The 72,089-nt window shown below is 44.6% G+C and overlaps 2 long non-coding RNA genes across 2 annotated transcripts; one reads left to right on the top strand and one right to left on the bottom strand.

Annotated features, from left to right (window-relative positions):
* Nucleotides 1-36,281: 36,281 nt before the first annotated feature.
* Nucleotides 36,282-45,100, top strand: LOC112655560 (uncharacterized). The gene is made up of 3 exons (XR_003133769.3): nucleotides 36,282-36,584; nucleotides 43,643-43,768; nucleotides 44,801-45,100. It is a non-coding gene; the product is annotated as an uncharacterized LOC112655560 (long non-coding RNA).
* A 723-nt stretch (nucleotides 45,101-45,823) lies between these two features.
* Nucleotides 45,824-51,185, bottom strand: LOC112655564 (uncharacterized). Its single transcript, XR_003133775.3, has 2 exons — nucleotides 50,838-51,185; nucleotides 45,824-45,944 (listed from the first exon to the last, which is right to left on the bottom strand). It is a non-coding gene; the product is annotated as an uncharacterized LOC112655564 (long non-coding RNA).
* Between the last annotated feature and the right edge of the window lie 20,904 nt (nucleotides 51,186-72,089).

The following is a 72,089-nucleotide window of genomic DNA, read 5'->3' as shown; positions in this document are numbered from 1 at the left end:
TATGTGGTTTGCAAAACAGATGTGACTGGGTGTTTTGTTATTTATCTTAGGGGAAAAAATCAATAAATTATTTGTGTGTCTTTAACATAGAGGGAAGTAACAGAATCAGTCTGCCATCTTAAGGCTGACAAGTTGACACTTAAAATGCAGTCTATCCAACCCCAGCTTTGTTAGAGGTTGTAAGTCTAATGATCTACTTCTAAGATTTAAGATTTGAGATTTGCCTGTCCTTTCTCTCTCTCTCTTCCTCCTCCCCCCACCCTTCTCAATCTGACTCCTGTAGGTTTGCTCAGAGAAAAGCAGAATTTTGTAGCCTTGGCCACAGTCTTTGGACTTCTGAAGGTAGGTGGATCAGGAACTCCTGTATGGGCTCTGCAAAAACAGAGCCACTGAATGACTGACAAATCCATTGACATGCAAAAAGGAAATACAGCTTGCTATATTATAGTATCCAACTGGAAAGGAGCCCAAAGAACAACTAGCTCTTCCTACCCATTTTAGAGGCAGGATGAGAGAGGCTCAGAGAGCAATGGGGACTCCCTGGAGAAGAGCCAGCAGGTAACATGCTAGGAAGGGAGATACTCAGTGGAAGCTCAGGCCATTGCTGCAAAGTGCATTGTTACCTGCGCTCAGATGAGGACGGTATTGCCAGGATGTCATCTTTCTCAGGATTTCAGAGCTTGCTGGCCCCCTGAGCAGCATTGTGGGAAAGGGTGAGGAGCCTTACATGATTGTCCAGGGCTTCTCTCAATGAGGAAGAAAGAAATACAAAGGTATCTAGGTCCCAAAGCATAGCACATCCTTGGCCCTACATCCACAGACATTAACCTACCCATGGGGACTCTAATGTAAGTGCTCCCGCCTGAGGCAGCCCTATCTCCACCTCACCATGCTGCAAGTATTCCATGTCCAGGCACGGGTCCCCAGGCACTCTGCTCCCAAACATTCTGCCCTTTCACTGGGTTCCAGGTCCTTCACTTGGTCTAGTGTATGGTTATCACCCACCAGACCAGGACTTTAGGGTTTGAATCCAGGCCCTAACTGGCTGTGACTTTGGACAAGTTCCTTTATCTCTCTGAGTCTGTTTCCTCGTCAGTTTCATAGAAATAATCATCATTTTTGCCTCACGAGGTTCTTGTAAGAGCAATGAGCGCCCTTAACGTAATGCCTGTTATATACAAAATATTTGATTAATTTTGCTGTGTTAGAGGACTCAAATATTAATGGGAAGCAAAAGCCAATTCAAGTCAACCTTTCCCGCGTGTGCTGGGGGACTGTGCTAGCCTCCTAGATGTCTTTGGGGCCCTTGCTCAAAATAACTTTTGCCCAATAAATTCTCCCTTTCTGTAAAGTTTCCCGGGGTGAGATGGATAGCGTGGGCAGTGGCAGTGAAGGCTTGAATGCACAGACTGTAAATGGCTCAGGCTGGGTCTCCCTGGAGCCCCGATTTCAACACTGTTTTGATCAGAATGATGGTTTCAGCCACAAGCAATTGATTGGCCTGTACAATTCTATCATCCCAACAACTGATTAATTCCTCAGTAATGAAACTGCCTGTGGTCCCTGCTAGCATGCAAGCTACATTATTGAGCATTTACTCCTTGTCAAGTTCTCCAAGTACTTTACATATATCATCTCACTTAGTTCTCACAGCAAAGCCCAGCTGAGCAGGCCTTGTTATCTCCACTCTGCGCATGGGGAACCTGGGGTCAGTTCAGAGAGGTTAAATTAGCTGCCCAGGGCACACAGTGAATAAGAAGAGGAGTTGGGGTTGGAGCTCAGGTCTTGTTCATCTTTCAGCCACATTTAATAAAAACCCCCAGGCATAATTTACATACAACAAAGTTTATACTTTTTAAGCAGACAGTTCAATGAGTTTTGACAAATGCATACAGTTGTGTAACCACCATATAATCAAGCTATAGACAGTTCTCCAACCCCAGAAGTTCCCTCCTGGCCCTTTGCAGGCAATCTGCTCCTATCAACCAACCCCAACCCCAGGATTTATTGTCTGTGCCTATACTTTTGCCTTTTCTGAAATGACATTATAAATGGAATCATGCAGTCTGTAGTCGTTTGTACTGACTTCTTGCATTTATCATAATCATAATGCTTTTGAGATTCATCTCTGTCATTACGTGCCATTGGTATGTTCCCTTTTGTTGCTGAATAGCGGTCCATAGTATGAATGCTCCACCCTTGGTTGATTCATGCACTAGTTGATGGACACTTGGATTATTTCCAGTTTGTGGCTATTATGAATAAAGCTGTGATAAACATTTGTGCACAAGTGTCTGCATGAACATATGTTCATTCATTTCTCTTACACCATTTCTCAAATACCCATGAATGGTATTTCCTGAGTCTCGGGATGAGTGTGTGTTTGACTTTATAAGAACCTACCTGGGATGCCCAGGTGGCTCAGCAGTGGAGCAGCTGCCTTTGGCTCAGGGAGTGATCCTGGAGTCCCGGGATCGAGTCCCACGTCAGGCTCCCTGCAGGGAGCCTGCTTCTCCCTCTGCCTGTGTCTCTGCCTCTCTCTCTGTGTCTCTCATGAATAAATAAATAAAATCTTAAAAAAAAAAAAAGAACCTACCAAGCCATTTTCCAAACTGTCCGTACGTTTTTGAATTCTCACCAGCATGGCGTGGAAAATATTTTCAGCTATGTTGGAACATCCTAAGCCTAACATCTACCTCATTCTGAGTTGCTCTGAGTTGGGAGGTTGAGAATGATGAATACTACATTTCATCAAATCTAAGGTGCCATCAATTTTAAGACATACCATTATTTTACTTACTAATAAGAAAAAAAAGACCCGACAAACTATGACACAATGCTTTCTTATCATTCAGAAAAATATTTTACACTTATTACAACAGCCTATATATCACTCTTCCATAAAATGGAAAATAAAAATGGAAAACAAATGGTTAGGACATACCTACTTTTAGAATTTCCTGAATCTTTCTTTTTTTTTTTCTTTTTTTTTTTTTTTTTGACTCTCTTCAGCATCCGTGTTTTTCCCTATAGGATTTAAACTATACCATCCACCTATTGATGATGTAGCCTTTTGAAAAAGAGTGTGCTCTGTTATTGTCCCCAGGATTTTCTTTCAAGCAAACCTCAACACTGTGAACTTTCTTATTTGGCCATGCTCATGTTTTATTCCCACCACCCTGTTGTATCACAAAGTTAAACAGCTTCCCTTCAAATCCAGTAAAAAGAACTTTGGTCAGTGGATATTTGCGGTGTTGTTTTTGTCTGTTTTGTTTTGTTTTAGCAATGTGACCATTTCTCCTTCCCTTAGTAGTTGGCTTGACAGGTGGAGGAATGTACAGGACCCAACTGGGGTTTTGACAGTATTAGCAGCTATGGCACCAAGTCCACACATATTTGGGCTATGATGACTTTCTCATGACTTCCTGCCTGCCAGTGATTGAAAAATGCATTCATGTGTGGGAGACAGTCTGATTTTAGGGATGTTAACATCTTCAAATTGATAAAATACAGCATATTTTACCCAAAACTTGGATGTCTGCCATGCTCTATTTTTATGTCCCCCCAAATCCTTGTCACAGACAACAGAAACAGCTACTTAATCTTCAACACCTCCTTCCTCCCCAACCACTTCCAATCACAATGATTCTCCCCTTCTTATTCACTTCTGTCACTTTCATTCAATGCTCTGTTCTCTCTCCCTCAAGCTATTGCAAAAACCTCAATTTATCTGCTTGCCTTCTAGCAATTTCTTTTCCTTCAGTCAATCCCATTCATTACCCCCCTAGTGATCTTTCTACTACGCAAGTCTGAACATGTCATTTTCCTTCTCAATACTCTTCCCTGGGTCCCCATTATTTGAAGAATAAAAGTATAAACCCCTTAGCCTGACATTCAATTTCTCCTACATTCTGGGCCCTATCTATCATGCCAGTATTATTCTCACCATATCCCACTCCAGGCACATCTGATTATTTGGTTTTCTCTACACATGCCTTGGACTTTTTCCCTCTGGGATCCTGCATATACTTTTTCTAGAAAATCCTTCTCTTCCTTACTCATGTTGAAGACTATTCACACAAGTGAAGCACAACACTCACTTGGTCATATTAGCATGGTGTATTTATGGGTAAGGTCTTCTCTTTCTGAGCTGCCCATAATGGAGGATTGAGACGGATGTATGTGTACATATATGTAATGTATATATACATATACACAGATAAATAGACATAGATATACAAATATATTCATATACATACATTCAACCTATTCACTCTTCATTAGTATTTCCTATACTCTTTGTACTCTTTGATCACAATCTTGATGTCTTCCCAACATCTGTTTGTACCTTCAATTGTACTATCTTCTGCTGTGAAATGGATATAGGAGGGCTACATAAGCCTAGCTTAGGAATAGTCTGAGAGTTCTGGCATTCTGGAGTTCTGGTATTTGAGTATAACAAAACAGACCTAGAATTTGGCATCAGGCAATCCTGAGTCAGGCTGCAGCTCTGCCACTTACTCTCTCTGTGATGACCTCTCTGACTTCAATTTTCTGAAGGTCCTGAGCCAATGTGAGCCTACAGATACCTTAGAGAAGCCCCTTTTGCAGCAGAGAAGGGTACTGGGAAACCTGCCATGTGTTTTTACAAGTGTCATGGGTATAGCAATTCTGGCCATCTTTCCCCCTCAGCCCCCTGTTTCATGCTCTGTGGCAGGAAAATGTCTTTCCTCCTCTTCCATATTATGTACTTATATTTGGGAAAGCCACTGGCCAGCACAAGACCTAATTCTCCGCCCTTCTTGTAGTCAAACATGGCCATATAACTAGCTCTTACCTACCTAAGCTGTGGGAGTGTTGTTGGGGTCAAGGCTTTCCATCTAGGTGCCGCCTCCCCACTTTCTTTCTGCTTTTGCTGGCTGGATGCAGATGGCAACATGGTCCTAGAACAGTGGTTCTGAAACTTGAGAGTGTGTCAGAACTGCCTGGAAGGCTTATTAAAACACAGATTGCTAGTGTTTCTGTGAACACCCCTAGTGTTTCTGATCCAGTAGGCCCAGAGAGGGGCCTGCACAGAGGCATTTCCAACAAATTCCCAAATGAGATGCTGAGTGGTTGGTATGGGCACCACGTTTTAAGAAGCACTGCCCAAGGAGACAGCATGCAACAGGGAAGGAATCTGGGTACATAAGTGACCTTGGAGGTCAGGCAGAGAAGCCCTGTGAATCAGGGGCAACCACCTGTGACTATTAAATGAACAAGAGATAAACTTTTATTGTGTTTGAGAGTTTATAGATTTTGGTGAGTCAATGTACTCTGTAGCAGGTTAATCTGTCCTTAAAAGCACCATTCCAGTTCCTCAAGAGGCCAGGGGCCCGACTCATTGCTTGGCTGCTGTCTGCCTCTTGCTCTCCTCTGGACCCAGCTTTGACATCCCTCACACCCTTCCAAGTATCTTATTTGATCGCAACTGCCATCACTCAGAGTCTGAGAGTCTCCATCCCCTGCAAGTCTTCCTGCTCCCCGCTGCCTAATGCATGAACAGTCACTCCATCCTGTAAAGGTCTAGAGTTGCCTCTAATGCCCTGTACTTGGTAAGGAGGGTTTCTGGCCTCTCCCTGCCTAGAGCAACTTATCCTCTCTGTCCTAACTAGTTAACCCTGGTTGCTGTCCTGGATAGTTCCTACCGATCCTCCCCCTGTGTCTGGGAACCCCAAATTCCTTGCAGCAGGGGACAGAGTGTGAGAATAGGGTCTCGTCCACTCTGCTCCTGATTCCTCAGTGCCCAGCACAGCTCCTTGCACAGAGTAGGTGCTTAATGCCTAAAATAAAAGCCACAGTGATCAGTCTCTCTGAGTGAGAGATTAGGGCATGTTGCAGGGTGAGAGGACAGATGGCAGAGGATGTAGTCTAACTGGTCAGTGATCAAAGCTAGGAACAAGATATGGTCAAGTATTTCTCCAGCCAAGTTCCTGAAACCCTGTCTTGTCAGAATGTAGTCTCTCAGTGCAATTGTGTGATAATTATATAAAAAGAAGTCTAGTAAGTATTAAGAGATCACTAGTTCAATAGACATATGAAAGCTCAAAGCAGGATTCATGCCATTAACTCAAATTACATGAGCTGTAAGTCTGCCATTGCCTTCCTTTTAACCAGCACATCAAGGAAAAGAGGCACTTTCATTGGATTATTAGAAGAATTTAATTAACATGAAATATTTCACAGGCAGACAACCTATGACAGAATAATTAAAATATAGTTTGTTGAAATGCACATTAATTGGTTACTAATTATCATGTTTCATTCCCCTTTAAGGGATAAAGATATGCTCAGGAGTAGACACTGCTCCATACAGAAACATATCACTCTGTTCATTTGGCTGAGCATTTAACTAGAAAGAAGGGAAAATTCAATCACTCCACAATTCTAGAAAACTGGAGCAGAAGTCAGAGGGAGTAATGGAGGGGTGTCACTGTATACTGAACATGCAGTGTGGTGGTAGACTGGGAGTCTACAGGCCTGGGTGCTTCTTACCTGCTTTGCTGTCAATTCACTATGTATCTCCCTTACTTAAAGCTACTCATGGCTCCTCTTACCATTCCAAATCCCTGCTGTCCGGTAGGTTATGATCAGGCATTTGACTATCTTCCCAGGATTCTCTGCCTAACCCATTCTATTTATGCTGACCTTCTTGCTATACCTCGAGCAAATCAAGTTTGTAATCACCACAGGAACTTTGCACTTGCCATTCCCTCAGCCTGGAATCTCTATTCTTGGATCCTCATATGGAGCTTCTCCCTGTCATTCACATTTCAGTTCAAACAAGTCCTTAGAGGCCTTCTCTGATCATCCAGTCCAGTGCTGCCCCCTTTATTTTCTATCACATCACACTACTTTATTTTGTTTACAGATGTAACACTATGGAAGTGTCTTAGATGTTTATTTGTGCACTTCTTTATTGTCTGTTTCTATTGACTATAAAACCTGTGAAAGCTAGAACCAATCTGTCTCCTCGGTGCATTGCATTTCCAGCACCTAGGACAGTGCCTGAAAATTAGTAGGCATTTGACAAATATATGTTGATTGAATGAATGGAATGTCAAGTACAAAGCTTGGAAGGAGGGCAACCCAGGTGGCTCAGAGGTTTAGCACTGCCTTCAGCCCAGGGTGTGATCCTGGAGACCCAGGATCCAGCTCCCTACATGGGGCCTGCTTCTCCCTCTGCCTGTGTCTCTGCTTCTCTCTGTGTGTCTCTCATGAGTAAATAAATAAAATCTTAAAAAAAAAAAAAAGCTTGGAAGGATTTGAGTACAAAGATCTTTAAGATCTTCAGTTGCAAGACTTTTGGATGCTTTGAACTTATACAGGACCCTCCCTCCAAAAAAACCACAAAGGCTGTGAAAGACAGATTATACCTTAACTTCTTTTCATACCTCCTTAGCAGCCCTCAGCAAAGCCTTCCCCATGACGGTCTTTGAGAAAGTATTTGTGGATTGGGGTCCATCCAGATCTGCAATTTTAGAGCAAAGAGCCTCTATGATTGGAGCTATGACTCTTTTCCACTTCCCATTTTCAAATTTATAATCATGAGGGCACCACTTTAAAAAACCGATCCTAAAAAAAAAAAAACCCGATCCTCTCCCTTAATCACTCATTACCTGGTTCATCAACCTGCTTCATGGGATGCTAGCAAGATAGAGACTGTCTGTTTGGGACTCACTTTGCAAGCCAGCCTAGATCATGCTGCCTGTGGCTGTCAGGTAAGCACTCTCGTTTGTAAGATGAGGAGTCCAGATCTTGGCACTATGATAGTACTTTCCTGGGTTATGCATCTAGAGTTCTGTCTTCCCCTCCTATAGGAGAATCTGTGAAATGCAGTGGATGATAAATCTCATTTTAAATCTCCTTCCCAAAGGAGGCAACAGTCTCCATACTAGTGCCTCAGTGTCTCTCCCTTCATGGTGTGTGATCACATCTCCCTTCTCCATCTTAGTGACTTGGATGAAAATAAGATCCACTACCTCCCTGCCCTATGTGGACCTTCTCCATATGGAGTGCCATAGAAGACAAGGGCTAATACATGAGACATGGATGGGGCACAACTGATCATAGTGGATAACTGTAGAGATGTCAAGGGAGCCTCATAGTTAACCCACATTTGGGGACAGTTCTTACTTATGTTTTGGGACAGGTAGTATCTGTCTTGAAACTCTATTATGTATTAGTTCATGGCAAAGAATATAAAGCCAGGCAGCCTGGATTTGGTCTTGGCTATACCACCTACTGGCTTCTACTGAGCATTGGTTTCCTCATCTGGAGATGGAGTGAATTGCAACTCTCATAACCTCGGGGAGGTGAGGTAAGAGGGAAGTACTAACAAATGTTGTAAGCTCGGAGTAGAGGAAACAATATCTTCTGAGTGAAGGGATTAGGGTTTTTAGAAGAGGTACTTTTGAAGTGGGCCTTGAAGGATGAGTAGGAGCTCGGTAGGAAGACAGAGCTATGATGAGGATGGAGGTATGGGTGGCAGAGGAAATGATGGCAGGAGGAAGGGGAAGGGGCTACATTTGGGGGAGGGAACAGTATGTGGGAAGCCTCTGTGCTGCTGGCCTGTGAACTGGAGTACAACTGGAGTATTAACGGGCTGGTCAAAGCTCTGGGTGAACTCAATGCAAACGTTAGGAATCTGGGCTTTATTCTGTGCAGGAAAATTTTTCTTTTTTATTTTCCAGGTGATATTTTTATGCCTAGAAAAATAAATAATATTTTTCCTAAGCTCAATGCAGAAAACTTGAATACCAAGAGTGCAAAAGAAAAACAATCACATGTAAACACACTGCACAAAATAACTGCTGTTCACATTTGATCATATGTCTTTTCAGGATTTTTTTGGTAAGAGGTATGGTAGTGTAGCTTTACAAAAAATGTTATCTGAGGCACATTTTTGAGCAGGAGAGAATCACAATCAGGCTTGCATTCCTAAAAATCCTGGTGACCAGTGTGAGCAAGAGGCTTGGCAGAGACAGTGTCCCAAGGTCAGATGCTGTTAGGTCTTGCTTTGGTCCAGGGAAGAGAGGAAGACGGCATTGGGTCAGGACAGGGCCAATGGGGCCAGTGAGGGGGGGACAGATGCCTTCCCAGGCAGAAACATTCCAGGAGAGAAAACTGCTACTTTTGTGAAGTCAAAACCAAGGTCAATAGCCAGCCAATGACTATAAGATTCTCTTCTCTGGGCCCCTGGCCCACTTTCTAATCAGACACACACAGCATGGTCTTCCACTCTGGAAGATGCTCTTCTTGAGAACAATTAGATTACAGACCTCCTCTCCTGGCACCCCCAGAGCTCCTCCCAAACCTGATTATGTCTCTTGCAGAATGCCATGAAGATGTGCAGACTATCAGTCTGAGATGTCATAGTGGTCAGGACCACTGTGACCTAAAAGCCAGACATTGTCCTTACGAGGAAACGTCATGGTGGCTTCCTTGACTCGTAGGCATCATGCTACTGGTCTCTCTGACTTCAGCCACGGGGCAGACAGCCACCATTCCCCTGGTCACAATCCATCCACAATCAGCCGCATCTGCCACTGCCAAGCTGTGCACCGCAAATGAAGGTTATGGCGAAGGTGCCTGAGGCTAGTCTGAGATAGGAGATGCACTGAGGGTGGTGGAGAAAGATAGAGAGGCCGGATAATTGAGGGCCTGAGCACAAGGCTCTGCAAAAAGCCAGGATGGGTTCACAGCGTGGACCACATTAAAATCCCATCATCCATCACTTTCCAGAGCCTCAACTGCCTTGTTGCAAGTACTATTTTACAAGCAGTGTTTTCAGAGAGTTAACAAATCTGGAGGGGCTTTGAAAGAGAAAGGCTTCTGTCAAATAGCTTTACTCTTACCAGAGGAGAAAAAAGAGATGGTTTTCTTTGTAACCCAATTTCCAAAGCCTCTTATTACAGAGGATTGGGAAGATTTGTCTCCTGCCAGGTGGAGTGGGGCTGGACCAGCTGCGAAGGGGAGCTTAGCGAATGGCTGGACAGCTGCTGGGTGAAGGGAAAGTGGTCAAAGGGATGGGGCCAGCACTGTCTCCTCTCAATGACACAAGGGCTTTTCACCAACTCACATGTTTTATACTGATTTTCTTTTCTGAAACCATGAAATGGGAGGTACATGTTGGAAGAGCCATAGCATGGTCTTGCTATTCAATAGCCCCAGGCCTGGTTCCATCTCCTATTCTCTCTCTTACTAGCCACCTGACCTGCAGCCTCCCCATCTGGACAAGGAAGGATTGCACCCATCTCAAAGGCTGCTGTAAGCGGAAGTGAGGCAATATGTGCAGAGTGTCTGGCACAATTAAGTCTCAGCAGATTGAGTTCTATTCCCCTCTGGTCCATCATGGATCTCTAGAACATTATTCGGCCAAAGATCAGTCAGTGTGATCTGTTCCCTTTTTTGGGTGGGGTAGGGGTAGGGGGCAGTTAGATAATAATTGCAGGGCAGTCACATGCCAAAAATCACCCAGTAAGTTCATGACAAAGTCAAAAGCTAGGTGACCAGTGGAATGCCACATCAGGTGTATAGTGTTAAGATAGGTATGGCTGTTGACCTTAGAAATGCTTCCCCAAAGAGGTGCTGACAGACCCCCTTGGACTGTCCAAAAGTGCATGGGGAGATGTACTTGTAGCATGTCTCGTCCTCCATGACCCATATCCTCAGCCCACTGGACAATGTCTCCAGGGGACAGGCTCTGAGCAGCAGGGACATTGTCCCTTGGGGCTTGGGGCTGTCAGGAGAAAGGGTCTCTTAGAGTTTGAGCAACCACACCCCTATCTTGGACTGACAAAGGTCACGGTGGAAATGGGGTTCTCTCAGGGGCAGACTAAATCAATGCAGCAGAGGGTTGCATATGATCCAGAGGGCAAGGTTTTCTTTGGGGACAGCGGAGGTGCTGCTAAGAAGATGAATGGAGTATGTGCATAAGGGCCAGTGGTAACTGACTATGTGGTTATCTTGGTTTCCAGCATAATAAGGGATCAGAAAAATAATCAACACTCTTCCTCCCTCAGAGCACAAAACAACAGTGAGGAGTAAGCCTGCCATCAAGACTTGCAAAGGGAAGTGGGAAAAACTGCTTCATGGCTCTTAATCTCATCCCCCTGATAAAGGAGATTTTTGGGGAGGAGGATCTTTCATTTTTCTTTCAAACATTGTATTTATTTGAGAGAGAGGGAGACGAAGGAAGAGAATCTGAAGCAGACTCCATGCTGAGTGCAGAGCCTAATGCAGTGCTTGATCCCAGAACAACAAGACCGTGACCTGAGTTGAAACCAAGAGTCGGATGCTCACCTGACTGAGCCACACAGGTGTCCCTTGGGGAGAAAGATCCTTCAAAATCAGCTAACCTTTACTGAGTTCTTTTTATGTACCAAGCATGGTACTATGAGCTTTATTATCTTTAACCCAATTAACTGTCACAACAACATAGTAGATATTATTATTAATTTGACATAGATAAATAACCTTAGGCTGAGAGAGCTAAAATAACTTATACTTATGTCTCAAAGATACCTGTGAGGCTTGAATGAGAGTAGGAAGCACCCTACAGAGTAAAAGGACCTAATAAAGTCTTCTTGTCATTGTCTGCATGCAGCTGATAGGAGTGAACCTGAGTCCCCCTTTCTTTTTTCCTGCAGTTGAATTTGCTTTTCAAGCACTATATAAGCATCTAGAAGCACAGGAGCTACCCAGCAACAGATAAATTGGGTGCCAGGAGGTCTACAGGGAGAATTAGAAGTTATATAGGGTAGCCACAAAGACCCAGTTGAGACAGCGCTTGAGGAAACACTTCGCAAATTGGAGGCCAATGTTTTAAACTGCCTTGGAGAGTCGCCTGTGGGTGGAGTTGTCCTGTTTGGAAAATCATTTTAGCTGGAGGCAGTGTTATTTAGTTTGGTTTGATTCTACACAAAGATGACATGGAGTCTCCATCCTAAGTGACTTTATGGTTTAAGGTGGTAGGGGGGACAATAATGAAATTAGACCATTTTAGCATGACTGTGTGTGTGTGTGTGTGTGTGTATCTGTGTGTGTGTGTGTGTGTGTGTGTGTGTGTTTGTTGTATGGACCAATTGAAGGTGTGATAATAGAAGCCTGGGCTATACTAAAATAAATGGATGTTACCCTGAAGAAAAGAGGCTTAGGGGAGAAACGACATTTCAAGAAATAGGAAGAGTATAAGCAGAAATGTGAAATGGTCCAGGGTGGCCAATTCAAGACCATCAACTTAATGACACTGAATCCTTCTAGTGTCTATAGCTGGGATCATTGTTCATGGATCCTCTAGCTCTATGCAGAAGGAGCTAATGGGCAATGGAGGTGCAGTCTGAGAAGAATGAATAACCAAACTGTTGAACACAGGAATACCACCTTAGGGTATGTATATTCCCCCTACCAGGGAGGACTCCATGTCTGAGGTTGGTCAGGGACCAAGCAGCCATAAAGTAAGGCTGAGTGACACTTCAGGCCTTGCCTTGCTAAGATGTGACTATCGATGGGACTTTTGAGCCTAAAGCACATCTGGGATTTATTAGAGCTGCTGTGGACCATGAATGCAAGGGAGGGAGCCTACTACATGTCAAGAAGGGACTGGGTGTTTTAAGTATTTGCTTATCCTAATCCTCTCTCTATGGCTCTGTGAGCTATTGATTATTATCTCCATTTCTTAGGTTATCAGGAAGAGGCAGATCCAAAGAGCAAATGTAAGTCTCTCTGGCTCCAGTGTCTACACCTTAGATATTTATTCTCTTTCCTTCTCTCCAAAGATTCCATACTAGCTCTAGTTGTCTCCAAAGGTTGTGGGAGTGGAGTAAAAGAATGAGCCTCAGACACCCAGTCCACAGTTCTCCAAGTTACCCTTGGAGATCTCTCCAAACTACATCTGCATATGCTTTAGATTTGCCAGTGATTATGTGAATGGGGTTTGGAAGACACCCTTTTCCAATCTGAAGCAAGTAGTCCAAATCTAGATAAGGAAAATATATGTCATTATATTCACAGCCAACACCAAAGTCTCTCCTAGGAATGGAACTCTTAGTTTGGAATATACCAGGACACATTCTCAGGTGTAGAAAAAAACTGTCCAGGGGTATATGTATAAAAGGGAACTGTTCTTTGAGAGGCATGGAGAAGATTTGCTTGTTACTCTATATAGAGAGTGTATTAGAGTTTTTTAGAGGATCAGAACCTATAGAGGATAGATAGATAGATAGATAGATAGATAGATAGATAGATAAAGAGATTTATTATAGCAGTTGGTGGCATACATGATTATGGAGATTGAGAAGTCACTCAATCTGCCTTCTGTAAGCTAGAGAACCAGTAGAGCTGGTAGTAGAATTCAGTCAAGTGCGAAGGCCTGACAACCAGGGGAGCAAATGCTGTAACTACCAGTCTGAGGCCAAAGGCTCAAAGTTGGTGGGATAGGGAAGAGAGTTAGTGTAAGTCTTTGAGTCCAAAGGCCTAAGAACCAGAAGTACTGATGTCCAAGGGCAAGGGAAGATGGATGTCTCACCTCCAGAAGAAAGAGAGGCAAAATCTGCTTTCCTTTGTGTTTTGTTTTTTTCTTGTTGTTGTTGTTCTATTTGGGTCCTCAAAAGATCAAACGATTCCCCCCACATTGGTAAGGGTGATCTTCTGTACTCAGTCTACTGGTTCAAATACTAATCTCTTCTGAAAACACAAACACACCCAGAAATAATGCTTTACCAGTTATCTGGGGATCCCTTAGCCTAGTTGAGTTGACATAAAGTTAACCATCACAGGGAAGGAATGAAAAGAGGAAAAAAGAGAGGTAATAAGGAAAAGAAATGGTGAAAAGCTGAGGGATACATGACATGACAGCTCAAACCTTCAGCAGACTCACTAATCTCACACAATTTTTAGCCCAAATGGCTCTGCTGTAAGCCTACGAAAAGACTGAACTATGCTCCAGGTACCATGGGGTAGAAATCAGGCCTAGGTGTGAATATCAGAAACAAAGATAAGGAAGTCCACAGAGGTATCAGTAGTCAGGAATTCACAGAGATCACTGGAAGAACTCTGGACTCCCAGAGGTCTTGATTTGCTCTGTGGGGTGAGCAGGCTCACCTATATCTCCAAGGGATAGAGAACTCAGACAAGCCCTTGAGTTCTACCAAACTGAGCTTCTGGTACTCTCCAGAGCAGAGTGAGATTCAGTTCACATAAAAGCATTGTGTTTTCAGGAACCTAGGGTCCACGCATGTCATGAACGCTAGCAGGAACACACCTGGTGGAAAAGATACCTGTTTGGATATTTTAAAGTTGAAAGCTGCCCATTCCTGCAGTGAGATGCCTCAGTAGTAGGAAACACTGGTTTCCCCAGCATTTCTTCATAAGGTAGATACCCTTAGTAACTGAAGGTGAAGGCCACAGCCAGAGGTTAAAGTCAGAGGGTGAATCACCACTTTTAGAATGTCAATAAGCCTTGCACTTGCACCAGAAACCTGGGGAGAGAGGACAGCATTGAAGAGAAAGTTGCACAATAAGCTAAATAGCTGAAGTTCCTAAAGGGGCAAAGAGCATGAAGCAAGGATGCTCTGGGGCTCCAGGGCACTGACAGGGTGCAGGCACAGTTTCTCTCCATCCACCTTGGCCTGAGGCTGAGAGCTGGTGGGAAGACCTGGGAGTTGAACAGTTTTAGAGCCAGTGCCTTTCCTGTCTCTGTGGCCTTGCAAAACGTAGGGCTCAATGGATGTATAATTATTTATTTAAAGTTTTAAATACATTTACATTTGAAAAATTAAGCAGCTTCCTTTTATAGCTGCTTCAGCAAAATTTCAAAAATTTGCAAAGTATAACTGAATATCCTCTGTGAACCCAAAGTTTTATGGCCACACCAGACTTCCACCCAAATTTGCGAGGAAGTGAGGTCTGTGGAACCAGGAAGTAGCTCACAGTCATCTTTGAGGGGAGGCCTATCCTACATTTGTAGGTCCGAGTATTAGTGTTTACATGTCAGCTGACTCCCATTTTCCTTTTTATCTTCCTGTTAGTGACCAACATGGAAAAGCACGGTTGATCCCCTAAACATATGCCTAGTTCCCACAGTATGCTCAGTTGTTCCCATAAGCATGACTTAGCAAATTCTTTTTTTTTTTTTAATTTTTATTTATTTATGATAGTCACAGAGAGAGAGAGAGGCAGAGACACAGGCAGAGGGAGAAGCAGGCTCCATGCACCGGGAGCCCGACGTGGGATTCAATCCCGGGTCTCCAGGATCGCGCCCTGGGCCAAAGGCAGGCACCAAACCGCTGCGCCACCCAGGGATCCCGACTTAGCAAATTCTGTTGGACAACCAGACATGTCCTGGTCTGTAGGAGATGTGAGTGCGAGTGGGAACCTTCCTGAAATGAGTCCTCCTGCTGCTGTGCAAACTCTTCTGGGGCATTTGTCTGTTCCTCAACATCACCACATCAGCTAATGTTGACTGAGCATCTTCAGTCAAAAAACGTAGATATGTTTATAAATTATGTAATTATATATTATATGTTATAGGAGCCATAATTTGCTGACCCCTGCTTTAGGGCATGGTCCTTACTCCTAAGGTACGGCATTTCTGATGTCTTAATTAGATCCCCAGGTGTAGATAACAAGGTCTCTACACTGTGACTGAACCAGAACTCCACCATCTCCTAGAACTTCTCAATCTCAAGTATTTCCATTCCACTCCCAATCTTGTAACAGCCCCTTCTGGTAAACTTTGGGAAGACTTTTCCCATGCATGTGCAGCCTGCCCTCCTATCACACAGAGTTCTGGGGACACACCCCCTGCACAGCTTTCTTCCTCTATAATGGTCTGCTCTACAGATTCTAGTCACTTCTGTAGTCGCCAAAATCTGGCCCCTGTATCCTCAGGTCAATGGCAATATCATGCTCTGTTTGAATTCTGCTTCCTTATGTCATAGTTAAAAAATTGTCCCTAGAAGAGATCTGATGAAAATGAGACCTTACTTCATGAGTTACTTCATTACTTACTCTTTTTTCATAGATCATGGTCTGGTGTTGCCCATTGCCAATGCCAGAAAGTACTCTGCTTATATATTCCATCCATTTATACAGCTATTTATGGCCTAGAGTTAGTCCAGTGCCAGTTTTCCTATCATGGGCAAATGCAGAAATCCCCACATTCACACCTGTCCTGTGTGTCACCTATTCTTTACTCTGTAGCCAAAATGATCTTTTCCATTTAAACATCTAATCATCCCTAGGGCCTTCCCTAAAATGGTTCAATGATTCCCTATTGCTCTTTTTTTTTTTTTTTTTTCCTATTGCTCTTAAGATAGCATCTAAGGGACAGGATCTGTTTTTGCCCAGGAGCAAATCCCAACACACAGCATGGAGCCTTCCCTATGCTAGGTGTGTAATAAATATTTTTGAGTAAATGAATGAATGAATGAGAAATGACATTTTTGGCAGAGAGAACACATAAGCAAAGGCAAGGAGGCTAAAGACAGCATGGGGATTAGTGAATTATTCAGTAAAATTCCAACTTAGGATGCTGACTACAAAGGACTCAATGGCTTTATGTGTAGAACATATGATTATTGAAGATCAAGGCATTAAATTGCCATTTTTCAATTATGCAAGACCTTAAACCATGCCTTCAGCATGAAGCTCTTTGATTGGATAGGGCTGTCTAAGCAAGGTTAGGAAAGCTTTCCTTGGACCTGGGGTGGCTCTGCTCATAGACAGAAGGCAGATAGACAGACAGATGGACAGTGTACAGGCCAAAGGAATCATCAGTTTGCTAAAAATAATACCCCAACCAGTTTTTCATGGAAACCTGAAAAGAAGGGAAAACAGATCGATAGCAAGCACGTCATTTGTGCAATGTTGACGTCCTGCCCACATTAGAGAAAGTGAGTCACCTTGGAGACCAAGTTCTTTACCAGACAGAAGAGGAAGTGACTAAGGGAGTTGGTTCTCTGGAACCAAATAAGGCCTCAGAGTACTCATGAGTTGATTAAATACATTTGATAGCAACTTTTAGATACAGAAAATTGGTATTTGTGATATTTGGGAAAGGGAAACGCAGGGTTTGGGCAGAAAATGTCTCAGGAACCTTTTAGGAGGTGGAGTTCAAAGACGTTCAGAGGAAAGACAATAAGCCTGTGGCTTGAGGCTAGAAGGAGATCTCAGGAGCATTGGAAGTCCTCTAAGATGTTTGCTTTAACTGTGCACCAGGAAATACTCCCAAGTGAGAAAGCCAATGACTGTGACAAAGGCAAGGGGAAGGCTGCTTGGGCACTGCCTTAGGAGGTCAGAGGAAGAGAACAGAAATCCACATTTATTGAGTATCCTTTAGGTGAGCACACACTGCATAGGGCTTTCATGAGTTAGCTTGCGGGATCTTCATAATAACTCTGTAAGTTAGGTCCTATTATTTGCATTTTAAAAGTGAAGAAACTGAGGCTTAGGTAAGTGAAAATATGTCTGAATTCACAGACTTAATATATAGTAGAGTTATGATTTGGACTTAGATGTGTCTAATTCCAAAGTTCATGGTCTTTCCACATACCTGATTGTCTCCCTGGTGTGCTGTGTCTCTATGGAGTAGATGGTACATTGGTGGGCAGTCTACATTTTCAGGACTCAGTCTTTCTGCTTCCTGGGTCACAGGGTATTGAATGCAGTGCCACAGACAAGAGGGAGCTTTACAATGATTGCATGTGTGCCATTTCAGAATTGAGAATGTTAGTCCCACTCATTTACTGGTAAGAACCTTTTCCTTTTCCTTATTCTTCAGTATCAACTTTAGAATTTATGTATGTATGTATGTGTACATGTCATGGTCAAAGATCAAACTCTGGATGTATCTGGGGGTCCTGAAGGAACAAGTGCACATCCATGTATGCGTATGTATGCTTGGCTGGTCGTACTTGGATTTTAAAATCAACTAAAAAAGTAAGCACACTCTTTGAGGAACCTCCACACAGTTTTCCAGAGTGGCTGCACCAGTTCACATTCCCACCAACAGTGTAAGAGGGTTCCCTTTTCTCCGCATCCCCTCCAACATTTGTTGTTTCCTGCCTTGTTAATTTGCCCCATTCGCACCGGTGTGAGGTGGTATCTCATTGTGGTTTTGATTTGTATTTCCCTGATGGCAAGTGATGCAGAGCATTTTCTCATATGCATGTTGGCCATGTCTATGTCTTCCTCTGTGAGATTTCTCTTCATGTCTTTTGCCCATTTCATGATTGGATTGTTTGTTTCTTTGGTGTTGAGTTTAATAAGTTCTTTATAGATCTTGGAAACTAGCCCTTTGCAAATATGTCATTTGCAAATATCTTCTCCCATTCTGTAGGTTGTCTTTTAGTTTTGTTGACTGTATCCTTTGCTGTGGTTTATGTATACAATGGAATATTACTCAGCTATTAGAAATGACAAATACCCACCATTTGCTTCAACGTGGATAGAACTGGAGGGTATTATGCTGAGTGAAGTAAGTCAGTCGGAGAAGGACAAACATTATATGTTCTCATTCATTTGGGGAATATAAATAATAGTGAAAGGGAATATAAGGGAAGGGAGAAGAAATGTGTGGGAAATATCAGAAAGGGAGACAGAAAGTAAAGACTGCTAACTCTGGGAAACGAACTAGGGGTGATAGAAGGGGAGGAGGGCAGGGGGTGGGAGTAAATGGATGACAGGCACTGGGGGTTATTCTGTATGTTAGTAAATTGAACACCAATAAAAAATAAATTAAAAATAAAATAAAATAAAATAAAAAATAAATAAATAAATAAATTTAAAAAAATAAGAAAAAAAAAAAGTAAGCACACTTGAAGGTGCCTACTCAGCTTTGTTCCTTACAGCACAATGCAACCTTTATAAAATTCATTCCCACCTGTAGCAAGGCCAGCCCACTCTTCATTTGCTAAGAGTGCTCAGCAAGGAAGTTTGCTTTAATGATAAGCCATGGGAACAGAAAGAAAATGCAGAAACCCATGAACTCTTCTTCTATCATCTGCATCATTGGGAGTGCTGCAGCTTGTAGATTATCCGTTGTCTTGCATGCTCTGGTGTTTTTATTCAAAAAGGCATAGGGAACATATGTTGAGCGAGTTTGGGTGTGTGTGCTGAGAGGACACCATGCAGGAACCTGGAAAAAATTGTTCAAATGTGGCAGGGAACGGAAAGCCCAGCAGGGATTGCTGGTTTCCTAGCAATCGATGAACAATTTCCCTTTGGGACTATTCCCAAAAGCGTAGATCATTTTAAAGATAGATGCAGGTCTTGGTTAAGTTATTGACACTGTTCTACCTCAGGATGCATGCAGGAACATCCCTCCAATAGGATCCTAAAATCTTGGATTAGGTTTGGATGTTCAAATTCCCAGGACTCCTTTTAGAATTTTGTTCCTCGTTTGCCAGAGTCCTTGGATTTTATCTCAGGGAAGCAGCTCCAATCCAGGGAGACTAAAAGATTTTTTTCCCAGGGAATCAAATAGGGGCAGATTTTATTCTCAGGAGAAACAGACCACTTTCTAAGACTCCGCTCATAGACCCCTTCCTTTGTGAAATCCTCTCCAATTTGTCTAGGCTAAATGCCCTTCCCATCTTCCTCTGCACTCCCAAATTTGACCTACTCATATATTTTTCTAGATAGACATTTTTTGTGCACATGCTATCCTCCCCAATAGAATGGGAGCTTCTCAACTGCATCTTATTTGTCACTTTCCAGTGCCTAGCATAGACCTTGTATATAATAGGTGATCTGGAATGCTTAGTAAATCACTGAACAAGTAGATAGAGTCCCAGAGATTTCCCATCTTCCCTCAGACTGCCCTCCCTATCCATAATCATCACCCCCATCTTCCACAACCTGGATGAAAGCAGACAGCAAGACCACCGTCCAGGACTGCAGATGTCATTTCATTGTGCTGGCACAGACACTGACATGCTACAGTCTTGGAAGGACCCATCTCTGTGTGTCAAGAATGAATCTTACATGAAACAGGGCATCATTCTTGGCACCAATGCCTGGGGAAGAGTTGTTTCTCAGACCAGAGCTGGCATCTGTGAGCCATTGGGCTGCCTATAGGAATGGAGTTCTCCAAGCTTAACCTTGAGGGGGCTGAAATATCATGAGGCACCTCCTGGCTGAGGTGGTGCCTTCTATTTGGAGTCAATCCAGAAGCTAGGAGGTGGGATATTAGGGAAGGGGCTATGATGCGTGGCTACCTCCAATGGCATGTGGATCCCCTACTGAAAGCAGAGGAGAAACTGAGTCTGAGTGTCTTCCTCTTTGTTCATTTTCTGCCCTCCCTTAAGATTTAGTCCACTCCCCTGCATACTCTGTCTCCTCCCAATGACTTCACTGGGGAGCCACAGGGTTGGTCTGAGACCAGGCTAGGGCTAGTGGGTTTTAGGAAAGGCTGGTACAGGGAGAGATCTCAAAGAAATAACTGGAACCAAAGGGAACCATAATTGCAAAACCAACTGCCCTCACATCCAGAAGCTTCTCTCCAAAGTTTAAACTGTCTGTGCTTATGCCACTTAAAATGAGAAGGTTTCTCTGTTTCTCAGAACTCAGCCTTCTGAGAACCTGGAAGGTAGTGATGTTTCAGCTAGCACAGGATGAAAGGAAATGACATTTGTTCAGTATTTGCCCCGTATCAGGCATTTTAGATACTCAACCACTCTCATCTACCCAACAGCCCTGTAATGTAAAGTATTCTGTTCATCTTACAGAGGATGAAACAGATCTAGAAAAAAGTGACCCCTTAGAGGACGCTGTGCAGTAGAACTAGGAATTGGATCCAGCCTTCCACATTCCCAATGCAGGCCCCTTCGGCTTGCTGCATTTGAGACATCTACAAAAATGCATTATATAGCTCTCCCCGGAGCCCATCCCAGGGGCATTTTTCACTAAGTGCTGGAGGCATATTTGACCTTTCCCTGTTCTTTATCTTTGTGGGCTGCATGACCCCAGGTCTGCTCCTGAGTGACTCTACCAGACTCTCAGAATGCGGCAGGCTGAATGAGAAAAAGCCCTCCGCCCTATCCTATTCTGTAGCCATTGCTCCCAATCAAAGAATCAGTGGGGGGCTAAGCTAGAAGGGCTCTTGGAGTCCAACTAGTGGAACTCCATTACTTTTAATATGGGAATCCAAGACTGTAGAAAAGTGACTTGTCCAAGGCCACATATGGTAAATGGGATTAGTAGGGCACTGGATCCCAGCTCCCCAGTCCTGGTCATCTGTCTTAGCTTTTGCTTTCAACAGCTAAGATCCAAATCAGGGATATTAGAGCTGCCACTGAAACCACTTGCTCCCTACAGAAGATCATGCCTTACTTTGGGGACAATGCTGCACCAGCTCCCTGACAAAGTAATGCTGGGTTAACTGGATAAAGGCACAGTGCTCTAAGAAATGGGATAACTGCCTTGTCTCGGTCTTTTTCTCTCATTTTAAAGCCTGTGCTCCTATCGTCAAGTCAGCAATCCAATTAACTGAGATTTTTGAGGAAAGCCTCAACAATGAAAAACTGAAATCTTGATTAGGGAGGCCTGCCCTGCCTCATTAATCCACTGGTTGGTTTGCAGTGGATTGGCCTGAAGTTGGCTTCCCCATCAACTCCAAGATGGTTCTAGAATGCTGATTTAAGGAGATCGAGCCCTCAATCCCAGAGATAAAAATCTTTGCCAGCTGCACTGGCACAGTCCCTGGTTCAGTGGAAAGTCACAAAAAGTACAACATTCTGCTCGGGTCTCCTGAATTAATTATCTTCTTTATTTGGTGTCTTTCTGCAAGCAGGAATATCCAAGGGTTGAGAAAGGCATTTATCCCCCCCAAGGAGGAGAGTGAAGTGGCATTGCCTGCCATTCACACCTTGAGTTACGAGCAAGCCGTTCCTAGCCTTTGTCCCTGGCCTGCCCTTGACTTGGACTCTGCAGGCTCTCTCTCTCTCTCTCTCTCTCTCTCTCTCTCTCTCTGTCTCTCAGTAATAATAACTGACTTCCTCACATGAGCTGTCATATTCCTCAGACTGGGAAGCTCTTCTGCCTCCATTGCCTTGCTTGGGTTTTGAGACAATATAGGAGTTAGGCAGATATCCAGCTGTCCATTTTACAGGTGAGCATAGTGAGATTCAATGAGGACATAACAGTGGGTGGCAGAGCTAGGGCTTGAAAACAGAGCCTCTGCCTCCACATCTATCCACTTCTTTGTGTAAGATACTACCTCTTTACTTCCTGTGCCATATCCTTTCCCCTTTGTTGTTCTCTAGACTGGTCTTTAGAGGTGGAGTGGACACTCATAGTCTGCCTTCCCAGCACCCATGCATGTCCCCCTTCCTTCCTAAGAGAACTCGGAATCTGTTCAGAAGTCCATCCCTCCCTGGCAGAGAAGAGGGAAGATGAACTCCACCCCTAGACAGGTCTAAGGGTAGTCACATTTCCCTTGGCAATAGGAAGGATCAAGTGACCCAATTCTGGCCAAAAAGAAGGGAGGCAGAGTCTTTGGTGAGGCTTCTGGTAAAAATTTCTCCTCTTTTTTAAGAGAGGAGAGGTTCTACTTTTTCCTATGGACATTGTTCTGTTCGTGTGTGGTACCCAGGACTGCTGTGGACATCCTGCTGCAAGCCTGAGGGTGAAACCAGTCCTTGAGCAGAGGGAGGACTAGAGTCTGGGTCCCTGGTGGAATAATGAGTGCTGACTGTTGCATCTCTGGGGTCCAGCTTAACTCTGGACTTCCTGTTATGGGAACTCTCCAGGGCCTTACTGTTCATGTGGAGCTAACAGCATCCTTACTGACTAGAGTCATCCTGCCCTCCTCTCTGATAGATTTCCTCACTCAGCGCTCACCTCCCTTATGCCAGGGGCCTTACCATTACACAAAAAAGAGCAACTTAAAGTAGAGAGTATTTGGGCACTTTCCTATCTCAGGACAAATACTTGGAAGAACTGAGACAATTATGATTTTGCTTTTAATTTTAGTATTAATTGTGTTTTTTGGTCAAATATATACAGTACTCAATAGCCTTAGGGGTGGTGAATACTCCTCCTATTCAAGGAACAACCCTGTCCATTGTCCCTGCTTGGGACAAGGAAGGCCAAGAAATCATGTTCATGTCTCCTTATTTCAAACCAGGCCACAACTGTTTGAATAAGACAGGAATATCTGAGTCAAGAGAAAAGCATCCCAGCTACCAGTTGGCCAACAAAACATGGCCTCTCTTAACAGACAAAATATGAATCAATCAAATTTCTTTTTATCTGAGTAATCTGAACTAAAGACATAGAGCAAAGTCAACAGCCAGTAGAAGAATGGATATAAACAAACTGGGAGGCATATGGTCAGCCAGGTTATGTTATATTACAGCAATGCAGCAACTAAAAGGTTTGCAAACTCTTGGGAGCCACCTGGAGCCTGGAGGCTCTTTCAGCTCTAGGCTCAGTAACCTCTATTTCCAGGATCCCCTTTACCACTCCTTGTGATAATCTCTCATTACCTGAGATGTCTTCTTGCAGCTAGAGCTCCCTTCCTTGACATGACGCATGGGGCCCTCAGTGATCTGCCTTGCTTTGAACACCACTATGCTCTCACAGGCACCTGTGTCCTCCGAACTGAGTTGCCTCCACTCCTACAGACATGCCATGTTCTTCTACATCTTTGGTTTACGCTATTCTCTCTGCTTGGCATGTCCTTGTTCTTTGTCCACCTGGTGAGATCATAATCATCTTCCAGAACCCAAACCCAGAAGCCCCTTTGTTCTTTCAAGCATATATTTCCCCTTCCTCTCTGGTGCCCTTTTGCATGCTTTCATTCAAACAGTACCTGTTTAGTGCCTATCATGTGCACTGTGTCATTACTATGAAAAAATGTTAGATAAGGAGATTTTACTAGGTTGAGGGTGGTGGCTATTTCGGTGAGGGCATGATGGAAGGCATCTCTGGGCAGGGTCTGCAGGTGGTGCAAGAATCTGAAGGAGGAGTAGTTCTGGCAGAAGGAACAGCAAGGCAAAATCCTGGGGGTGGGAATATGTCTGGCAGGGGAGAAAGCAAGTGTGGATGAAGTGCAATGAATGAGGGCCAGAGCAATGGTTAAACAATGGGCCAGGGTAAAATGATGTAGAGCTTGGTAGCTTCTGTGGATCACTGCAAGGAATTTGGATCTTGGTCTAAGCAAAAAGGGAAGCTTTGGTGTTGGAGAATTAAGAAAGGAGTCGGTGCCATCATCTGATCTGTATCTTGAAAAGGTTAGTCTGCCTGCTGGATTGTGGGAAAGTGAGTATAGATGTAGTATTCCAGGCAGAGATGATGGTGGGGCTGTGAAGGGCAAGGAGCTGCAGGACTTGGATCTCCTTTGGAGGAAGAGCCAACAAGACTTGTTGGTGGATTGGATGTGGGAAGAGAGAGTGAGGGAAAGAGCAGGATTGAATTTCAGATTGGGGCCTGGGCAATTTTGGTGAATGGAGGCACCAGCCATGAGAGGGAAACAACAAGCAGAGGAATGAGCTTGGGAGTGAAAATCAAGAGTTGGGTTTGGGCATGACACTTATCAACCATATAGTAAGACTTGGTTACAAATCTCAGACTCCTTGAGGAGAAGGGCAGTTCATTATTTTTTTTTACCTCTGTCTCTCCCATTCTACTAAGCACAGGCCCTTACAAATAGTAGATACTTGACCCATTATTGATGAATGCTTTGATTACTGCAATGTACTCATTCCAAAAAAAAAATTGCAAATGGCACCCAGACATCATTGCTTTCATTGGCTTACTTGATCACCACAAGGGCCATTTCATCCTAATTTTTGATGACTCTTCAAATGAAGGTGACCATCACTCGTTAGGTCCAAGTCTGATCTCCCTACTTACCTGTCCCCTCCATCAGCCCTTTCACGGTCAAACAAAATCCAAATAGGTTCCAGGGGAGCCCTCAGGTTACAGACACACTTTAGTAGGCTCTCTATTAGCATGCCTTGGTTCAGAGAGGTGTTATGGTTTGTTCCCGCTGGGTTGTGCCAAATTGGCCAATCAATCATCATTCAGATACTGAACACCTTCTATAATAAGCCCTTGCATCCACTTAGCACTTTGTAGCTTACAAAGCATTTTTATGTAGCCTCTCATTGGACTTGTGCAACCAACCTCTGAGTTGACAGGGCAGATCTCTGGATATTAAATTCCCTATTTCATTTCAACTTCCATAATATGTGGCCAAGGATTTTAACTAAGACTGTTCCCTCTGCCTAAAGTGTCCTTGTTTCTCTTTTGGCCTGGGAAACTTCCACTTAACCTTCCAGAATCATCTTAACTGTGAAATGATACGTTCCCTGACCGCCGCCCCCCCCCAGGCTGAATTAATCACTCATTATTTCCTCCTCTGTATTACCTGGGCCATGTGGATGTGCCTATCTATTTAGTTATTGTGCTGTACTGTGTAGCTATAGAGAGGCATAAAATGTATAGTATATGTCTAAGTATCTGTCTCCTCAATAGGTTATAGATAATATTCTCCTTGAGGGGAGGGAATGTAACTCATTCTCAGGGACCCAATGCCTGATATATTCCCTTACACATAGTTAGCAATCAATAAATGAGTGACTATATGGATATTTTAAAAGCTTGAGGTCATATTGTGGGGGACTTTTGCATATTTTGTTAAAGAATATGGACCTCAGCCTATAGGCATAAAAGAGCCAATGGAAGCTTGATTTATATCACAAAAGGCAGATGGCAGACTCATTTCATAGGATTTATTCCCCTGAAAGCTGATGAGGTCTGATTTATATCTTCTCTTGAAGGTCAGGTGATGGGCTGTTCAGCTCACTCTGTCATTCTCCCTAACAATGGCTTTCATGAGAATGTTATGGTGGGAATGGTGTCAGTGATACACAACCTGTTTTCCCGATTTAGGGAACTTTATGAAATTTCATTTCAACTCATCAAACTTTTATTGAGCATCTACTATGTGCCTGACAGTGAGCTCAATGCTGTGACAATAAAGCAATGTGGTGGGAACCCCCTTTGGAGGAGAGCATGAGGCATGTAGAAATGTGACAAGTCTGGGTCTCAGTCCCCAGTCTTGCAGCCTTCATCCCATGTTGCTGTGATTTGCTCCTAGAGGAGTTGGAGCCTGGCTGTGATGGATGAGCTCCTGTCACTCTCATGACACACTCTCCTGAACCATTTCACCAACACTCAGGTGAACCTGCAGTACCGGGCTGATGGGATGGGCCCCAGGGAGTGGGGCAGTAGAGGGCAGCATCAATGATGAATTTAAGTGTCAAAGCTGCTCACCAGAAAACTTAATTGACTTCGTAAGGCTCTTCCTTCTGCCACAAATCCATCCATTCACCCATCTATCCATGCATGCATCCATTCATTTATCTATATACCCATTCAGACTTTAATGTTTAAAGTGCATATCTGTGTGTCTTCATTGTTATATTCATCCATCCATCCATGCATCCATCCATTTATTCTTTCATCCATTCATTCCTATCTTTATGCTTAAAAAACACATCTGCCTGTCCTTATTGGTGAAAATTCATCTGTTCATCCATCCATCCACCCATCCATTCACTTAAGACTTTATCTTTAAAGCATGTATCTTTCTTTGCTGAAAAACCGCAAGTGGCTTTTATGTGCCACAACCTAGAAGTAAAGTCCTTTATCTCAACATCCACAATTAGCCTTTATTTCCTGATCATATGAACATAAGCAGCCAGGTGGCTCTGCTCATCTTCCCCTGGCTGGCTGGATCTTGCCTCCTCTCCTTTTCTCCCATCATCCTCCCTTCCTAAGTACCCTTCTAGTCACTCCCATATATTTCTTCCTTGTTGCTGTCTAACTCGTTATCTACTCAGATCTTTACCCCCTCATGAGACTGTCCACTCTAATTTTACACCAATTGTTTGTCTCCTGGGTGGTTTATCCCTTCTCTGAACTCCTAAAGCTCTTAGCATCTGACTTACCCTTTGGACCCTTCGCCCCTATATCCTCATATTTTTTTATTTTTATAAATGTAGACATTCTCCCCTGAGAGGCCTGCCTTTGGTCAATACAGGTGACCTTTAAACAAAACAAGGGTCAGGGGTACTGATGCCCTGCATATTCAAAACTCCACTTAAAACTTTTGATTCCCCAATACTTAACTACTAACAGCCTGATAGGTAGCCCTATAGCTAACATAAATAGCTGGTTAACATGTATTTTGTACATGTGCTATAGACTGAATTCTTATAATAAAGTAAGCTAGAGAAAAGAAAATGTGATTAAGAAAGCCATAAGGAAGAGAAAATATATTTACAGTACTTAATTGTATTTATAAAAAAAAGGATCCATATATAAGTGGACCTACATAGATTAAACTCACATTGCTCAAGAGTTAATTGCACTACTGAGACTAATTTCTTTGACCCTGTCCCACCTAGCCCTGAACCCATCAGGGCTCAGAAAAGTCAGGAATGAGTCTCATTACTCCAAGTCTTGTGCCCATTTTTGTAGGCTTAAATCCTGGGCACCTGTGGGGCCCTAGTCTGAAGCCCTTATTCTCAGACCATCAGTATGTACAAGGACAGTGCAGGGTGGGTCTCACATAGAAGCCAGCTTGGCCCTAATATCTGTGTCACTCTTCTGGGACCTAGCACTGGGATAGAACCTGCTTCCCAAATCTGATGAGTGTTTTCTGTACCTGACTAGTCCTAGGGAACCATGCCACTGATCTTGACCAGGCTAGCTGACTGGTTCTTCTTATCTTGCTTAGCTCAGTTCAGGTAACTACAACTAATGTTGAGGATTCCTGGATAACTCTACTCATATGTCCTGAGCCTCAGCAGGGGTGACTGGAATAGCTTCTCATATTCCACATGGGTTTTCTCCTTATGGCCTCTCCAACCTTCAGGAGGTCAGACTAAGTTACTTCAGACTGTGGCAATCTCAAAGTTCCAGTAGTGTGAAAACAAAAGCTGCATGAGCTCTTGGGACCTTGGCTCTAGAATTAACTCCATATCTCCTCCTTCACATTCTACTGGTCAAAGCATGTCATAAGCAGCCCAGATTCAAGGGTGGGGAGTGATTTCATTTCCTGATGGGAGGAGCTCTAAAATATTGGGGCTGGGTTTTTCGATCTATCCACTTCATCTCCCCTGGCCCATCTACCAGGCTGATCTCCCTGGTAGTACATTTTTCCAGATTAAGCCCAAGTGCACCACTTTTGGAAACAGTAAACAATACTATGGGCTCTTACTTCTGGGTCACCTAGAGCATCTTCCTGTTAGGATAGTCCAACTCAAGTATATGGTCTAGGAGTGAAGGGACTGTGTCTAGATACCAGTCAGTCTCTACAAACTATCCTACTGCATATTTTTTTTATAGTAGTTACCATTATCTAAAGTCTACCTTTTGTTACTGCATGCTGCTTTGTTTTATTTTGTTTACTTGCACATTGTTTCATCCACCAAAATGAGAACTTCATGTAGGAACTCTTTTTTTCTACTGACAAATTAGGAGCACCTAGAAGCATACTTAGCACATAGTAGGTCTTCAGTAAATATTTTTTGAATGGATTCAAGCTCCCTGATGATTATGATCAAGACTTATACCCATTCATAGCCCCTCTCCCAGTTCTTGTCAGTGGAAGATACCCATAAACATCTGTTATTTCAAGATAATTCATGGATAATTCATTCGTTGATTATGCATGGTGTGAAATGTCATGAAGATTCCAGAGAATCTCTTTGTGTACATTTTACAAATGTTTCTAAGAGTCTTACATTTGTCCTGACAGGGTCCTGGTCATTGGAAGAGTATAATTTCTTTGGTAAGACAAAATCTGAACATCTGTAAAGAAAAGAGGATGTTGTCTATTTCATTCAAATTCTTTCAAATAAATTCATCTCAGCCACTCAGCTGTATGCTAGGTGGACATTCAGATGTATGCTAGGGTGGACATTCAGATGTATGCTTGGTAGACATGAAAAATAAAAAGTAAAATCCCCACTACAGCTATCTCTCAAGACTTCCCAGACTTTTGTTCAAATGGGGCTATTCACTAAGGTAAAGTTCCAGGTTATAGGAAACATTATATGGGAGAGATTTTTGGTCTTTTCTCTGGTAGGAAATAGAGATTGTATTCTATTTCCTCCTGAAGCTAGAAAATTCAGTGCTCAGTCTATAGTAGCCAACTGACCACATCAAGCAATGTGTTCAGTTTACACCAGCCAAGAGGTGGATGGACTTGAATGAAATACTATTACATGTACTAGCAGGGTTGTGTTGGAGGCTGCTTACCTCCAATGAATGTGGCTTCTTCACCCAAGAGCTTGTATGGAACCACTATTGGTTCAGTGCCCAGAGACCTCAGAGAGATCCTATATGACATGGCAAAGAATGAGGGGCACAGTGAGCCTACTGTCCTTATTACATCTCCACCACTGGCTATAAGTAGAGGAGTTCTAAAACTGAGGGTAGGAAACTCCTGACTCCAGATCCAAGTGATGATAGGACCAGATTTTCAAGCTTGTCTATAAATCACATCTTATTACACAGGGCCCAACTGCTTACTTGAATTAAGGCTGAGTCAGTGTGAGGAGCAGTACCAATAAGTATTTCTATATATGACAGGAGACCAGCCCTTAGGGAGAGCCCCATAGGAGTGACTGGTTTTCCATGAACTGGCCTAGTTGTAAGCTATGATCTCCAGGGACAATCCCATTTTCTGCCCTCACTTGCTTTCAGCCATCTGCATTGCCTGTACCCCATGATGGGCCCACTCCACTTGTCATTGCTATCCCCAGGGAATGTTACAAACACCTGCATATTAGAACTTGAAGGTGACTATGGAGACATCTGGGATCTCTTCCAGCGAAATAACCTTGCTCTCAGCATTTGAAACTAAGGCCTTCCAAAAACACGCAGATATCAATCTTCAGAGGGGCCATAAGACTCATCAAGAAGGTGAAATATGGGCTTCATGGCACACATTTGCATGGATAAGCCATGGCCACATAAGGGATTCAGAGTAAGAAAGATGGCAGATTCTCCCCCTTAGGAACCCTCTCCTGAATACCTTGCACCAACCTGGGTTAAATGGGTCCACTAGACCATTTAGAAGACACTGCCATTTTATTTTATGTGTCATTTTGTTTTATTTATATTACAAATACACAAAAATATAGAGAAGAATAGGATGCCTACCACCTTCCTTAGGTAATGAAACTTTATATATACAACAGGAGCCCTCTGACTTTCCTGGATGCTATTTCGTCCTACTTTCCTTCCCCAGAGATAACCATCATCCTGAAATGGATAGTCTCATGCCAATATTCACATTTCTAGTATATGTGTGATAATAAACATCAGCTTTGTCAACAGTTTTGCCAGTATTAGATCTTTATATGCATAAGTACTATTTCAGGATTCATTGTAATTTTTTCTTTCCTCGAGCTCTTGCTATTTAACCATATTGATGTGTGCTATTTATTCATTTAATCATCTATTTCCCTTTTGATGGTATGTTAAGTTGTCTCTAATTTTTTGCTACTAAAGTGCTGCCATTAACTTTCTTGCTTGTATTTCTCTCTGCACCTGGAGGTGGAGTTCTCTTGGGTAGACTTGCTCCATTTAGTTATGTGAAGCTTCAATTTAGGTGTTGCGAAATTGCTCCCTAAAGTGGTTGTATCTGCATTAGCTTGAGTTCCCATTATTCTACAATCCAACCAGCACTTGGTACTCTCGCACTCTTTAAATTCCTGCCCATTTAATGGTGGGAAATGACACCTTATTCTTGCTTTAATTTCCATTTCCCTGATGATCAGTAAGTCAGGCTTATTGACCATTTCTGTTTCCACTTCTTTATCATACCTCTCCATATCATTTTTCATTGTTCTATTGAATTGTTGATCTTTTCTCATGTTGATTTATAGCAGAATATCTTAACAGCAGCACTATTGACATTTTGGACTGGGTGATTACTTCTGGGAGACTGCTCTGTGATTGAGGCAACTTTAGCAGTGTCCCTGGCCCCTTCTGACTAGATGCCAGCAGCAAGTCCTCCCCCTCATCTCAGTTGTGAGAAGCATGCCTTCAAGCATTACCAAGTCATCCTCAGTTGAGAATATTATAGAAGTACTTTATTTTTCATGGATGCCAATCCATTGTCAGATATACAGATTGAATATATCTTCACAAACATATCCTGGGATAGTCTATAGATCTGTTTTTTTTTTTTTTTCCTCAGAAGCTTTGCTTTGGAGAAAGGAAGACAGAACAGTCTATACTATACCCAAAGTACTAGTGTGGGTCTCTATCTTTCCATCTTTGCTTCAAATCTACTAGGTATGTGTTGATATCTCTAGTTCACAGATGAAGAACCGAGTCTAGTAATTTGTCCAAGGGCACTCAGTCCTTCTAGCAGAAACAGTATAAATTCTGATCTGTCTAGCTGCTTCAGCAGGATAGAAAGAATGTGTCACTAGGAAGGGGGAGGTCTGGGTTTTTGTCTCGGCTTTGTCACTAGGTGGCTGTATGATGATTACCTATCCTCCATGCCTATTTCCTCATGTGATGAAGAAGAGGGTGGACACAGATCTTACTATGCCAGTTCATTATACCAACAAAGAATAGTGATTGAGAGCAGAATCTGGAGCCAGCGCTGCCAGGATTGGGACCTGGTTCTGCTACTACCTACTGGGTGATTTATTGCTGATCACGTCCATGCCTTGTTTTCCTCATCTGAAGATGGAAATTCATATAGCACCAAAGTCCTAGGGCTTTTGTGAGGACTAGATGAGACAATCCATGGAAAGGACTTAATTAATAGTGGAAGTTCCATACATGCCATAGAATGTCATGATATTCCCACAAATAGGTGACTGGTTAGTCTGGATTGAGAAGCAGTGTGGAATGCAGATTATGAGACAAAAAAGCCCCATAATATTTCGCTACCTTTATATATAAATAATGATACTCAGTAAAGTTTTGTCACTAGGCAGCCCTCTTCAATTGAAAGCTGAAGAAAAGAGCTCTTTTGTAGGTTATATGATGATGGCACTTTAAAAAAGTATTCAAGACTACTAATGGCTTGTCCTTTCTGGAGAGAATTTCACATCCCTTCTCTGATCTGTGGGCAGCCCTGGGCAACCAGGCACTGTGATCTGCAAAAACTCTGCAAAGATAAATTTTAACCCAGGGGCACTTGGGGATCAGAGTCTGAACTAGGGTCTAAATGCACACCTGCTTTGCTTTCCTTTCCATGAAAACCGTATTTAAAATGAGAAAGTCAAGCTGCTCCAGCCTCAGTAGACTCATGGGGAGCGGGTCAGATGACCAGCAAGCAAGGCCCCCTCCCACAAAGAGGGAGATGAGGGGCTCTTTAAACATGCATGCTCAGAGAGCAGGGGCTGTCATAGCTAATGGCTCTGCAGATTCTGAGACAGGCTGCCTGTCGAGTGCAACAGTGATTAGTTAACACATGGAAATAAAAGCCCATTTAGAACAGAGCCCATCATTTATTTATAGTAATCCAGTGCAAGGTTTTGTTTTTTTTTTTAATAAAAACACTAGACATAGTTCCTATTCAAAACCAAACCATCCAAATAGCTTTCAAACTTACCTTCTCACTCACTCACTTTCTGCTTTATCTCCTCCAGGAAGCCCACCTAGACTGACTTGGCTAAGCCCTGCCACCTTCAGCTTTCAGGCTTTCATTCTCCTCCAACCTGCTGTGTACGTGGAGCCACTACTGGATGATGTTCTCAGATTCCTCTGTGTGTATTCTTGGATTTCTCTGTGCCTCTGTATGTCTTTTTTTTTTTTTTTAAAGATTTTATTTATTTATTTATTTATTTATTTATTTATTTGAGAGAAAAAGAGAGAGAGAGAACAAGCAGAGGGAGTGGGTGAGGGAGAGGGAGAAGCAGGCTTCCCACTGAGCAGAAAGCCTGATGTGGGGCTCAATCCCAGGACCCAGGGATCATAACCTGAGCCAAAAGCAGATGTTTAACCAACTGAGCCACCCAGGCACCCCCTCTGTATGTCTTTGATAAATGACAAGAGCATAGGTTTAGAGAGAACTCAGTTCAGCTACTTCCAGAACTTCCCAGCTTCATGACCTCAAGCAATGGACTCTCTTGGCCTAGGCTGGCTGCAAATAGAGGTATTACTTGTAGTTAGATGTATGAAGCCCACAGTCTGGTGCTTAGCATAGAGCAGCCACCCTTTTCCTATCCTGGGTAAGCTTTGCATCTTTCTTTTTCATTCCTTCTTAATTCCTGGCAGGAAAAGCAGGATGGCATATAAAGGGTAGGTTCTGGAACCAGACTGCCTTATTTTGAGCCCTGCAATACTTCTAACCATTTGTGTGACTTTGGGTGACTTCAGCTCATGTTGCTTCAGTATCTTCAACTGGAAAATGGAATGATAACGGTTCCTACCTCACTGGGTACCTGTGAGGGGTAACTGAATACTCAGTAAAAACTCAGTGCATCCCTGTGTTCTTGGTATAGCAGGGAAGACATGGGTGCTAAGAGTTACTACTTCTTGCCCACAAGCACCATCCTGGCACATGCTAAGAAAGGACAGAGCACCTGCTTTTTGAGTTTGACACACCTGAACTGGAATCACATCAGTCCCACCAGGGTGGTCCTAGGGAAGGTACAGAATGTCTCTGGGTTCCAATTTCCTTCTCTGGAAAACAGGGGTAATAGTGGCACCTAACACAACAACCTGGGTGATCCTGGAAGCAGATCCCACCCCTTCCCCCTCTCCTGAGTCTCCAGAAAGAGCCCAGACTGGCTAATATCCTGATTCCAGTCTTGTGAGACTCTATAGCAAGGCCATGTGACTCTTGACCTAAGAACTGTGAACTAATGCATGGGTGTAGTTTTAAGTCATTGAGTTAGTAGTATTTATTGAAACAGAAAATGAGCACTGTCTACAAGATAGAAGATGTCACTTGAGGAGGGGTATTGAGAAATTGTGAGCTCCTGGAGGGCAGAACTGATATCACTTATTTGGAGCCCCCAGAACCTGGTATATAACATATACTCAATGAGTATTTATAGATGAATGCATCAATGGATACATTTTTTTAAATGAGCAAGAAAAAAAATCCAGTCTCAGCCAATAAATAATTTTCCAAAAAGCTGCAGGTGCCAGGATGTGCTCAACCAAGAGGCAGAATAGCTGACAAATGAGTGTTTAAAGAGCACATATGATGTCTGGAGCTTGAGATCTAATCTCAGCTCAGTCTGTTAGCTGTGTGATGTTGGGAAAGTTACTAACCCTCTCTGTGCCTTGGTTGTCCCATCTGTAAAATGAAGATAAAATAGCAACTACCTCACAGGGTTCTCAGAAGGATTAATTAAAGGAATGCATAACAAGCTCTTAGAATGGTAGCTTGCCAGTTGCAAATAGTCAATAAATATTTGGTATTATTTCACAGACAGTTCGAATTCTCCAAACTTAACCTTCATTTTTCCAACAATGTGCATGATTCATCTCCATGCCCCATTCCTTCATACTCACTCCAAGCCTTGTTGTTTTTCTTCTCTATAAAACAAAGAATTAACCTTAAAAAACATTTTGCAACCTTAAAACTTCTATCACTTTAAAGATTATTGGACACTTCTTGTAATTTAGGTAAATTCCCTTACTTCTCACTACTGCTGGCTTTTCAAAGTGCAATTCATCAGCAGACAATATCACAAAGAGAGGGGTGGATTGAGAGTTGTCTGGCTGCTACTCCATTTCCCAAAAAGAAAGAGTTTGGGGACACCAGTGACTTCCACAAAGCTAGAAGCCCAGACCAGCAGTGGCTTGACTTGCATGAGGCAAAGCTGCCTTCTCAATGGCCTCATTGATTAGCTGAGCTGAGAGAAGAGGAGGCTCCTCTCAGTTTTGTTGCATTTGTTTCTTTATTGGACCCATAGTGTCTCGTATTCCATAAACCCATAAACCAGAAGTGGGCACAATCTATTCCTAATTATAGTGGGTCAGCTGATCTGGGTTGCAAATTGTCCACAGCAAACCTTGTTCCCACATTATTGACAAGATTGTCACTTGCCCTGCCTAAGTCTATTTTGGCATAAATGGCTCTATTTCTGATTGGCATAATTAGCCCTATATTAAAACTATGTGTGTGTAGCTATTTTTCTACCTGTCTCCCCACCTAGAAGACTTCAAAGGGGGCACCTGTCTATCCATCTGTCAAACTGAGTTTGATTTTACACCCCGACCATGACCTTCCTTCCAGGATGGAAGAAAGGGGCTGGGTCATCACAGCTATGTCCACATTCAACACAAAGCATCAAGACTTGAACTCCAGCACAGTGCCTATCCTGCTCAGGCTGCTGCTTTGCATCCAGGTCCAGGGATAATCTCAGTTTCCACATCCTCCTGAGCCGGGTCTTCAGCATGTTGCTTCTGGAACCTTCCCAGACTATTGTGAAGCCCAGAGCAATAAACACACCAACGTGTTTATTAAGCACTCATGGAGACTCCTAACTCTGGGAAAGGAACAAGGGGTCGTGGGAGGGGAGCTGGGCAGGGGGATGGTGACTGAGTGATGGGCACTGAGGGGGGGTACTTGACGAGATGAGCACTGGGTGTTATACTATATGTTGCCAAATTGAACTCCAATAAAAAATACAAAAAAGGGGGGTAAACACTCATGCAGCTTGTGAAGCCTCATGCAAATCCCATAATTGGTAGTTGGCTGACACTTGCCAGTTTTATTAGACCACAGCGTAGACAGTTAAGAACAAACTGTGTTTGGTTGCTCTGTGGCTGAGAAAGTATATTGATGACAGCACAGCTGACCTTGCAGGTCCTAGGTGGGCATGTTCTGGGGCTCCTAGAGCAGAGCGAGCTTGGGTAAGCCTCTGCTTGGGTTTAGCTTAGCCAGAGCTATAAGCCCTTTGAATTCTTTCCTTTCCCTTGCCTCAGCCCTGAACCCTTGGCAAGGTGCAGGAATCTGTTTCCATAAAACCAATTTATTTTTCCATTTATTTGATTAATTGAAATTGCTAATACTCTGGCCTCAAGGTCGTAAACACTGGGTAATAAAACCCCCTTTACATCTGTCCAGTGCTTTAGTGTTCGTTAAGCACTTTCACATCTATTATCTGATGTGACCCTTAGAACAACCCTGCAAAGTAGGCAGGGAAGAGATTATAATGGCCAGTTCATAGAGAGGGAGATATGTGTTGCCAATGGTTACAAGGTATGATGGAACAGAGGTGAGACTGAGGCTTATATTCTGGGTCCAATTGTCTTGTAGGGTGACTGACCATTCCAATTTACCCAGGACAGAGGGGGTTCCCAGGGTCTGGGACCTTTTTGAAACTGGAAAATCCCAGGAAAACTGGGAGGATTTGGTCACCCTACTTGGTCTCTCATGATGGATCCCTGTTACCCTCACCGGGTTTAGCTGATGGAGGTGTCCTGTGGCCCAGCACAGCCAAGGCTGACGTACTTGGACAAGTCATCAAGGGGTACGAGCTGAGAAGAGTCAACCCTGAATGACAGATGATCCATCTGAGCCAGATCTTGGGTTGGAGGTAGGTAGGTTGTCAGGGGACAGGAGGCAGGGTGGGGACATATGAGAGACCCTTCCTGCCTGGGCTGCTCATAGAGACAAGTCACCAGAGAAGGATCCTGAGAGCCTAATGGTGCTCAGCCACAAAGGGACACTAACATGAACTGGTTGATCAGACCTAACATAGGCCTAAACATAGATGGGACAGAGGCACAAAGGGTTGATGGGACAATGAAGGGGGAAGGAAAGGATCAGAGGAGCAGTGGGCAGAGAGAGGGGTGGGTACACATGAGGTGGTCTTAGCCAGAGAGGAATCTCGTGGCCACCAGCTGCTCCCTCCTAACCTAGAGGTCAGCCCCTTCCTGATCCATTAGCCAATCCCATTTGGCTAAGAAAGGAGGAAAGGAGAAGTGATTTGCCCAAAGTGGACTGAACCAGGGCTGGAAATTGAGGACTCCATTACTCAAGGCACCTAGCCTTGAAACAGAGCAAGATCAGGGCCGGTCACCCCAGGCTTGTGTTCATTGATATGCCCCCTTGTTCACTTTATTCTGGCCCTGACTCTCTCCCCAGTCCTCTGTCCCCAGGAACTTGTCCTCATTCCTGCCCCCTGCCCCCCACCACACACACACCCAGGGCTTCAGGATGAAAATCTCAAGTCTTAGTTCCATTCGCCTTGCTTATTAGCATTTTGACTTTAGTAATGTGAACGAATTCAAATCTGATTGGGAAATCATTGAGCTAAACCAAGCCCAGCACAAAGCAATTGAGTAGAAAATTGTGGATACCAGTGGCAATTTTCCCTCCCTGCCCAGAGAAGGAGAGATACCATTGCTGAGGTCACTTTAGAGGTAGGCAGAGAGAGAGGGGCCCTCATCGTGGGCACCTGCACTAGCTGTGTGCAGGTCACCCTGTGGCTGGCAAGAAAGCCCCAAAGGTTGGAGTATAGATGGGGAACCATCTAATGTTGGTGGAAATACTGTAAATAATATAATAGCAACTAGCAAACAAATGGGGTTTCCTGGCTTTGGTGCTGGCAACCACGTAGAATGTTGTAACCTGCATTTTGGCTTTCTCATCTACCTGTTTGATCTTTCATCTGATTTGTATTTTCCTTAGGCTTGATATATTTAATTTATATTTTTCTATTTTATTACCTGTATTTCTTAAAGCCTGCTTAAAGCCTGCTTTGTGTCCTCAGTGGGACACAGTGAGAGGTAAATACACAATCCAAACAACCCCTCCACGAATGTATTCTTGGGAATACAGCGCTGTGGTGCAAGCCTCGGGAACAGGGGAAACAGGATGGTAGGGTGGTGACTGCATGCCCCACTGTTCCCCCATCGCGGCCAGGCTGCAGCTGGGAGCATCTAGCTACCTCTGGGTTACCCCCTTTCTTGTCTCAGAAGGATCCAGCAAGAGTACAAAGCACTCTATGAGCTGCCAATGGGTAGAGAGGTCAATCGCAGCTCTTGTTCATAGCACCAGGCAACCTTGTCCCAGGGCCTTATTGGATCATAGCTTCTTGAATATCTTCATAGAGAAGCCAGTCTATCTTTCTGGAACTTTCTTTTCTGCTGCTTCTAGGTTCCTGGGTTTTTTCCCTTCGGCCTATCTCTACCAATCCACAACTTGAGTGAATTGAGACATGCTTATAAAATTCTTAGGCTGTTGAGAAATCTCACTTTCTCAACTAGCTCTCTGTTCCACTCTTCCCTCCCTTCAGGCCATGCAACAGTCAGCTTGGTGGTTTTAAAGCCTAAATCTGTACTCTACACTCTGCATTGCTCTGGGCGTAAAATTCAGAATTCCTCCCAGACCTTCCAGGCTTTGCATGTTCTGGCCCTTGCCTACTTCTCTCTCCCCTGTTCATGCCTCCCCAGCCTCCCCATGGCTTCCTGGCTCTGCCACACTTGCCTTGCCCTCAAGCATCTGCATTTTCAGTTCCTGTTGCCTGTTGCAGGATCTTCCTCTTTCTTCACATAGCAAGTCCCTTCTCATTCTTGAGGTCTCAGATGACATGTTCCCAGAAATGCTTTCTCTTGCCAGCACATTTAAATTGGGTCTACCCATCGCTCTGCTCAACCTCAAAACTCTACAACATCATTCAACTTCCACCACAGCACTTATCACAACCTGCAGGAATGTTCCTTATTCATTTGATTTGTACTTGGCTCTCTGAGCCATGCATAAGCTTCACAGGGCAGAGACCTGATATTTTCCTGATATTTTTTGACCCCTGCTATATCCCCAGCACCTACTATCTTGGCTACAACATGGGGGGTTCTTACCAAATATCTGTGAGATAAATGTATCCACAACTTAAACCAGGAGTTGGGGAACTATGGCCTGTGGGCCAAATGTGGCCCACTGCCTATTTGTGTAAATAAAGTTTTATTGGAATGCAGCCTAATCATTTGCCTATTGTCTATGGCTGTTTTGGTGCTACAATGGCAGACACTGAATACTTGCAAACAGAGATCACATAGCCCACAGAGCTGAAGGTATTTACTCTCTGACCCTTTAGAGAAAAAGTGTGCTGACCCCTGGCTTCTACCATAATAATAGCTTAGTCCATACAGACATTCAGAATTTCACTTACCAAGGAACCAGAGACAGCAGGATTCAGGATCGATTTAGTGGCTCAGTGATATCATCAAGGACTCACAGTCAGTCCTCTTATTCTGTCCTCTGCCTGATAGAGCAACCATCCCTCAAGGTCCCAAGATTACTACTGCAGCTATGACTATCATATACTTGCACATACAAGCTCCAAAGGAGTGTAATGAGAACAAAAACTGGCTTTCTCCTTTCCCAGGGAGAAAATCTTCTCCCAGAAAGACACCAAGTGGACGTCACCTTGTGTTTTATCAGCTAGAACTAGGTCACATGCTCACTTTTGGACCAATCACTATAAAGGGGAAGCGGACAACTACGACTGGCTCAGGCCAATGATGCTTCATGCCGTAAGGTTGGATACATTGCCTTCAGGAATCAGAAAAAAGAGAGAATGTCTACAACATATGTGAATGGATCAGCATGCCCCATTTCTTCACACTGAAGATGGTTGTGATGAAAGACTAAAGTTTGTCCAGTCTCTCTTGATAGAACTAAAAACAATTGGGCGCATTATTACTCTTTTTCCTTTTCTAGCTTTCAGGTAGATCTTACCTCTCATCTTTTACCTTCTCCACCATTTTTTCTCCCAGCAGCCACCAGCCTTGATCATAACTTCAGGAAAGCAGGTTTCAGCTGACTTTATGACAATCCCACTTGATTCAGATTTTCCTAAAAAAGCCAGCCTTGTCTGATGATAAGGATTTGAGGGGCACCCAGAGGAAATGTAAAATGCCCCACATTTTATTCTCCACCAGCCAAGTCCAATGTTTTAAATCCAGTTATATAAAAGACATCTTGGTTTAATGCTTTGTTCTCCAGAATGCCTCTGTTAAAATGGATGTTACTTTCAAAAGGCCATGCATGGTGAGTTTATGACTTAATCCCAAAGGTTTGGGGTCATACATCATCTTGGACAGCAGAAATACTGACCTTGAGGGGAGAAGGGAGCAGTGTTATAATGGAAATAGAACTATAAGCCAGAATACCCAGATTCTAGTTCCCTTTGTCTATTTATTTTCTATGCACTTAGGAAAATTCACTTTCTCTCTCTGGACCTCATCTTCCTCATCTGTTCCATGAAATGCTTGGATTTAGTGATCTGTAAGAACACTTTCATCTGGTTAAAAGGGCTTGGCTATACACACTATACAGTTTCATGCCCACATTACTGGATTCATTCATTCATCATTCCTTTAGCTAATCTTTCAATATATATTTATTGAGTATCTCCATGTGCTAGGAATTTTGCTAGTTGCTGGGAATGTAGCAGTTCCTGCCCTTATGGAGCTTACTGTCTCGTGGGGAAGACAAAGAGTACACAGGGACATATAACATCTTGTGACAAGCATGGTGATAGGAAAGGTGCTGACTCATTTGCAAGCTCATGGCAGGTCAGGGCAGAGTCAGCAGATGCTCCCTGGGATAAGAGGTCAATGGGGCTTCCCAGAGATGGTGATGTCTATGCTAAGACCCTAAGGAGGAGTCCAAGTTAATCAAGCTGGAGTGAAGAAAAGAGGGAAGAATTTCTCTAGTAAGGGTATCGGCACATGTTGAGAACTATTAATAAACTGCTTATCATTTATCCCACATCTGAGGTTCGGTCTTTTTCCCAACCAATATACTTGCTATGTTACCTATTTAAAATTATGGTGGAAAGAGCAATCAGATATGTTTAAAAAGAACTTGAGTCAAGTTCATCTAAACAAATACCATTGTGATAGTAGCTGGTGTTGGTGTCTATTTCATTAATTTGAAATGCATACTGTTCACTTCAAAGATGCCATATATATGTATATCTCAGATCTATTAATTTCAAACAGAATTATCAGATTGTCACAATGTGCTAGACAATTGGCTTGAGCCAGAGATATAAAATAGAGGAGGACACAGTCCATATTCTTTGGGAGTTCATATCTTAGTCTGGACATAGTCAAGTACGTTAATAATCAGAGTACAATGTGTACTAGGTGCATAAAAGATGGTGTTCCAAACAGGCTGGATCCAGGAAAGCTTTCAGAAAGCATAAGCTCTGAACTGAATTCATTTTCTTGTTTATTCATTCAACCATTTTTAAAAATTTATTTATTCATGAGAAACACAGAGAGAGAGGCAGAGACATAGGCAGAGGGAGAAGCAGGCTCCCTGCAGGAAGCCCAATGCGGGACTTGATCCCAGGACCCCAGGATCATGATCTGAGCCAAAGACAGACGCTCAACCACTGTGCCATCCAGGTGCACCTCGTTCGTCCATTTTAATTGTTGTAAAATACACATACATAAAATTCACCATCTTAACTACTTTAAGTGCACAATTCAGAGATATTAAATTCATCCACAAGGCTATGCAAAGACCACCACTATCCATCTCTAGGCACCTTTCATCATTCCAAATAGAAACCCTGAACTTATTATACAGTAAGTCCCCATTCCCTCCTTGCTCCTAGCCTGAGATAACCTCTGCTCTACTTTCTATACCCATGAATTTTCCCACTTTAAATACTTCATATAACTTGAATCACACAATATTTGTCCTTTTATTTCACTCAGCACAACGTCATTAAGACTTATGCATGTTGTACATGGATCACTACTTCATTTCTTTTTAAGGCTGAATAATATTCCATTATATGTATATGTCCCACTTTGTTTATCCATTCACCTGTTGGTGAACACTTGTTGTTTCCACCCTTTGATGAATAATGCAGCTATGAACATTAATGTTCAACATCTGTCTGAATCTGTTTTAATCTGAGTATGTACCTGCGAGTGGCATTGCTAGATCATATAGTAATTTGCATTGAACTTTGAAGGCCAAGAAAATGAGCAAGAATAAGCATGTATTAATGCCAAGGGAGGGCACAACTCTGTGGGACCACCCACCCATCACACAGTCTCTCACTTCTCCTTTCAAGGACCATCCTGTGTGTCCACCATGATGACCACCACGTAGGTCAATCCCAGTTTCCCTAGAAGTGTGACTCTGTCACTCCCTGGATGATAACTGCTGCTTTCCTGCCTCCTTCCCCATCTGGGGAAGGACACCCTAGGTTTTTCCATGGGTTGGTAACCTCCCCCTGCCTACATCACTGAGTTGTGTTGAAGGGCAAGGAGTAAAACTTGTAAAGTGGTGGTACAGACATTTGTGGTTGTAGCTATTGCTGCTGTTCTCATTGTCATCTTCGTTAGAACACTTTGCTGTGATAAAGAACAGGTTCCTTCATTGACAATCAAGTCATCCAGGCCCATGAGGGAAAAAAAAAAAAGTATGACATCTTAAATTGCTGTATCTCTGCACTACACCCCAATTCCTCCCAACACCAAAATCTGTGATAATAACAGGAGTGGAAATGCCATGTGCCACATCCTGAGAGATACAAAGCAAGCCAGGCTGCTTTTCTCACTTAGAAGGTTGACAGATGTGTCTGATGAATATGTTAGAAATTCTGGAGCAGAAGCCTCCTACCTCAAAGAGTTAATTCCCTAAGGCTTGGTCTATTTGTTTGCAAACATCTAAAACATAATTATTGGGAAACACCTGAGTGGCTGGCACATTGCAAGGGCTCTGTGTGGGTACAGAAGCCTAATACAAGGGGTCCTAGCCTTTAGCCCGATGGTGAATTTATTCTAAGGTCCTCAAATGTTCCATGCCTATTTTCTGACACCTGAATTCTAGTTCTATCTGCTGGTCTGAGCTCTAAGTGTGAGTGTCTTCCCTGCTAAAAGGATGTCCATTTAAGTAATTCCTTTGCTTTAGTTTGAGGAAGCTGACTTTTAATTACTGGCTGCCTGTCTGGTTTCTACCTATAGTCAATGAAAACCCTGGAACCTATCTGCCACAGCATATGAGGACTTTCTAAATTGTGTGACTCATAAAATTACCCCAGAGTCTCTGAACTACTCTACACCTCTAATAAAAAACACAGTTCCAGTTTCCCCTTAGGCTCAGAATGGCAAAGAGGTATCACTGATGTTGCCACTCCTTAGCGTCCAGCAGGCATGAATAATCCATCATGGAGCCGGGGCCTGGTTTCTCACTCTTTCTCCAATGCCATGCTCCTGGCAGCCACTTTCAATTGATCTGAGCCTGTACTCATGCTATGCAATAGACACTGTTGGTGTCCCACTCAGATCTTTCGGGGCCACACACTCAGCCCCCAGCTACTGAAAGTATTGTTTATAACAGCCCACAATTGTACCTTCTTCCTGAGAATTGGCCTCTGCTAGGTCAGATAGGGCCAGCTCTATAGGAAATGTCTCCAATGCCATGCTTTGACTGATACAAGGGTACAAAAGGCTGATCCCCTTGCTATTCACACGTATTCATATCCCTGGCATCAAGCTTTGCCTGGCTTCTCCTCCTCTTGCTCTATCCTGTTTCCCTCCTGCCCTTACAGATTGTGTCTGAGAGCACACCTCCAATAAATCCTCACACCAGAATCCCTGTTTCTGTTTCTTTTCCCAGGGAACCTGACCTAAACTAGTCATTTGTTATACCTGCCTCTGACTCTACAATCAGGAAGGAAAAGCCAAAGACAAGGAAAACTTGAGTGAACATGCACAGCTTCTACTCTCTGTTCAATGCAATCACGTAAACAATCCTTACAAATGTGTACTGAGTCCTGGACATGTGTTGGGTGTTGTGCTAGATACTGAGGACACAATGGCACACAAGACCAAGGTGGTCCATGTCCTTAAGGAACTCCCATTCCAGTGGGATGGTATAGATATGATGGCAAGAACTCTGTACTTTGCACCAAAGGGAAGGCGGATGGTACAATGAAAAGAATAGATTCTGAAGAATCTCTCAAGAGACAGACTCAGAAGCCCAAATTTTGCCCTGGTTTTCTCATTACCAAGAACAGGAGCTTTATAATTTGTGGCTCAGAGACCCCTAGAGATTCATGACAGAGCTTCGCAGGATTCATAATCTTCTCTCCCAAATTGAAATGCATATGTCTTTTTTTCCTGCAAAATTATCCATACCTTCCACGAGATTTCTGAAGGCATCTATGAACCACAAAAGTCAGGAATCACTGCTTAGATTTCATGGCTAGCATATCCAGAGGTCTTGAGACAAAGATGGAGAGAGGTTTTTGATAATATCAAAACATCCCTTGAGGAGGTAACAATCGTGTGTGCAGGCCCAGCTGTGATGTCAATGGAACATCTGGCTGATAAATGAATTATTCTCTTTCCAAAGGTTTTGAATCATGCAGTGACTGCATTTTAGAGCTGTAAGCCTGCTCACTGCTGGGCACTTGATTTTCTCTCTGGGTCTTCTCCTTGGTAAAATAAGCAGAAGATGCTTATGATATTCAAGGTCCATCACTGACTTTTTAAGGAACCTCGGTAACCATCTATTTTAGGATCTATTTTAAAGGTGGCAGGGTATAGTAGCTAAGTGAAGAGTTTCAGAGCCGGAAAGCTTAGGTCTGAATCTCAAGTTGCCACTCCAGTGAGTTTCCTCTTGGGGCCTTTAGGAAATGGTGACAATATGGATAGTGGTACCCCCCACAGGGTTGTTTTGAAAACAAGAGTTGAACACACGCAGTGCTTAGACCACAGCTAGGCACATAGTAGGTACTCAGTAAGTGTTGGCTCTTCTATTATTTGTACATAGAAGAGAGAACTGAAGGTGCAAGGGGCGATTCTCAAGTCAATCCAGTGACCTCGTGCCAGTCTGAGCTATCTCCAAGGGACCCCTGCCTGCTACACCTGCCGACCAGCTTCACTTCTCTCAAGACGGCATGGTTTCTCAGTATCTGCAAGACTCACAACAACCACAGCCTCAGAAAAGAGACTCCTAACTCTGGGAACGAACAAGGGGTAGTGGAAGGAGAGGGGCGGAGGGATGGGGTGACTGGGTAATGGGCACTGAAGGGGGCACTTGACGGGATGAGCACTGGGTGTTATACTGCATGTTGGCAAATTGAACTCCAATAAAAAATATACAAAAAAAAAAAAAAGCCCATCCCCAGGGTCTGCTTCTGCAGGCTGCTTGCTTCCAGGACCCTGTCTGGGTCAGCTTTTATACCAGGGCCTGTATGATTTGAGGATGTGTGTGTCAGGTGAACTCTGAAGTGAGAGAAACCCAGAGACGGTCCGCGTTGTCTGTAATGAGTTAGAATACAATTTCCATCACTATTACTAATAGCATCATCCTCTCGCATTCAGCACTTGGCAATTTACAAGGCGCCGTCATGCTGTCACGTTGCTCCTCCAACAACCTTGGAACGGAGACTTGATAATCACTGTGTAAACCGCCAGGAAGCTCAGACCTGGAGAAATTAACTAATGTGCCCAAGGCCAGACAATATTTTTAAAAGGTACAATTGAAAACCAGGTCCATCTGACCTGCCATCTAGTACTCTTCCTGCTATACAAGAACGGGAGCCTCAGGGGGCTAGGAGACCCCCGGAGCAAGTGGACGGAGGCCAGCAAGACTGGGAGGAGGGGCAGGGTCCTCAGGAGACAAGAGGCCGGAGGACAGAAGCCCAGGTTGTTCTAAGACAGAGCATACCTCAGTGAGTGGCATCTTTTGCCTTCCCACCTGGGGAGACTCAGCCACGGGGACCCCTGTTCCTGTGTCTTTCTGTCAGCTGTGTGTCAGAAAAATGAGCCTGGGCTTCAAAAACCAATGTGGTGTGAGTTTAGATCTTTATTTTACCATTGGAGAGACATCAGGCAAGTTACACAGCATCCCTGAGCTTCTGTTTCTTCATCAGCAAAAGTAGAAAAGACGCATCTGCCTTGCAGGGCCACTGCTGAGATGAGATTAAATAATGAATGCATTGTTGTAGGTAATACTTGGGGAGTAATGGCCGGAGAAGAGGATTAGCCACATGGCCAGAGACAGCCAGGAGGCCTCCCTGTGGGGTGCCAGGCGGGACTGAGCTGTGTGTCCTGCGCTCTGGGCTCCCTTTCCTCTCTGGATCCCCCTCTGTGGCAAGCTAAGCAGTCCTCCCCTGGCTGGTGTTGACTGGGCCTCCTCTGGCTACAGACTGGCTAATGCTCCCGGCCTAGTAGTTCTTAGCCAAGCTGGGCCAATTAAGCTGCATTCCTCTGATTGTTTTGGTAGCTTTTCTCTGAATTCCCTCCAACTGGTCTACAAATCGGTTCTAAATTTAGATTCAACCGCCAAATCTTGGAGCTCCGAGCTTCTTTCTGCTCTAGCCAACCGTGGGGCTTCTGTGCCTTCCAGGGTAGGGGGGCAGGGCTGGTATTTCTCCTCCTCTCAATCTCTCTCTCTCCCCCGCCCCCATCCCTTTCCCCTAATCGTCAACACAAAGGCAAGGAATGACTGCGACATGATTTATTTTGTTTGTGGAGTACAGGTTCATAATCAGTTAGAAAACAGTTTTTCTTATTTAAACTTCCAGGAAAGTGACAGTAGAGAATTAAAGGGGGATTAATGGAATGCACAAATTCTTTCTGTGCTCTGGAAACTGCACAGAGGAAACAAAACAATTTAGAAATAGCAAGGGATGGGGGAAGAGAGTAAGGGCAAGAGTAGAGTGGTTTCTCTTCTGTGTCTTCATGCCTCACCCCTACATCTGCTGGGTTTGTGCTCCCTAAAGCCTCAAGCTTGAGCCAGCAGTGTCTCCTCCTACAGGTGGTTAGGACCCACTGCATCCCAGGAGGCAGATTCTCCTTCTTCCCTCCCTCCCCTCCCCCTTTCCTCTCCTCCTCTTCTTCAATTTCATCCTTCTCTCCTTCTTCTGGTTGCCACCTGGTCCTCCATTTTATCTCCCTCTCCCCTCACCTCTTGTCCTCCTCCATAGCAGTATCAGATTCCTTGCCGCCAGGCATCTTTCACACCAGCTTACGCTCTGGAAAGCCCTCTCCTACCCCTAGTCTCACTGGAGTTGGACAACAGCCCTGCAGACATGGGGCAGGTGCCTGGGAAAGAATGATCTCACTGCTGGTTAGAGGAGCAGATCAACGCCACCGAGGCCTCATGACAAGGCCGGCAGAGGAACCAGACTCTCCTGTTGTCTCAGAGCCTCATTCCCATCAACCCAGAGGATACCTGTTGACTGTCCCCAGCAAATCACAGTGGCAACATGCCTCTCTGTTGTCACCAAAGCCCCCGAGGACATCTCACAAATTGTGAAGGATGCCCAGAGGGTCCTGCAGGCAAGACGACATGGTGGAGGGGTACTAGAAATGCCTGGACAGCCAGCCAGAGAGTGTTTTCACTTCTTACAGATCAAGCCTCTTTCTCCCAGCATCTCAAAGGGAATGTCAGCTCATAAATTTAAATCTGTCAACAAGTTTTGGATCTAACAATATTTTAGGCTCATGCAGAGACGACAATCCTGGTTCCTGCACAAGTGACACATCCTTGCTCTGTAAAATGGACCTGTCACTCGTACATACATGACCTAAGTATAGCTTCTGTAAGAATCAGGTGGGATAATGAGTGTGAAGAAGTTTTACAAACTACAAAGTTCTACAGCAATACAAATAACTCTTTTGTTGCAGAGATGGCGATAGTCATAGGGATGGAGTTGGTCTTCCAGGATGGAACTGGCGCTGGAAATAGCGTTTGAGGGCTTGTTGCCTGACCCCTCATGGGTAAGGGAAGTGAGATCCAGACAGAAGCAATAGTCCTCTCTGATAGGGCCACAGTGCAGATAACAGGACTGGATGGTTTCAGGATCTGGTCTCGCGGCTTGCCTCTTTCTGGAAGAAAGCATCTCTTTCTTTTCTTGAGCGTCAGAGACGCTCAGAGAAAACGTCTCTGCTTTTCTTTTCTTGATTTTTTTCCTCTTTCCTTTCCTTCCTCAAAATTTGGTAACATGCCAAATATATCAAAATACTTCAAAATACTCTTTACCCACAGCTTTTTCTCTCCCTAAATATTATTTATCCTATATCCCATTCTATCAAGATCCTGTGAGATGGCTTTAAAAAATTATTGACAAATCCATGCTAAGGGGTTAAGAAAGAAACCATGGTGTCCAACTGTGCCACTTCCACGTGGGCGCCACTTTCCTTTCAACAGAGGCCTTCACAGACCTCTCAAAGAAGGAAAAATGACTATCAGGGGATTTTAAGTTCTGTGTCTGGCCACTGGAGATTTTATCCAGTTAGGCTGTTGGTCCAGCTTGTTCTTCTGTGGTGAGAGTACACCTCATCAAGTCATCCTCCCACTCTTACCTCATGACAAACCCTCTGGGTTCTTGTCTCTTGTTGGCTCATTTATCCATACTTCTGAGCTCCGTGACCCTGACCAGTGGTATTGGCCATTTCCACTGGCTTGACGAAAAAGCCCTACACCATGATGGTTGGTGTCCACAGAGTATGTACAAGTTACTCTCTATCCAGAGATCAAGGATCCAGCTTGAACTTCCTTCTGTATCTTCAGGAATTAACCATATAGGTGCTCAAAGAGTGTGAGTGCAGGGCAAGAGCAGAGTTTCTGCAGGCTGTGTCCAGGACAGAAGCAGTATGTGTAAAGGTGCGAGGGTGGGCATTGAAAGGGGATTTGAAAGAAGACTGCCCAGGGAGAAGAAGTGAACAGATAATGTCCTACTGGGTATCAGTTGTCTGTTCCCTTTCCTCTCTGGCTGGCTTGTGGACTTTGTGTCTCTTATTTTTTCTTGCGTGCTTAGAGCCTATTACAGATGCTGAAATGTCAGCATTCGATGAATGCCGGTGCTAGACTAAGAGGCCTTGGTACCTCCAGGACAAGCAATAATGAAATGTCAGAATTTGGAGAACGTAATGTCAGCAATTTTAGAAATTATTTAGTTCAATTCCCCTTGAGTGCTCTGTCGGAAAGGCGGAGACTGTCGATAGGGTATCCAAGGATGCATTTTGCTGGAAAGAATCAGTACCTCTGTGCGCACATATGCCCACCTGCTCTGGTGTGGGGCGGAGGGGCGGGGGGGAGGATTCTCTTCTATATCTGTATGTATCTTACAGTTGTAGGAAATGAGATCTGAAGGGGCAAGAGAGATCACCTAAGTGAATCCTCTGGTTGCAGAGAAAAAAGAAACTGAAGCTGAGGAACGGCATCCTTATCTCCAAAGTGGGAACCTTGATATATACCGTTTGCTTGGTAAGGGTATGGATGGGGTCAATAAGATCATGACTATCAACTTGCAAAAAAATACCAAAACTACATTTAGAATATGAGTAAAAACCCAGTGTGCATGGGATTAGGCTCAGAACTAGGGGGCACAGTGCTCATGAAGGACGGAGCTGCTTTGGGAGTATAGGGAAGAAAAGGCATGGAGAGGTGGAGGGGAAGGCCATTCTCCCAGACTTGTGGGATCCCCACCTCCATACACACACAGCTGAAGGTGGAGCCACCAGCCAGCCAAGTAGGAAATAAAGGGGGAGCAGTGAGGTCGTTGGGCCAGGAGAAGACTAGAGTAGACAAGAGAAGTGGTCCTGGATTGGAGCATGTGTGAGGCTTCTTCAGTTTGGAGATGCTCCAGATAATAGGGCATCACTCGGGAGTGCCAGGGTGCTGCAGGCCACCAGGTCTGGGGCTCAGGGCTACTGAGGCTTGGTTATTAATGCTTCTGGATAATTGCTGGCTGGTGTGCAGGAGCATGTGTGTGAGGAAACAGGTAAGGGGAATGGGAGACAATTGGCCAAAGCCCCATGGTGGGATGTCTTGGAAGGAGGGACTGGACACAGGCTCTTAAAGCAGGACTGCCCCTCCTGGCATCACAAGCAGGGCAAGCAGAGAGAAGGGGACATTCTGTGCAGAACAAGCATGGAGCCCAAGACATGGGCCTTGGCAGCTCTCTGGGTGGGGAAGGTCTGGACCGCTGCTGGTTTCCCGCTCCCACCACTCCTCCAGAGTCAGCTCAGACTCTCAGCCTCCTCTCCCTTTTCTACTCTGCTACCTAAGTTGCTTGAGCCAAAATCCTTCATTCTAGCCTTTCATCTTTCTCTCCTAGCAGGATCCTCTTTGACGTATATCCAGAATCTGGTAGTTCCCAAGCCCTTCAAAGCTGCCACACCATCCCACCATCTCGCCCTGGTCTCCTGCTTCTTTCTGCATCCACCGTGGCAGCCTTGCGTTCCCATTTCTGCACAGTGGCCAGGAAGACCTGTTCATGCATCCCTCAGATCCTGTCTCTCTTCTGAGGGAAACCCCCAGAGGCTCCTCACTCACTCAGATATAGAGTCCTGGATCTGCATCTGCTGCAAAAAGACCATCCTGATTTCCTCTCACCACTCCCGCCTGCCCTTGCTCAGTGTGCTTCAACCACACGGGCCTCTCCTGTCTCAGGACACTTGCACAGCCTGGTGCCTCTGTCTGGGCTCCTCTCCCCCGACATGGCCACACAGCCTGCAGGTCCCTGGTCAAATGTCACCTCTTCCTAATACCCTCCCTGTTCCCCTCATATGAAGGAGCTAATTGTTCCTCTGCTCAGGCACTTTTTACCTCCCTGAGCCTGCTTTATTTTTCTCTTCCTTTAGCTCCTGTCCCCACCTGACATATGTGGCCGCTGCTAGTTTCTGGCTGCCGCATACACCCAGCCAGGGGGCACTGTTTGCTGTATAGAAGTACAGTAGGCACTAGAGTGCCCCCTCCATGTGTGCAGGGTACGACCCGTGCTTGTTGCGTCCTTGCTGGAGCTCCAACAATACAACCAGACCTATGATCAGGGAACCTGTAGAATGAAGCTCACCTTCTCTTCACTGCACCTTCTACCTGGCATCTTTCTCTTAGGTGGTTTTTCCTCTTGGGTGCACATTAGCATCCCCCAGGACTCTGTGAGGAAGGCCTGAGCCCTTTCCCATTAATTCCTAGTGTTGTAGAAAGGGAGCCTGAAGTCACTGAGCCTGAACACCATGGTCAAAATGGCCACACCAGCCCTTCCCCTGGCTCCATGTGTCCCTTACTACTTCCTGAAGCCCCACCTTCCTCCATGTGCCATGCTGTCCTCTGACCTCCCAGCAGGAATGAAGTTACCATTGTCATCATTCACTGTGACTGGTTGCTACGGCGACAGGGACAACAGCCATCCACAGAGCAAGTTGGGTCAGTGTGCACCTGGAGTTTAGCAAGGTGGTGGTGATGGGAGTGCGGGCGGGGGTGTCAGGCTGCTGTGAGGGCATTCTCTCCAAGCAGGCATCTGAGAAGGGGACAGCTGCCCTCACCTCCCTTTACTCCCTCCCCTGGCTTATGAGCCCAATGAGGAACCCCAGGAGGTGTGATTGCACATTGTTGGAAGAAGCATGGCCCTAACACAGTTAATTGCAGGGAAGCCTGCATGGGGCCAGTTGCAGCCCCTGGGAAAGGTGCTCCGTGAAGCACGGCCCAACAGCCTCCCTTCCTCTGGAGAGATCTGATGACCTGGCCTAGCACTCAGAAGAGTAGTGGGAAGGAGAAATGGACCAGAGAGAAATGAAATGCATAGAAAAGTGAAGAGATGGGGCAACTCACATGGCTAAACTCAGACGTGGCCCTGCTTAACATTACACCCAGGGTGAGTCTAGTAAGAAGCCAGACTGGGTTCTACCTCCTTCACCTGGCATAAACAGGTTGTGCTGACCTGGCCACATCGGTTATATATTGGTTTAAACAACGTTGGCTGCTATAAAAGGCAAACTCCCGAATCTCAATGATTTAGGCCACACTCCATAGTAAGTGCAATCAACATCTTTGAAGGTAGGGGAACAGTGCTCTCCAGGCTGATAAAGGGTCTGCCAAAAGTAAGTGGCTTCCAAAGTTGTCCTGGATCATGACACTCAGCAGACAGCCTGTGAGGAAGAGTAGAGGGTCACCTGGATGATTTTAGGGCCACATCTAGAAGTGGGCTATATCATTCTGCCCACATTCCACGGGCCACGATTTCATCACACGACTCCATCTGATTGCTAGGGTGTCTGGAAATGTGTAGTTTAGTTGTGTGGCTAGGAAGAAGAGGAAATCCACTTGCTAAATGGTCTCCACTCCAGGCTGGAAGGGAGCCTGGCACTGTGAGTGGCATGCAGTGTCTGAAGGGAATAGATGGGAGGTAGGTAGTTGCCCAAAGCCAAACAGGAGTGCACCCCCAGGGGTGCAAACAGTACCCAGTAATAGAAGAAGTCAGGATTACAATCCAGATTGGCCTGATTCTAGACCCTTTGGTTATTCTGGTTATTCTAGGGTTCTGCTGAAAAGAGGAAGGAGGGAAGAATGAAGCAGGTAGGGGAGCCATGGGGAGGGCAGTGGTGACAAAGTGGGTTCATAGCGTAGCCACAAGGACTCTCGTCCAGCTTTCAGGTCACACTAGCTTTGCCAGCTAGACAGTGCTCACAAGGTTTTCCTCTGAAGAGCCTTACTATCCTCTTTGAACCCAGAGGAGTGCTGGGGTTACTGTGCACAGCCACAGGTGGGGGAAGCTACGGAGGAACAAAATGAAATCACAGCAGATCCCAGGAACCCTCAGGCCAAAACACAGGGCATCCTTCCCGAAAGATCCTCAGAAAAACAGAACCCTCTGAGAACCTTGGGGGTGGTAGGGCAAGTGCAAGCTGGAAGTGTCAGCAGGGTGAGCACAGAGCAAGCTGCTCTGTGCACAGTGACAGGCTGGAGAGCAAGAGGGTCTGAGGGAGGTCACATTACACTCATCTGGGACCTTTAGAGAAAGACCCAGGCCCCACCCCCAGGCCTTTGGAGTCAGACTGTTCAGAGGCAGGGCTCCATTATGAAAAAGATCCGCCCCCCAAATCTGTCATTCTATGGATGGGGAAATGAGACTCAGAGAGAAGAATAATGATTTTCCCAAAGCCAACAAACTAATGAGAAGCAGAGGCTGACCTAGAACTCTCTTCTCATGTTTGTTAGGCACTGTCTGTTCTGGTGCTGTAACACACATACACACAAACACACACACGCCTACTCACATATATACTCACACTGATGCACATTCACACACTCAGGTGTGTATGAGTGCATTCATATGTGCATACATAGGCGCTATGCGCGTGCACACAAACACTTCACTAAGCCCTCAGGAACCCAGTGGACTCATAATCTCCTGCAGAAACTCTGACACTCAGGCAGTTGGAGGCTGATTTAGCTGTATGTTCCCATAATTGATCCTGCAGCTTTGCACGGATCTAATCCATATTTATCACTTCACATCGGGCAACCAGTACCTTCTGTGCCTGCTGGTGCGGCAAGAACCCGAGCTGGAGTTTGCATGTATAGAAGTGGGTCTCCACCTCAGGTGTAGGCCCAGAAAGAAGATCCATCTCATCTCTGAGAATGCCAGCATTTTCCTCGAGTGGCTCCTGCACAAACAGGGTCCATTTAGAAACCTTCAGTAATATGCAAAAATAGGCTGGGAGTGAAATCTCTGGTCTGAATTACATGAAGTCTGAACTACAGAGAACTTTTAAATACAGCGGTTTTTAATTGCTTGCTTTCAAGACATTCAGGAACAAAAGGGACAGAGAGAGGGAGCAAAATGAGACCAATTAGAAGCACTTTGGGGACCACTTTAATGAATAGTAGAGAAAGTCCTGTGTAATTAGCATGCTTTTTGCTGCTAAGTTAGTATTCCATGTATTGAAAACCAGCTTTTTTTTTTTTTAACTGAATATACTAATTTGGAGGTGAAGGAACAACGTATACCAGCCTATCCTTTGCATGGAGAACAAATTAATTCACATATAATAATAAAGCCATTACACAGACTAGATTATCAGTCACACTAGCTTAAGACACTCTAGACCCCATGCAAACCTAGGACACAGTATTCCCTGAGTTGCGCTCCCCAGTCCCAGGCTTAGACAGCTTCCCCGGGAGCCTAGAGGTATTCACACTCACCCACTCCCGTCTTAGGCACAGGCCCCCTTGCCCAGAGAGCGCTTCTCCCCCTCGCCCTGCACTCCTGTCTCCCCTGGGTGAGCAGCACAGGTGCAGAGTATTATAATAATACAGCTGCGAGAGCGCCATTTATTTCCCACTCCCGGTCTCTGCTTCAATCCATATTTTTATTAAACTTTTTTGTGCAGGGAAGAATATTTAGGGAAAACCATGAAGGGCTGTCAAGCGCCGTTATTAGTCTTCTCAGCTCCTGCCAATGAGCTTTTCCAGGGCAGAAATATTTGCCATTGGGCAGTGGACCCAGGGGCCAGATTGGAAGCAGGAGCTCATTTGGCCAACAGAAGGGAGGATAAAAGACTGCTCTCGAGACGCCAGGAGGACAATGGGAGCAGCAGTTTCCAATTTATTTCACTTCCATTGAATGCATTTTAGAACCCAGCTCCCACATCTGGCAAGCGGGCACCATCCTTCTCTTAGAATCCCCGAGGCTTAGAGCTGGGAGTCACAGAGCATCCGAGTATCTCGGCTCAGCTCTGTTTGGGGCCTTCCAGATGCGAGGCTCTGGGCAGGGGCTGTCAGGCACAGACAAGCCCAGTGGTGGCTGTGCAAACCCCCATTCCCCAACCTGAGTTCAAGGCTAAGTCTTTTTTTTAAGATTTTATTTATTTATTCATTATTTATTTATTTATTCATGAGAGACAGAGAGAGAGAGAGAGGCAGAGACACAGGCAGAGGGAGAAGCAGGCTCCATGCAGGGAGCCCAGTGTGAGACTGGATCCTGGGACTCCAGGATCACACCCTGGGCTGAAGGCGGTGCTAAACCACTGAACCATTGGGGCTGCCCAAGGCTAAGTCCTTAAAGAGGCAGCCTCCCCCACCAACTTGTAATGCTTCCATTCTGATGCTGGTTAAAGTATTAACAGGGTCTGTGTTGCTTCTGAGACTGGGAAGTGCTGGGAGATTAGGATACTATCTCAGCCACCTTTTATCTCTAGTATGCAGCGTAGCACCTGGCACAGTATTAGGCACTCAGAAAATACCTACAGGTGAACGAGTGAATGAGCAAATGGCTGAGTTTACCACCCTGCAACTAATAAATCCTGGGGTACTTGTTGAGAGGGAGGAGGAGATATACCCAGAAATGGCAAGTTGCCTCTATAGGAGGCAATCTGAGGACCACCTGCCTACTTCACACTTGCATCCAATCCCATCCTTAGATGGGGGTGCCTCTTAGCTTCACCCACAGTTTCTATAACCTGTTTCCCCCCTACTGGCTGGAGTGGTGCAGAGCAGGGAAGATATGGGATATGAGAACAGCAAACTTCTTCCTTGGGCCAGTGCCTTGACCAGTGTGTGCTGAACCCACCCTGAGTCCCCAGCACGGGTTTGGCCCAGTCGGGACGGCTGAACATCCTGCTGAAAATCAAGGTGCCTCTGGCCAAGAGGAGCACTACTTAGGATCACAACACATAGTGACTAGAACAACCCGAGAAAATTTAGGAAGCAGACCAACAAAAGCCACGGGACAGAGTGGGAACAGAAGGGTGGAGGAGAGCTTCTCATGCTCTGTGGGTGCTCTCTGCCCAGGTGTGGCCCTCCTGGGGGAACATGCAGGACAAAAACCTCAGGAAGAAGCATCAAACCCGAGGGTGCAGGGGAGGGAGGAAAATCACCCTGGAGACCACCTGCTAGGACTAGAACCCAGGCTCCTCCAACCCTGACCTCTTACCCCCTCACTTCCCACCCTGTTTTCCAGGCCGGAGCCTCCTATCACACCCTCTACAGCTGAATCCAGTGCTCCCTGGAAGACTCAGAGAGACAGACTTTGGACAGCGCTTGCTCTTTCCCTTGGGAGGTGGCCATAGTTATATTTTTCTTTTTGATTTTCTGTGTGGTGGTGGTTGACAGTGACAACAACGCCTGCGGCTCCCAGAACGAGAAGCAATGGAGACATCCACCTGTCACTGGTCCCCGCCTTGTGACTCTCCATCTGCACCAGTCATGGGTGACTTTCATTCACAGAGTCCTTCCCGGACTCTGGCTAGAGGCTTTGGACCACTGGTGACAGAAATATCAGCAAAACTATGGCCCAAATGAGGGGACCTGTGGTCTCCCGGACACCACATTCTCAAGACACTAGAAATAAGAGCATAACTCCAGGGGAGGGGAAGTGAAATGCAGGGCCCTATGAGAAATAGGGAGGGACTGAGCTGCTTCAACCTGGACACAAGTGTCTGGAGGGTCCTACATGCGGGCTGTCAGGGCAAGAGGGATGGGGCTTGCTCTGTGCACCCACAGGACAAAAGCAGAACCAACAGGTAGAATTATAGGAAATAGATCAAGGAAGCTGCTAAGACTCTCCGAAGATGAAATTAATGAGGTCAGCATGATGCAAGCTTTTGTCCCTCCAAACAGAATACCTCCTTGTGCACAGAATTACATGGTTTTCCCACATGCTTACTTCTTTCAATTCTCCACCATCCCCATGAGGAGGTCAGGCTCACTGCCCCCATCTTTAGAGGGTAAGACTGAGTTTCAGGGAGGTCAAGTGGTTTCCTGGAATCACCTCTCCAGTGTGAGGCAAAGCTGGGTTTAAAGGTGAATTTCCTATTCCCAGTCTGGTCCTCCTTCCAATGGGCCCCACGTCCTGCGGTTCAAACGCAAGTCTCAGGATGCATGCATGTGTAGATCCTTATCTCCACAGTGGGCTGTAAATGCCTTCCTCCAGGATTGGTGGTACCTGGGAGGCCTGGGACCCACACCAGGTGGGGACTCTAGGACCCCGCTTATTTTCTCGGGCCTCATCGGGGAACTAAGATCTCCTTTCCTCTAAGATTACCCTCAAACTGGGGGGAGACTTGTGTGTTCCCCTTATCTATGTGAGCTCCATGGGTGTATAACAGGACACAGAGACCTCCACCGGTATTAACTACTTCCTTACTTCTTCTATGTCCATCCGGTCCAGGCTACCTGGTCCAGCCTAATCTTGTTTCCTTCCCAGTCTTTCTATTGTTTACCTGAGTCTTGGCTCTCTGACCCAAACACCAAGGATGCATGTCCTCCTCTAGCTCCGCCCTTGCAGCTCCCCTCCAGCAGCAGGTGCCTCGTGGGTTGGCAGCCTGAATGGAGAGGGTCACCGAGTGATGGGAATGCAGGGCTGGGGACATCGGCAATGCTTCACGAACATCCTGCTGCCTCGTGGCCAGCACCCCTCACCTTCCACCTGAACTGCCAGGACAGAAGTCTACACCTTCCCCTCTGGCTTCCCTCCCACCCATTTTCCCCTTAGCTGCCGAACTGATCTCCTTACAGCATAAAACTGAATCATGGCAATTCAGTACCTAAAAGACTCTAGCAGCCTCCCATTGCCCTTAAAATAAATCACAGAATCTGTGCTGCCCCTCTCGTCTGTGCACAGCCCTCCCCTTGCTCTCTGAGCCACAGTCACTCCATGGTCACTGCAGCCTCTGCCCAGGTCCCTGAGCACACCAAGGACGTTCCTTCACACACGCTGGAAGATCTGCCCAACATCCTTTTCATCAGGATCCCTCCCTGCTCCTCACTTGGTTCTTCTCCTGCTTTTCCTTCAAGCACGGGGTTGAATGTTCCCCGCCCCAGAAGACTTGTGCTCCCAGTCTAAACCGATTCCTCTGGAATCCCCTCCCATTGTATCACCCTCTTCTCTGCTGACTTTATTATAGCTTGGGATTATAGATTCACTTTTGTGTTTAGTTATCACCTGTCATCCCTTCTGGAAGGCAAGCCCCACAAACCAGGGACTGCTGTCTGTTAAGCCCTGCGTCCCTAGAGCTCACCTCTTACCTGTGGGGCATATGAAGGAGAACTGAGAAGGAGAGGGAGAAGAGAAGGGAAGATAAAATGTAAGTGGGGGAGGAGAAGGCAAGGAGGAAGGTGAAGGGAGGAAGGAGGGGGAGGATGAGGAGCAGGGGGCAGGATGGGAGGAGGGTTCTTTAATAAAGACCAGGGTCCTCCCAGCTGACCACAGGCTTCCTCCTCCATGCGAACAACCTGGGATTTGGCTCTGCCGGACTGTGGCGCCCTCACCTGGCAGGTGGAGCTCATGCACCTGCCGTTTCCCTCTACGTGGGACCTTGGAAGGAGTCACAGTAACGCACATGTGCCTGCGTGTGTGTGTGTGTGTGTGTGTGTGTGTGTGCACATGCATTTACATTCACATTTGGATGCATGTCTTGGAGTCAGCAAAGAAGCAGGCACTTGGGCTCCCTCCCCACTTTGCCTCTTACCCGAGGCTTTTTCCCCTAATGGCCTGAGGTTTTTTGGATATAACAACAGGCATCAAAAGCCAGACAGCAGGAGCAATCGGAGGGCACACCCGACAAATGGTGCCTGGAAAATCCGCACAGAGGGCTTGCAGGCCTCCAGGAAGCTGGCTTACCATCAGAATGATTTCTGGGAATTGGTGTGGTAGCTGAGCGGGAAATCCACAGACTGCAAGACCCCAGACTTTAGCTAATCAAGGAGGTGAAAGAAAGCCACTCAGTCCCCTCCCTCACTGCTGATAGTCCTTTGCTTTCCCAACCAGCTCTTCTAGCCTCTGCCTGGACCCTTTTTCTTACCCTCCCCTCTACCCAAATCAAAATGTCAGCATCTCTAGACCTCAGAGCCCTGCTCTGTGCTGGCTGGTGGATATCTGGGCATGAAAAACCTGCAAACCTGGGCTCTGGTCTTGGCTCTGTGACCTCAGGTGCCTTCCTTCCCTCTCTGGGCTCCATACTGCTCAGCCACAATGCAGCTGCCAATAGCCCCAGGACCCTGACTTCTGTCCTGAATGCTTCCTCTGAAATTAATAGCCTATGGGGCTCCCTGTCAGTCCACTTTCGCTGCACAATAAAAGCCTTAGTGTCTCAGTGGCTTACAACAGCATCTATTCCACATTCCCTGGGCTATAGGTTCACTAAAGTTCAACTGATCCAGGCTGGCCAGGCTGGGGTGAGCCAGAGCCCAGGCCAGGTCAGATTCAAGTTTGTTCTACATATCCTTATTCTGGCATCCAGACAGAATGGCTGTCTGGAACATGATCTTCCCATGGCGGGTCACAGGAGTATGAGAAGCCAAACGAAAATGTGTAGCACATGTAACACCTCTGCTCATACAGTGTCCACTGACACTGCATTGCTCTAAGAAAGTCACATGGCCATGGCCAACTGAGTGAAGTGAGGCACGTTCTCTGGCTCCTCCAATGGAAGCAGGACAGAGTCACAAAGAGCTTGAGTGTGTAATTCTGCTACAGAGAGGAAATGAAGGACTTGGAACAGTTAATCCATGTCCCGCAGGGCCTGTGAGAGGGCATTTGGGTATCCTGGCCAGGCACGGAGGAAGACAGCTAAGGCCAAAGTTTCTCGTCATGCTGCATACATCTTGCAACATAGGGAGGTCTCCGCTTGGACCTTTCTGCTTGTAACAGCGAGTAGCCGTGGTCAGCAATGTCACTGTGCTGCTCTGCGGTTCCCAGCATCCCTTCAGTGAGGTTGGCCACGAGGCTTGTGCTAGAATGTGCACAAAATGATGCCTGTCATTTTCACACTGAGGTGGGTAAGTATGCAGCACGTGTTCACCCTTCACCCCCTGAGGTAACAGTGGGACAATCTGGAAGTCACGGGGGAGGAGTGTGGCCTTAGTCCCTGAGTCTCCATGCAGAGGAGAGAAGCACAGCCCATATTAAATTGTGTCATGAGCAACACATAAACTTCTGTATTGGCAAGCCACTAAGATTTGGGATTTATTTGTTATTGCAGTCTAGCACAGCCTATCCTGGCGAACCCCCTGCTCATGCCCCTGGCTACCTGACTAAGCACATCATCTCTTCTGTTCCTAATTCAGGTTCATTTATTGACCACCAGGCAGACACCAGAGGCAGAACCTGGGAGGATCTGGTGCAGAAAGGTCTTGTGCTCGGCCCAGAGAAGCCTTGCCCCTGGAGAGAGGAGTTAAGAGCGAAGCTTGGGGGAATATTCTCAGTTATTTCTAAAAATAAAATGACAATTTATTGTGTGTGTGTGCACGCATGTGCATGTTTTGTTTCAGTGTAGAGACGCAGAAAACCAACAAACAGAATGGTCTACTATCTCCCAGAGAACCACTGCTTTCATTTTTATTTTTGTTTTCATTTTTAAAATAACAGTAATATGTAGTTGAGCATTCAAAAAAAAATAGACACAAAATGAAAATCAGACTCTCCTCGCTCCTCCAGTTTCTCTATTCACAGGTGCCTGCTTTATGCAGTTTTTTTAGAAAAGATTTTATTTATTTGAGAGAGGGAGGAGAGAGAGAGAGAGAGAGAGAATGAGAATGAGCAGTGGGGAGGGGCAGAGGCAGAGGGAGAGAGGGAGAAGCAGACCCCTCCCCTCCACCACCACTAATCAGGGAACCTGACATGGGGCTCTATCCCAGGACCTGAGATCACGATCTGAGCCAAAGGTAGACGCTTGAGCACCTGAGCCACCCAGGTGCCCCCTACTTTATGCGGTCTACGTGAACAGTTCTTCATATTATCTTTTAGGGGATAAATATTGTATTGTCTTCTTAAGACTCTGTTCTGTATTTTCCTTTTTATTATTTAATAAGACAGCATCAAGATCTTCCCCCAAACACCATTTGCAGGTGTCTCTCATGCTATTTAATGCTTCCAGAGTATTCCATCATATGGTGGTACTATAATTTGTTTAATATGGTCCTGACTGAGGGACACTGTACCCACTATTTTTTTCCCCATTACAGTCAGTGCTGTATTAATGACTATAATGAATATCGCTGGTCTTATATTTATCAGGCAGCTTCCTAGCAATTGAATTTTTAGGCTAAATGGACTGTATGCTTCAGGTTTTGCTATGTATTGCCAAACTGTCTTCCCTGAAATTGCACCAGTTTACATTCGCACCAGCAGTACCGGAGCCCGCCATGCATCCTCGCCAGCACCGGGTTTTCATTTTTGTCAATTTCATAGCTGTAAAATGGCATATTCTTCCTGCCGTGGTGAATTTTTCAGGGGAAGATTTCCTCCTTATTGCCCACTAGAAACCAGTTTCTTGAATGAACAATTTAACTAATAGCCTGAGAAATAAACGAGACAGAATGAGACAGAACGTTCTTGGGGCTTTGTTGTCTCTCAAAGGCCGCTGCTGTTCTCTATCAAGCTCTGCATGGATGTTCTAGCATCCCTGAACTTCTGCCCTGAACCCTTAAACTGGTTCCCTGTCCTGTGAGCTGGGCTGCACCACCTAAATATAACCTCAAGGTCACTTTCCCCTTTTTCCTTAGACAGGGACAACCCTGAACAGTCAGAGACACGAGCTCCTTGTCAACGGAGCCGTTCAAATAAAAGTGAACAATTGAATGGTACAGAAATAAATGTCTGCATTAGTTGGGGGGCTACAGATATCACATCTTGGATTTTTTTTTCTTTTTAAGTTCATCCACTGTACTTTTTTCTGATTTAAAAAAAAAATGTGCCCTTGAAGTGAATTTGAAAGATGCAGGAAGCAGAAAGGAAAAAGTAGAAGTTGCTGGCAATCCTACCCTGCAGTGTTCACATGTTGTTGCGTAGATTTCTAGTCCTTTTTTACACATACACACACACACACATACACACACATACATTTACCAAAACCATGAGACTTTCTCCAGAGGCCAGGTAACATGACAGTTAACAGTATGGACTCTTGAATAGAACAGTCTGGGCTTATATCTTGACTTCTTCACTTACTGGCTGTGGGAATATGGACAAATCATTTTTAATCTCAGGGCCTCAATTTTATCATTTGTAAAATGGCTATAATAACAGCATCCCCCCCTCATTGGGTTGTTGTGTGTGTTACATGCCTTAATTATAAATTAAGCTGGCAAATAGTAAGAGCTAGATGTGTTATTATGCATTATTATTATTATTATTACTATTAAAGATTTCATTTATTTATTTGAGAGAGAGCATGCATGCATGCACATGAGCTGGTGGGGAGGTAGGTGGCAGAGAGGCAAAAGCAGGTTCCTTTCTGATCAGGGAGCCCGCTGTGGGGTTCAATCTCAGGACCCTGTGATCATGACCGGAGCTGAAGGCAGATGCTTGATTGACTGAGCCACCCAGGTGCCCCTATGTTTTATTATTATTAAACATTGCTTTCCCTTGTATGAATGTACTATAATTTATTTATCTGAATCTGCTTCTGTTGAACATTTGGATTTCCCCCCCTAGCTTTCCCATCATAAATAATACTGCAATAATCCACCTTGCATGTGGAACTCCACTGGCCATTTCTAGCTGTGGGAATTGTCCACCTAATAACACAGTTAACTTCAAAGCTTTTGATCTGCATTGCCAGATTTTCCTGTAAAGGTGGTGACGGCTTGCATTTGTTTCAGCTGTATATGAGAACACTTCCTTGTTCTTTCACCCAAGCAGGGCATTATTGTTTTTAAAGATCTACTACGCTTCTCCCCGGCCCCCAGAATGTATGATTCAACAGACCTTCTTAAGAGGGAAAATTATTTCAGAAGAAAAACAGCAAACCGCAGACAAAAGGTGAAGCTAAAACCAGGATACTTGCAGGATACACATTTGAAAAGGGAAGCTTCTGAGCATATCTCTAGGGGCTTCCACTGCTAATAAAGCTATTGTCTTGGATTCAACATCATAACAAACACAAACCACCCTAACTTCCCTGAGTTTCTTTCTTTTTTTAAGACTTTCTTTATTCATAAGAGACACAGAGAGAGGCAGAGACATAGGCAGAGGGAGAAGCAGGCTCTGTGCAGGGAGCCTGACGCGAAACTCGATCCCAGGACCCCAGGATCACGACCTGAGCCAAAGACAGACGCTCAACCACTGAGCCACCCAGTGGGTTTCTGAGAGCCTTGGTGCAGGGGGAGACAGGATTTTCTGGGAAGATGTATGTACTAATCAGCACACACATATCTCCACTTCTGAAAATCAACAGAAAGGTCTACATGAGCCATCATCTTTTAGATTTCCAGGGACTAAGAAGAAGGCCTTTAAAATAACAATAAAACCAAGCTGCAAATACTTTATCTTGGCAAACTGGTAGTTCTAGAATGCTGCCACTCCCTAGGGGCATCAGCTAGACTAGGTTGTGTCTCCCAGCCTACATTCAGGATTCCATCAGGTAAAGGGGATAGAGGGTCACTGATCATGCCCTCGAAGACCCCCTCTGGCTCTGACATTTCACGAGCCAGCACTACCTGAGTTTACAAGAGAGATTAGTTGTGTACATTGCGACATGTTTTAAACCATGGCCCTTGACCAGTACATGTAATTGGAGGCACTCTTCAAAGTGACAAAATGCATTAGCGGGTCTTGGCCCCATGAGACCTCTGTTAGCACCAACTGTCAGCAGTGACTGCAGCAGAACTCACTTCAGCATGGGAGTCTATACTGTGTTGGCATTAGGGTTGCCCTGGCTTCTCATCTTCTCTGGGTGCAAGAGATCCAGCCTCCGCCTTCTCCTTCAGATGAAAAAGGACTTGAGGGAGAGGGAGCGGGGACCAGTCAGCTGCACCAAGACTGGGGCCTGCTGCAGAGAACCGAAGTGAAGGCTAACGCCAAGAGCTGCAGGTTAGCAGCACCTTCCAGATTCTGAGGTGTCCACAGCCCCTGAGCCACAGCAGAATGTGGCATAGCCTTGCATTTGCCAGCTTGGACTTTGGAACCAGATTCCCTAGATAGATGGTCATACTGACTTACTAGTGAGACTTGAGCCAGTCACTTTACTTTCTGCTTCGTGTGCTCATCTGTATGTGAGGATGAGGCTAACAATAATAGTACAGGACCTGCTTCACCAGGTCACAGGCATTAAATGAGTTAATATCTATAGAGCACCCAGAAGAGTACCTGCCATGTATTAAGCTTTATATAAACATTTGTTGGATAAGTAAATAAACACATTGAGGGCGTTGATGTGGTCCAGTAGAAAGACCAAAAGGTGTTGGAGTCCACTCTGGCTCTGCCACTCCTTGGCAGAGTGCCCTGAGGCAAGGTGTGCAGCCTCTCTGAGCAATGGGTCCCTTATCCGTATATCAGATTTCATAACACTAACTTCCTGTAGGTCCTATGGATGTGAAGGAGTTGGTGGAGGTCCTGGCCCACAGCAAAGCTCAATCACTGTGATTGTTGAAAGTATTTAGCAATATATTTGGAGATCCCATAAATCCCAAAACTAATAAATCCCAAAACTAATAAAATGGTTGATTTTATTAGTGTCTGTAGTTTATGGATGGGGAAACTGAGGCCCACAAAACCTAAGGGTTTTGTCCACGGCCACATGGCTAGATAGTAATAGTCAGAGCTATGATGGGAACACTGGCCATCTGGCTCCAAACCTTACACTCTCCAGGATAAGAACTCAAATTAAATGAATGGGGCACCATGAAAGTGGGGAAGAGGAACTGGGTGTGCAAGCGGATGGGAGAGGATCATAGAGTTGTGCAGGGTCAGAGGTAAGAAGCATCCTCTGCCATGAGGAGCAGCTCGTCACTCTGGGCCTTGTGCCCCCAGCTTAAACAAGACATCGGGTCAATACCCTAACCTTTCAATAAGCATAAAATGAAATTAGGACTTTGCGTCCTGAATTTCCACTTGAAAAGGTCAAGGCTAAATTAGTGGTCAGATGCCTCCAGAATATCCCCATTTTATCTTCATTCTTTTCAGGGGCATCAATGTGGAAGGATTTTGAGGACCTCAATTTGGAGGTGCAGGGCAGTGTTGAGACTGCCAGGGACAGAGAGAGAAAGAGAAGAAGAAGAAGAAGAAGAAGAAGAAGAAGAAGAAGAAGAAGAAGAAGAAGAAGAAGAAGAAGAAGAAGCCGCTGCCCAGGGAAGCAGCTAGAGCAGGAAAGGATGGGAAAGATCTGTCTGTCCCTACCAGACACGTGCCACACACCTGGCCAGATGCTCCCATATAGTCACATATTCTTAATTCCTCTTCTGTGAATCATATCAGGCAATTCAAAAGTGGGGAAATCCAGGATCAGAGAGGTTAAGGAGTGTGTCCCTGGTCACGCAGAGACCGACGCCATTCTTCCAGAACCAGAATACAGAATAAAGCTTCCTTTATTCTCTGACCAGGTATAACAGGACAGAGGGGGCTAAAATCATAAATGCTACCATGATATGTGCCAAAGTCAGTTTTGTCAGGAACTTCAAGGCCAGGAGAACCATGGAGGAAAGGGGAACGGTGCAGGGGGTGGTGTCTGGGGACAGAACTGCAAGTCAAGGAGACCAATGAACAATCCTGCTGTTGACAGGCAGTGAGGGGCTTCCTGCGGATCTGTGGAGACGCATCGTGTGTAAAATAGCACTTAACTGTCTGTGGCCAATCTGGAGCTGCTATTCAGAGCTCAAGTCCAGCTCCTCATTCCTCTTCCCCTCACCTGCAAGATCCAGAGTCCTTGCACTGCCTCACACTACGGGGTTGTTGTAAAATAGTAATAGGAAACCACCTGTGACTGTCATGTGCTTTTTCACTATAAAATAATAAGAGTAAGGAAAATAATACCAGCAAAAACAATGACTAAGCCCTCTGTGAAAACCCCCATATCCAGCTGTAGCTGTAAGATTCTGTGGCAGAGAAAATGCCATGGACGATGAGTTCAACCACTCCATGAGGAACACCTTGGTGGCCAATCCAACTCCTTGGACTCATTCTAGTTCACAACTCATGTTTACTGAGCATGTACTATGTGCCAGGTAGACACTGTGCTACGTGCTCCCAAGAACCCTATAAAGCACATTCCATGATACCATTACTCCTCTTACAATGAAAGAAGTTTGTCCACAGAAAGGAAGGTCACAAGCCAGACTGGAGCAGAAATGAAAACTGTAGTCAACCTGTGCTCAAGAGCCTGTGCTCCTATTGGCAACCCTGCCTCTTACGGGAGCTGGCTCAGCCCGTCCCCCACCGTCTGCCCCTTACCTTATGCCCCTGCCTCATCTACCTTAGTATGGAATGCGCCCCTCTTCCCCAGCCATTTCCCCTTTTGGGGGACACTGAATTCTTCCCGGCTTTCTGATGAGGTCTCCAGGACGGAAAGATCATTGGTTCATAACAGAGTATGTGGGAAGAGACAGGAGAGAGAAATCCATACTCGGGGTTAACAGCCCAGTGGACTGATTTTTATTCTCTGCATTTCATCTGTGATTTCTGGCTAATAACCAGACATGCTAAACATTATTATCTGTTGATAGTACCATCCCTGCTTTTCCAAGTGATCCTTGAACTTTGGGGGCTGGAAGCCTGGAAACTACGTTTCCCATACTCCTTGCCAGGAGGGATCCTGGAGTTCCTGGCAAGGAGAGGTTCTTTGCGTGAGTTTTCTGAGATGGAAGAGAAGACCCAATTCTCAAGCAGCAGCTATATGGCCTTCAGCAGACAGATTGGGTTTTCACTCAGAGCTTTTGGGCATCCTCCTGAAGGCACTAATACCCATAGTGGCTTGCTTGTGATTTCTGAAACACAGCAATACCCCCTGGCCTCTATTTCCCAGCTAGCAAGGGTTGGTTGTATAAGCCTCCAATTCCCTCTGTTAAATACATTCCTATTTAAAACACCTAAAGTGGCTCCTGTTTACCAATGTAGCACTTGAAAATATATGAGATATTCCTTACAAACTAGTAGGTAGAAATCATCTTCCACTTAGAATTTAAATCCCTCTGTTTAAATTCCAGCTCTGCTGCTGCCAATCCATATAACTCTGAGAAAGCCATTTACTTTTCTCATCTACAAAACAGGACAGACAATATTTATTCTGCTTACTTCACAAGATTATCAGGACAGTTACAGGGACTAATAAATGAAAAGGATGTTCTAAACTGTACAGATTTCTACATAGAAGAGGCGTACTATTTTTATCTTCCTTACAGAGTTTCTTTTTGAGAAAATGAAACACATTTCTACATTTCCACTTCATGTTGCCCACAAGAGAGACCAGCAAGCTCCTGGCCAGCCCCACATAGGTAGTTACTCACCCCTAGAAATTTAGGCCATTGTTCTACCCAGATTCAGGATTCCACCATCATGAACTGTGATTTACATATGGTCATTCAATTCTCCTTGCTTTCAAGCAACTCTGAAACCCTCTTGATGGAGCCAAGTGTATGTCCCTATGGCTCATTCTAGGATGGTCTGTTGTAGAGAGTATGTCTAATGGTTCATGTTTAATGGGGTCAACATTTCAGTTGAGAAGATGAGAAAGTTCTGGAGATGGATGGTGGTAATAGGTACACAACAATGTGAATGTACATAATGCCACCAAACTGCACACTTAAGCATGGCTAAGATGGTAAGTTTTATATTACGTGTATTGTACCACAATAAAATAGAAGTCCTCCAACATGGATGGATGTAGAGGGTACTATGCTAAAATAAGTCAGAATTGCTGAAATAAGTCAGACACAGAAAAGCAGATAAAAAAGAAGTACTCCAGGACATATGGATGTCCACTAACGTTTGAAAAGGTTTGTTATGCTTATGTTATGCCATGTTATGCATTTATTGTGTTATGATCTTATAGCTCTTAAAAAGAATTCTAAACCCTAGTTCTTTTCCTATTAATGTCTGAAATGGCAATAAATTTATTCAGTTTTTTTTAAAAAAGAGATTAGTCAAGATCAGCTGAACTGATAATCTGTAACAGGAAAATATATATGCTGGTTGGGAGATGTGTCATATACCTGAAAGAAAAGACAGACGAGTCTAACTTGTCTGTAACTAGATCTGTAGGTTAAATTCAGTTTCAATAATAATTGTGAGTTGGCCTTAAAGATTTCAATAATAATTTTTTATTTGTACTCTAATAATTTCAATACTGATTCAATTTCAACATATGAAGAGCTACTTTTTTTTTAGGTCCTAAAAATGATGTACCAGAAAGGTTATAGTCTCAGTAATAAATTACTTCTTCAATAAAATGCAATACTTTAGGAAGAAAACCCATGGAAGCATAACCTCTGATGTAGCCGCTGTTTCAATTGCAATAAAGAATAATTCAGGGATGAGGTTAGAGAAAGAACACCCATGTGAAGATCATCCATTGATTCATTTTTAAGCAAATGATTGCACTAAGAAATGGAAGCCAGAATAAACAAGAGAATGTGGTTACATTCATTTCAAAACAAGAGCTTAAGAACACAATCATCAGGATGCTTTGTAGTGAGAAGGGAGATGACCATAAATCCCTTATAGCTCAGAGCTTTCTCTGATTATGTCATAGTGAGTGCTTGGAACAGGTGAGAAACTTGAAGCAGAGCTGCATGCATTTCTTTTTGAAATAGACAAGCATTCCAAATTTGATGACCTTTTCTGTAATGACAAGTGGCTGTCAGGAGTATACTACTTAACAGATATTTTCTGAAAAAAAATATAATGCACACTTAATCTGCTCCGTCAAGGTAGAGGTGACATTTTAACAACACATAGGAGAGCAATTGCCTCTCAAAAAAGAGTCATGCTATGGAAAGAGCATTTGGAAAAATGGATGTTTGGAAATGTTGCCATTGTTATGTGATTTTATTGCCAAAGATGATGTACTTCCCCCATGAAAGTTTTCATATCTGTACACTCAAAAAAAAAAAAAACATGAAAAGAGAACGTTCTTCTGATCTGCTTTAAAATCCCCCCAAAAAGGAAATTTCAGTGGAATTGTGAAACCATTTGTTAAAACTGCAAACGTGCAATATCTTTGATTTTGGGGAACAACTAAACAATTTGTGGGATATTGGACAATGTTTAAGTAGGGTTGGATCCAAGCAGAAGTAAAGGGGAAAAAATCACCTCCCGTGTTATCCATACTAAACCTCTGTTAATGCAGCCAAAAAGATCATCAGCTAATTAGGCTGTCATAGCACACAGTTGATGACAAAGTTCCTCTGGGTCTTTATTTCATCAATTTTTTTTAAACGTAGGCAATTTGTGATGGGCTCCTCTGTATAGTGTCAAAACCTCCTCTCAAGAAGTTCCATCTGTCTGCATTAGCCATAGGGATTTGGTATTGTTTTATGCAGTATTTTTTGAAGCTGGTGAAAGTCTCGAATGGAATCTAGTGACAGCCTGTGAGAAATGAAATCATCCTTATTTTAGAGCTTTCCCATAAAATTAGCAACTTTGCTATTTTTCTGCGGAGAGATTGATTTTTATATGTCTCAGAAAATAATTCAGAAAACATTTTAAAGGCTAGAGTTACATCTGCAGCCTTCTTGTTTCTCATGAAGTAGATAAGATGATCTTTAATGGACAACATCTATTTGAAAAGAGACTGTAAAGCTCAGTCAAATTGCTCCTTCAATGAATTCTTACGTTTGTCCAACGTGAATCAAATCCATGCCCATCCCAGAGGCTCCCTAGGCCCTGCATTATGGGCATCCCAACTCCCCAGCGTCTCGGAGCCCCTCTCTTTCCACCATAATCATGGGCGAAGCTCGCTGTCTTTCTATACTTGGAGCACACACGCTTATCTTGCCTCAGGGTCTCTGTCCTTGCTCTTCCCCCAGATCTTACCAAGGCTAGACCCTTTCTCATTCAGGGCAGTTAAAATGCCATCTGTCCCCGACGCTTCCTCAGCCCCTCTCCCTAGTGCAGCATCACCTCGCCCCAACCGTTCCTGTTACGTTGTCTTGCTTTATAGTCTTTGGGTCATAGCTTATTCATGTGTTTGTTTGCTCTGATGGTAATAGAAGCTACACACTATAAGTAATGAAACAATATAAGTGCTACAAGAGCTTGGATTTTGTTTGGTTTACCACTGTACCCTCAGCGCCACAACCGTGCCTGGCACATAGCAGCTGATCAATAGATATTTGTTAGAAGAATAAATGGGTGGATGTCTAGGCTATATCCCACTTCCTAAGGTAGATGAGGAGGTTCAAGGAGTAGCAGGTGTTGGAGGTCCACTGCAAAGAGACTAGGAACTGGTGTTTATCAAACGTCCAGTACAGCATGTGCTGGTCCCTAAGCATGACATCCTCTCCTGTAATGTTTTAGGGTGAGGTCGGATTGGCTCGGTCACCCAGAAGAGTTAGCAGAAACTTAGCAAGTTAGCACAGCTAATTCTTGGAGCCACACAGCTGATTCCCGGCCAAGCTGTGCTTTGCGGTCAGTGTGTCAGACTCAGGGCCCGTGTTCTTCCCTCTGCAGTCCTCTGAAGAGCACAGAGATGCAGTTCCTGGGGGGTTTCCGTCACCAATCTGCTAGGGTTTAAACTTCTAATTATCTTCTACTGATTAGATTGATCTTCTAAATCTTCTACTACAAATCTATTCATCAGCTGTGTGACTGTAAACCAGGAATATGACCTGTGACATCAGGACTGAGATAATGCTTACCCTGGGGGTTATCATGAGCATTAAATGAGATGATACATGTTAAGCACCTAGAACAGAGCTTGGATTATTGATAAATTATCAAGTGGCTTGATAGATGTTGGCTGTTGGTATTATGACCCTATCATCACTGCCACAAATAGTACTGTTTCCAAAGCATTTCTTTCCTTTCTTCCCTTCAATAAATCCTTCTTTAGCCCCTACTAGGTGCCTGACACTGTGTAAGGTGTCTGAGATAAAAGGATAAATAGAAGGCAATTTTCACCGAAGGAGGGATCTGCAAAGCATCGTGGAATGTGGAGGAGGGTGTGTCTCTCCTTTCTTACGGGATCACCGAAAGGTTTGTGGAGCTGCTGGTATTTGAGTTAAGCCTGAAGGACAGAATGGAATTCTTCCAAATGGAGAAGTGGAGGCAAAGGGAAGCATAATGAAGCCCTGTCAGGACTGGACTTTAGAAGTGGGTTAAGATTTTCTATGCAACAAACTACAGTTAAAGAAAAGCAGCAAACACACACACATCACACGTGCATGTGCGTACACCTGCACACATGCACACACAGAGATGCAGTTTGAAGGCTGAGTGCAAAATGTGGCTTAATTCAATCTTTCTATCACATTCCAGCTCCAGTGTTATACAGGCAACATTTTTCAGGAGAAAGAAGACAGGTGTTGCTGTCAAACAGTCTGGAGTCAGAATAACAATTAAACTGTGAGACTTTAGACAAAATTATTTACCTTGCTGGTATTTAGGTCCCTTACTTGTTCAAAAAAAAATGAAAAAGAGATAACAGATTTGACTTCATGGATTAGTTTTAAGAATTAAGTAAAATGACATAGGTAAAAAATACTTATTACAGGGACTGGCAAGTAGCAGATATGGATGTTTATTTCCTTCCTTCCAAATCTGGCTCCATGCACACTGGCCACACTGTCAACCCAAACTGAAAACCAAGTGATCTCATTGTTTTCATCAGTTAAATGAAAGGCAGGGTTTTCCTTCCCCAAAATGAAAACCAAGAGAAGTTGGGGCCCCTGGTATAGCAGGTCATTGCTGGCATTTTTCATGTAGGCATTTATGTAGTGCCTACCAAGTGAAAGATACCTCAGTGAGCATTTGATTTCTTTGTTCATTGAGTCCTCGCAACATGCTTGAGGGTAGGAACTCTCTCCATTTTCCAGAAAGGGCAATTTAAGCTTCAAGAAATAACCTGCTCAGAATTACACTCTGGCAAATGATGACCCCAGGGCTGGCTCCCAGAGTGCTCTGGACTCCAACCTTATGTGTTCATCCCAGGGTGCCTCTTGTAATATCTTCAGGTGGGAAAGCAACATGCCCAACCTGGAGTGCTCAGCTACGAAGCACGGACCTAGGGCAAACCGGAACTGTCCACGGGCCTTATGTTTTCCTTAATTGAATATGAGCCTCATTTTTGTGCATTTCTCTCATTCTGATTTGTCTACTTTTTTCAGTATCTCTCTTTTACCTCTGTGTATGTAGGCATATGTATATCATTCCCTAACCATATTTCTCCCTCTCTTTCTCTACTCCAGGTGGAGAAACTGAGCATCACAATCTAAGAAGGAATTTCCAAGCTTTACAGAGTATTCTGGTGGGGCTGGATCTGAGGCTCCATCCCCCCACCTTCCCATCTGTTGCCCTCCTCTGCCTTCTCCATCTAGCGTCAGACACAGACCTTCCGCTTCCCTGCCTGCCAGTCTGACGCATGTTTCAGACCCAGAACCACTTAGAAATAATTAT

This window comes from Canis lupus, chromosome 9 (genome assembly GCF_003254725.2).
Source record: "Canis lupus dingo isolate Sandy chromosome 9, ASM325472v2, whole genome shotgun sequence".
Taxonomy (NCBI): Eukaryota; Metazoa; Chordata; class Mammalia; order Carnivora; family Canidae; genus Canis; species Canis lupus.
The sequence above is the reverse complement of the archived record's forward strand: the minus strand, read 5'-3'. Positions and strand labels throughout refer to the sequence as shown.